General features: G+C 34.6%; 3 protein-coding genes and 1 long non-coding RNA gene across 16 annotated transcripts; 3 read left to right on the top strand and 1 right to left on the bottom strand.

Moving 5' to 3' along the window:
* The first annotated feature begins 11,324 nt into the window (after positions 1-11,324).
* On the top strand, positions 11,325-14,112 carry LOC113732508 (peroxidase 12). Its single transcript, XM_027258328.2, has 3 exons — positions 11,325-11,607; positions 12,035-12,229; positions 13,331-14,112. The coding sequence occupies exons 1-3, from the start codon at positions 11,350-11,352 to the stop codon at positions 13,946-13,948; spliced, it is 1,071 nt and encodes a 356-aa protein (XP_027114129.1). The 5' UTR covers positions 11,325-11,349; the 3' UTR covers positions 13,949-14,112.
* Positions 14,113-26,851: 12,739 nt separating this feature from the next.
* On the top strand, positions 26,852-32,110 carry LOC113732564 (uncharacterized). 3 transcript variants are annotated; one of them, XR_011840791.1, is made up of 7 exons: positions 26,852-27,353; positions 27,481-27,523; positions 27,732-27,784; positions 27,963-28,056; positions 28,668-28,724; positions 29,204-29,417; positions 30,999-32,110. It is a non-coding gene; the product is annotated as an uncharacterized lncRNA (long non-coding RNA). The 3 variants fall into 3 exon arrangements; XR_003458802.2 differs by having other exon boundaries at positions 26,859-27,353; positions 29,204-29,265; XR_011840792.1 differs by lacking the exon at positions 27,732-27,784 and having other exon boundaries at positions 26,859-27,353; positions 29,204-29,265.
* Positions 32,111-36,232: 4,122 nt separating this feature from the next.
* LOC113729355 (F-box/kelch-repeat protein At3g06240) lies at positions 36,233-40,461 on the top strand. The gene is made up of 3 exons (XM_027253660.2): positions 36,233-36,403; positions 36,666-38,002; positions 40,113-40,461. Exons 2-3 carry the CDS (start codon positions 36,675-36,677, stop codon positions 40,246-40,248), a joined length of 1,464 nt encoding a protein of 487 aa, XP_027109461.1. The 5' UTR covers positions 36,233-36,403; positions 36,666-36,674; the 3' UTR covers positions 40,249-40,461.
* Positions 40,462-41,028: 567 nt separating this feature from the next.
* On the bottom strand, positions 41,029-57,991 carry LOC113732506 (CSC1-like protein At3g54510). Of its 11 annotated transcripts, XR_011840788.1 has the most exons (11): positions 57,253-57,990; positions 56,695-56,835; positions 54,631-54,694; positions 52,311-52,523; positions 50,175-50,345; positions 48,958-49,256; positions 47,248-47,527; positions 46,797-47,075; positions 44,675-44,908; positions 44,379-44,535; positions 41,029-41,452 (listed from the first exon to the last, which is right to left on the bottom strand). XR_011840788.1 is itself a non-coding variant. In XM_027258326.2 (10 exons), exons 1-10 carry the CDS (start codon positions 57,534-57,536, stop codon positions 41,297-41,299), a joined length of 2,004 nt encoding a protein of 667 aa, XP_027114127.1. In that variant the 5' UTR covers positions 57,537-57,990; the 3' UTR covers positions 41,029-41,296. The 11 variants fall into 11 exon arrangements, 6 of the variants coding, with proteins under 6 accessions (XP_027114127.1, XP_027114125.1, XP_071936614.1 ...); XM_027258326.2 differs by lacking the exon at positions 44,379-44,535 and having other exon boundaries at positions 47,248-47,410; XM_027258324.2 differs by lacking the exon at positions 44,379-44,535 and having other exon boundaries at positions 57,253-57,988.
* Between the last annotated feature and the right edge of the window lie 14,098 nt (positions 57,992-72,089).

The following is a 72,089-nucleotide window of genomic DNA, read 5'->3' as shown; positions in this document are numbered from 1 at the left end:
AATATTTCAAATAATACACTATCCAAACAAATAATTTACTACATGGTTTTAACAGGGACGTACAAACATGGGCTCCTTTCCTCTAAAATTATGGATGAAGAGTGGTTAATTTATGACTTCAAAGTTCAAACTACGTTCTTTTGAGTTTCATGTCATCATTGTCGATGTTTTCACCTAGATCTAAAAGGAAAAGCTATGATAGCAATTGTATCATAAGTTGAAAAATGAGAACATATGCAATTTTATCATAAAGTTGAAATGAGAACCTAATGTTGAACTACTTTTCTTTTTTTTGACAAAATTGATCTATTCTATTCAATTTTATTCACCTATGAAAAGAAAAGGAATTTAGAATACTGGGTGCAAAAGCACGCGGTTAAATGTACTACATATTCTAAAGCAAAAGGAACATATAAATGCGGACAATCTAGATAAGTTCTTTATTTACTTCTGTTCCGTAGGAAATGAGCTGGTGGAATGTTCTTTTGTCTATCAACTCCCAGAAGGTTTTTTTTTATATATATATATATAAATGATGACCAAATTTTTTCCTTTAGTTTCTTTTGAAAAAATTAGTAGAGTATATTCCACCTGGTTCTTCTTTGGAGTTTTAATTACATTTTTGTGAGTACTGTAACAGAGACAAAATTAACTGTTGTCCGTGTTTTTCTTGAAGTGACTGATAACACAGCTCTTGATGTTTCAACCTGTATAACAAATTTCTATGAAAACAATTTCGTAGAAAGGAGCATGATTTTTTTCCCTGAGGAAAATAAGTAGCAGGTATAGTATAAATAAATTATATGTGCTCAATTAATTAGCTTGATCGGTATCAATGGCTAAACTACCAAACTCATTTCATAAGCTAAACGGCTTAGTAGCCCTTTAAACAAGTAGCTCATCCATTTCTCACTCATCATTATGATTAAACTTATGAAATCTTCTAAAAAGGTGAACTTGAAAAAAATTCGCCTGAAAAGAAGAAGAAAATTAGCATTAAAAATGAAGTAGCTTTATAGAATACAACAAACAGGATAGCAACATCGGACATGTCTATCTTCATTCTACACTTCCAGCATTGATGACATACAGATCAATTTGCAAAAGTTTTGGTATCATCCAGCATCACCCTCAGCTTTTGTGCATTATAGTATATTAACCATAAAATGTCGATCAAGTTGACGCAATGGACGGCATAAATTAACAAACATCTTTTTAATCTTTTAGGTATAACTGCACCACTGGAGCAGAGGTAGGGGAGGTTTTATGTTGTTTTCTCTTTTTTAGTAATAGTGAAATTTAAGAAATAGAGAGAAAAATGAAAATTCAAGACCTCCAATTTTTTGATATCATTTTTAGCCCTAGGACCAATGGCTTCTCGTTCGAAGAAGTTTTATTTAGTTGTTAATTGCATAATTCATCTTATAAAATACTCAACCACCAAAACACCAAAAAAAAAAAAAAAGTACCACAAAAGTTGATGGAATTTTTAGTTAATTAACCTAATTTTTTGGTATGCATAAAGCTATAAATTTTTATCTTCTTTGTTTTTTCTTATTCTTTTTTTTCGACTGAACAGTTTGGGGGAGATGATGGCTGCATCATTTTGCAAAACAAACAAGACATGTTAGAAGTACTTCTTGGATTTAGCCTACTTGATGAAAATTGCGCATCACCACTGAGGAAGGCACTAAAATAGGTAAAGCCTTGGGATTGCTTACTTATATTCGGCATTTTGAGATGAATTTAGCATTCATAAATGCATGAATCTTTACCCAAATATAAAGCTTTGAAATAAAGAATAAGGAGATGGTGAAACCAATAGGTAATTAATGATTGAAACACGAACCATCAATCAATTGGGTATTTGAATCCGGAATTTGGAATCCGGAATTCTGTCAATTTAAGATTCAAGTTGGAGGGTTAGAAGATGAGAAAAAACTTCTTTGGAGGTAAGTTCCTGAATGGCGTTCAAGGTACTTGTTTGTTTGGATTGTAAGTTATTTGGGATTATTTGGGATATTTTTACTGTAGCACTTTTTGTGATGTGATGTATGTGAGATAAAAAGATATTGGAAAGATAAAAAGGTGTATTGGAAATTGTAAATATGATTTAAACAAATAAAATTGGGGAAATATGAAGCAATCCAAACAAACCTGCTAAACTTTTCTCTAGAAAAGGGGCATGTATAGAATTCTTCAATGGAGTACCTCTAACAATTCAAAAGTAAAGGTTAGTGCCTGCATTCGTGGGGCAAGACAACTATTTTCTGTGATACTGTACCAACTATAGTTCTAAGTTCTAACAATCCAAAATAGAGTTCAATCATTTAATTGGAATTCTGCAATTTTTGTTAGATATCTCACAATTAGCAGTCACGCATGCAGGCACGGATTTAAGGGGGGGCTGGTGGGGGCTTAAGCCCCCCCCCCAAGCCGCCGGAAAACCCCCTATATATAGGGGATTCCAAATGCTTGCTTCTAAAATGCAGTAGGTAACTAGGTAGGTAGGTAGGTACTACCTTTCTCTTCCTATGTGTCTCTTAGGATACTGGTATTATTGTCTGAAATTTTCAATAGTTATTTATGTTTTCACCTGCTGGTGATGTAATAACTTGAATTTTCCTAAAATGTTTTGAGCAGGTCTGAACTCTGTAGTTATTCATCATATATTCTGGACTTTGTTAGAGCCTGTGAGACTCGGAAACATAGAGCCTGGGAAACATAGCTTTTTTTTTTTATTTCAGATGTTTGGTTGTTGGCAAAGTATTTTTTGTGCATCGCTGTCATGAACTATATGGTGGAGTGGGCTTTCTTTTGTTGATCAAGAAGCTTGCCAACAATAGTTGTTGGTGCTGTTTTAAATGTATGTTCTGGAACAAAGAATGCTGTAAATGTATTTCCTGGAATTTAGAAAAGTTCTTGATTTAACGCTTATGACATCCCTTGCACTTCAAGAAGAATTAAATTTGCAATTACTATCAAAGTTTTCCTGCTATTTCGCTTTTTGACCGCCTTAGTTTTTTATTTTATTTCGAATTCTGATCATGAAATCAATAAGCAGGGTGAGTGATAGATTATTGATAGTTTAGAGTATTTTTTTGGAGCATTTTGAGATTTCCAAGAACTTATCAAATTCATATGAAAGGGGCAATTTTTAAACTATTTTAGTATGCGATGGGCAATTCTTAAACTATTTTTTTGAGCGGTTTATGCCTCCGAGTACTATACATATCTTGATAGGCCTTCTGTTTTCGTTGTTTCTTTTGTAGATTTGTAGATTTGGGTAAGTTACATACCCAAAAATTCAGAACAAATTTTTGGGTATGTATAATTATATGTTTTTATTATTTTTATAATTATTGATTCTAAATTTTACTTATTAAATATATTTATTTCGTCACAAAAAAAAATTTTAATACACTTCAGCCCCCCAAAAATAAATTTCTGGCTCCGTCCCTGCACGCATGACTGGCAGTCTTATGCAAACTAATCCCACTAACACTTTCTGTAGTAAACCATAACCATATCCATGCTTGACTGTGTAGACACATCGGGAAAGACAAAATAAGATATAACTAAGTAGATATCATAAATCTCTTTAGACTCCCTTCCTTGTAGATTCGGATATATTAAGTTATAAAAATATTATCGTTATCATAAAAAAAGTAAAAATTATAAATAAAATGAGGGAATGTATCATAATTAAATAAAATGAGTTCTTAACTTGTCTAGGAAAATAGGTCAGTTCAAGATCACAAGGGGACTTGAGCTTATTGCTCCATGTTGATTATTAGCAAAAATGAATAACTAAATCAATAAATAAGTAACTAGAAAACTTCAACCTTTTCAGATTTCATCATGCAACGATTACTTTAGCTCAGTGTTGGTATGTACATTAGCTCCTCGTACTTCTTATGAAAAATTGTACCCTTCATCCATTTTTTCTACCGAAGATACATACATGTATATATATTTATATATTTATATTTATTCATCTTTTGTAGAAAACATTAATTCATAAAGTATGGATGGTCTCGAACAACCTCAATTACGTGATGGGTTTAGCAATGAGTTTGCTTTCCTGAACATTTTGGGAGAAAAGATGGCATCTAATTTTTATTCTAACAAACAAGGTACAGTTTGGATTATCTCAGCTAATAATTATTTTTGTCTCTCTAATAATGCTTTGACAATACTTGATGAAACATACCTTTCTCACTAAGAAAGACACAAAAGTAGTCGAAAAAAAACTTAAATTAGCATTAGATAGTAAACTATTTACACGAATTTATCTACTTGTATCATAAATATATTTTTTAATTATTCTTTTATCTTGCATACATTATATCAAAAAAATGTTATAATAATATTTTTTAAAATTATTCAAAATAATCTTCTATCCAAACACATTTGAGATTGAGCTGGTCATTTTCCATGGGTGTCTTACTGTGTTACTGTGTGATGAGCAGGGACATTTTCCATGGTCATTTTTGAAATAGGGAAATCGGGAATTTACAAAATCCACAGTTCAAAAAAACCAAAAAAATCAATGAGGGTGAGAAAATTCAGTCCAAAATACGGATTGATATCTATTTTCCACCGACTCTGTCAGTCTTCGATTCCTTTGACCCGAAGTACCTATTGATGTCTACTTTCACCAACTCTGTCAGTCTATGATACCATCTCGGGCCTAGATGGTGTTCACACTTCATCTACTAGTATTGGTCTAACTTTTCTAGAAAGTGTAGGGGTTGTAAAATTTTCAATTCAGTACAGTAGCTCACTTTTGACAATTCAAAAGCAGAGAACTAGTTTCCAAGTGTCGAAGACCATTGCTAAATATCTACTCAACTGCTCCAATTAATTATTTTATATATGCACATATACATACGTATGCATGCTATATATTTGTGTGTATGTATATATATATATATATATATATATATCACTAGAAAGTGTACGGATTGTAAAATTTTGAATTCTGTACAGTAGCTCACTTTTGACAATTCCAAAGCGGAGAACTAGTTTCCAAGTGTCGAAGACCAATGCTAAATATCTACTCAACTGCTCCAATTAATTATTGGGTTAATTATATTTACCTCCCTTAAGGTTTTGCCAAACTACCAAATGATCCTTGAAGTTTGGTCAAATAACAAATGCCCCCCTATTAGTAACTTCCGTTAAGTATCGTAGATGGAATTGGTGAAAAGACAAGATAACCATAAGCATTATTAGCTGGACTAGTGCCTGTATTGTATTTTACAGTAGGAACGAATTTTCAAACACCTAGGTATAATTTTATACTCTAAGAAAATCATAATTCCTTGCTTTTATTTTAATCTTCTTCATCTTTAACTTCTAAAAGCTTGAATATGGCAGCTACAGTCGAAGGCTGCTAGCTACTAACATTCAATGGTGGATCTTTGTCAAATTTGCAGCTGGGACTTAAAATTTTGTGTAAATTATGATTTGATCATCAATTTTGGCCCAAAGTGACCACAAAATCACCAAACAAGTCTAAATAGCTTTATCTCGTATTCTCATCACTACTCAAATCAAATTAAATAAAATTTTTATGAAAAATTTATTCATGATAAATAGAATAAAAACCAAACAGCTGCATCTCCTATTCTCATCACTACTCAAACCACATTCTACAAATTTTGTATGAAAATAATGTTCATGACAAATAGAACACAAACAGCCAACAAGTCAACAAGAAAACATCAAGATCACTCTATTCAAGAGGTGAAACCCATTTCATTTTAAATTTATAGATCTCTAATAACAAAAATAATCCATTTCACTTTATATTCGCAAATTCCTCATATTTACCATGTAGAAAATTGGCATGGGGCATATAGCAACTATTGATTTGTACCAATAGGGGTAGAAAAGTAACAAATCGTCCATGCAATTATGTGCCTTTTGTGCTTGAAAGCTAACACATGGTATTATCCCAATTATACCCAGTACACACTTATTGGTTTTGAAGAAGTCTTTTGAACGAAGGTTGCTAGCAAATTATATGTTATCCCAATTGACAATCCTAGCTTCAACTCTAGCCATTAAATTAAAAGGCTATTTAAATCTAAACCCACTACAAGGTGAAGCTCTCAACTCAAAAGGACTTTCATTTTTTTCTTGATTTTGGTATAGTCTCTTTTTCTTTTTTTTTCATAATTTTCATTTAATTTCTCCTCTTTTCATTTAATAATATATTTTATTATTGTTATGTTTTTTAATAATTTTCATTTAATTTCTCTTTGTTCTTTTTTTTCCTATGAGTTAACAACTAGTGATATTGACCTTTCATAAAAATTTGCAACTCTTTTCTTTTTCTTTTGTGGTTTTTGGGCTGTCAATTTCTTTTAGTATATTTTAGGAAACAAAGAGAAGAAAAAAAATGTTATTATTACTTCAGGAAAAAGTCAAAGAAATTAGTGATGGCACATGGGTCTATAAGGGCATTTTTGTCCTCTCATAATAGTTTTGTTACTGACATCATACCTTAACTAACGTTTTAGGACAGCAAGGGGGTATTTGATAATCGTTTGCTTAGTCAAGGGATTAGACTATTATTTGATTAAATCTCAAGGTTTGACTAGTAGTTTGGCTAAACCTTAGGGGAGGTAAATGTAATTAACCCTTAATTATTTTATATAGGCACATATACATACATATACATGCTATATATTTGTGTGTATGTATGTGTGTATATATATATATATATATATATATATATATATCACTTCAAATATAATTTCTAAGCATAGTTTAGCCATATAAATGAAGTACCTCCAATTTCTGCTGAAAAAAATCCGCAAGAAACACGCATGACAAGCAGTTTTGTTTGGATTTGAGGTTATTTGAAATATTTATTTAAAATAATTAATGTAACATTTTTTTATGATGTAATGCATGTGAGATAAAAAAGTGATTGAAAATTGTGTGCATGACGTAAGCAAAACAAAATTTAAAATTTTTTAAAAAAAATCTTGTAATCCAAACACACCCACAGTACTAGTATTACTTAGTTACTAAGTCCAGTATTACTTTATTTAGATTAAGAAAATATATGTAAAAGACTGTTTCTATCATTAAATCTATGGACATACTGGGAAAAACAACCGAAAATAACTTTGAGCTTTGTTTGGATTGAGGAATTTGATGAAATATTTGAAATTCATTCAAATTGTTCTAGTAGTTTAAATTGTTTAAGAAATATTTAGATTTTTTTAATTGCTTCTCAAATTATAATTAAATAGAAGGAAAAGGAAAAAAAAAAAGAGTCACAATTATATTAAAGCAGTGCTTCTAAAAATTTGAAAAGAAATGGCAACTTGTCAGAGGAATTGTCCAAGATCACGAGGGGGAGAACTTTTTAACTCACTACAAATATGGGACCAGGGCAAATGTTATGGTCTGAATAAAGGCAAATGCAGCGAAACCGAATGACATAATTTACGAACCACGGTTCCATGTTGAATAGTTTATGTAGAAGAGAATAATATATCGTAATCACGAAAAACGGAAATGATATTAGCACTACTTAAAAAGTTTCAAGCACTCCTTCCCTTCTTTTGCGTTAGATGAAGTTTAAGAAGTGTTTTGAGAATTTTTAAGTGCTAATATCATTTCCCACAAAAAAAAAAAAACTGAACATTTTGAGTTACTATTTAGTAGTTCTTTTGTTATTTTCGGGTTACCGCTGGTGTAACAAATATATAGTATACAAAAAATTTTGGATTGCATCGATGTAATTGATAAATAAGCTGATAAGTAAGTGTGGCAAATCTGAGATAGGACAAAGCAACCTTGCGGAAGACTCACGGGGTTTGTCTTCGTCAATGGCTGAAACCTAAAACACGTGTAAAGTCCAGAAGCTTGCAGCAAAAAAGAAAATATAGTAGGTAACCAAAGTAAACAAAGGTCAACTTTCATGGGTTTAAACCAAGAAAATGTATTAGCAAGTCCATTTTTTGATTTCGTCTGTCATGGACTCATGGCTACTAACCGTTAATATATTGACATCTCGATGATCTATTTAAAATTTCATGAACAAGTGAGAAAATGCCACTCAATAGTCAACACCATCTTCGTATTCTAGAGTAATTCACGTGATCAACTTGGAAATTTATGATAGTAAGTAGTTATAAATCTCTTTACGAGTCATCTTCAGCTGTTCAATACGGTAAAGAGCCAAAACAAATCAAGGGATGTGATGTTGAGGTTTCAACCACCGCTCAGCGAACTCAACATGCTCAGTTTTGAATTCTTAAACTAAAAAGTGAATTCATGAGAAAACTGCAATTTTTTAAATTTGCATGCGAGTATACGTGTGCATACACTTGTATATATAAATATATATATGTATGTGTGTGTGTTTATATATGTATATATTTATATATGTGTATATATACATATATTGGCACATATCTCTCTCTATATATATATATATCTATGTGTGTGTGTATATATATGTATATATATATGCATATATATGTATATGTATACACACACACATACACATATATATGTACATATATGTCTGTGTGTCTATATATATATGTGTGTGTGTATGCATATGTATATATATAGGATAAATCACCTTTTATCCCCTGTGGTTTGGTAATGTTTTTTCGTTAAAACTTATGGTAAATAGTAAAAGTCAAAATAAACAAATAAATTGACAAATTTATCTTTTTATTACTTCCCCTTTTCCCCCCAAACATAAAAAGAAGAAAATGAATTAAAAATAGATAAATTAGAATTAGAAAATACTATTAAATATTTGGTTTAGGAACCCATAATGATATTTGTAGCCAAAAAACATTTGATATTTGTGTTTCTTATTTATTTGTTTTACATATCCCTTCCATCTTTTTTGTTTCTTATTTATTTTTTTTATTTTCCTTCCATCTTTTTCATATTTGGAGAAAATTAAGATTCTGGAGACCAAAGTATAAAGCCTTGCTTGGATTGCTTGTTCCCGTCGGAAAATATTGTCGTTTTTCGTGATCACATTTCCCTATCACATTTTTCCCTCACATATATCAAATCGCTACAGTAATTTTTTCATGAAAAATGACGGAAAATGCAATCCAAACACAACCTAAATTTTCAAAATCATCTCTTCTCTTCCCAAGAGAGAGAGAGAGAGAGAGAGTGTGTGTGTGTGTGTGTGTGTGTGTGTGTGTGTTAAAGAAAAAAAAAGAATAAAATTATGGAAATGTATATTTGTCAATTTATTAATTTGATTTCGACCTTTTACTAAAACCTTTAGTTTTAACAAAAAAACTAACAGTGATCCAAACTATGCGGGTTATAAACAGGTTTTTAAACTATAGGGGGTATATAGTTACATTTTAGCCGCTTGTACTTTTTTAGTAGGCATTTTACCCGTGTAACCTATTTGTATAAAATGTACCCTTTTCATCTTAATGTTTTTATCTTTTCTCTTTTCCTCACTTTTTTCCCATTTTGTTTTCTCTTCCTATACTTAAATACCGGTATATCCTGCTAGGGATTGAATTGCCGATAGCATTAAGCCACACTCTCTAACCTTTTTTCTCTTTCTTTTGGTAGTGAAGGTGAGAATGTGACCAGATGTTAAGAGTAAGATATTTCATAAATATGTTACTTTTCAACAAGTTGCTTATCATCTAAACACAATCCACTATAGCCAGTTGTGCTACTGCATATTCTATGCAATAAGCCAACAAGGTACGACCACATCTCGATTTTGGCAGAATTAGGTATCAACTAAGAGGAAAACGTTGAAGCAACAATTGCCAAGTGCTTAGGACAAATCGATGCATGGATATGTTAATCTATGTCGGAATAACTTTGCAATTATTAATTTGCAAACGTGGCTGGTTGCAGAATAGGAATAATACTCGGAATTTCCGTCTTCTCACAGCCACTTTTAAACATATAGCAAGTTTGAGCTAAAAATGTCCATATTATTGGCGCCAATGGTTTTACGGTGGAAAATGCGAAGTATTCCGTCACCTTCCCCTTTCCAGTGGAAAGAAGCACTTTCAAGATTGTACAGCTGAGTTCATACCGTGCCCTCTACTGTGAACTCCAGCCCATGTCCTGTAATCATGTTACATTTGCACGTGGAATTGCAATTGTTTGAGCTTTTCAAGCTCGAAATGATGAACCCCACTCAAGACTCCAATGCAATGGGTACTACATTTGGTTGATGCAATTGCTGGGAAATTATGGGCTAACCTCTCGTCTTCTGTCTTTCATTGGGACGCAACTAGTCTTACCAGAAGATAATTCAATGGTTTCCATTCCCGTGTCAGATCACACATTAGAGTGAAAAACATTTTCTTTATTAGGTCTTCACATTTTTCTCTCACATCTACTTTTAGTACAAACACTTTTTCTTTTCATTTTTGCGCACTTTTAGTACAAACACATCCGAACTTTCTATCTCTCTCTCACATCTACTTTTAGTACAAACACTTTTTCTTTTCATTTTTGCGCACTTTTAGTACAAACACATCCGAACTTTCTATCTCTAATTGTCAAAAGATTCTTCACGAAACCTGTCGCAATGCATTTTGAGTAAATTTTGTTTTACAATATTCTGGGCAAAAACTGCTTGAATGGATTATCTCTCCGTTTGGATTAGCTATTTTTGGGAGTGTTTTAAAAAATTTTGTTGTAACAAAGTTTTTATATTATATTTTGGGATATTTTTCAGAAAATATTTTAGGATATTTAAGAGTAGAAAACTTTCTAGAATATATTTTGAAATATTTTTTAAAATTTTAAAAAAATTTAAACTAATTTTTAGATTACCTTTTAGAGTACTTTTTAAAAATTTTATTGTATTTAAAAAACAGTCTCATCCAAAATCACAAAAATAATATTTTTACGTCCTTTGCGAACGCATTAGTTAATCATCTTTTTATTTTATATATATCAAATTATTGTAAATTTTTTTTTTAACAAAATCTCTTAAAAATAGCAATTCAAACGAATGAATTAGATACTTGCGAATCTCTTTTTCTTTTTTCAGTTACAAGAAGGAAAAAATTATTCAGAAATAACGACATAAATCAAACAAGCTAAGATGAGGAACACACGATTCAATTACAATAATGGCATCTGAGAGTTTATATCGTTGTACGAGAACACCGAAAGTAGATATGGCCTTCACGTGGTCCCTCGAAATAAGTAGCCTAGCTTGCTCGAGAAATAGTCCATTAATTCGTTTTTTCTTCTTCTTCTTTTTTTTTCTTTTCTTTTTTTAAATTATGCTGTGACTTTATCTACTCTATAAATAGAGTCTCGTTCATCCGTCTGGGAGACAAATCTAACTCGATTATGGCTTTAGTTAGCACCAATTCTTTGACCTCTCTTCTTTTTATCACCTCATCTTTACTTTTGCTTCTTGGCAGTTTTCATGGTACAAAAGCTCAAAGCACCCCACCGATAGTGAATGGACTTTCATGGACTTTCTATGATTCCAGCTGCCCCAAGCTGGAATCTATAGTCAGAAAGCGCCTCCAGAAGGTATTCAAAGACGATGTTGGCCAAGCTGCTGGCTTGCTTCGCCTCCATTTCCATGACTGCTTTGTCCAGGTAATCAAGCAAGAAACAGCGCTTAAGCCAGTTTGGTGTAAGCTTTGGTTGTTAATCTTAGCATGGTTCATGCGCCATGAAATTTCAATCACTATTTGTCAAAAGGTCACTTCCCCCAGCTTTGGTAGATTATATTCTCCGTTCACTAATCTTGGAGAATCCCCTTTAGCAAATGTCAAGCCAAACTTGTCTTTAATGTTATATGTCAAGTTTGTAAACAAGGAAAGAAAGAACTATAACAGTGATCAAATGCACTTTGATTAACAAAAACAGTTTGATGGCAGAATTTCATATACATCCATTGCGGTATAATATTTCTATATTCTCCAAAATTCATGCTGTAACAACACTGAAATTGTTTATATAATTAATTCTCCTTTGGTTCTGATTTACTGAACCTATGATTTTCTTTTGATGAATTTGTAAGGGTTGTGATGGTTCAGTGTTGCTGGATGGATCGGCAGGTAAGCCGAGTGAACAGCAAGCGATTCCAAACTTGACCTTGAGACTTGAGTCATTCAAAATCATCAATGACCTTCGTAGTCGAGTGCAGAAAGAGTGTGGTACGGTGGTATCCTGTTCTGATATAACAGCTCTAGCTGCCCGGGACGCTGTTTACCTGGTAAATAATCCTACTTTCATCCATATGCACTTTTCCCTTTTTTCTTTTCTTTTTTCTTTTTTGGTTGAGGGTGCCAAATTCACCTATATGCACTCTTATACACTCACAGTAACATATATACACTAAGAATTAGTAATCGTAGGCATATGGAATCAATTCAGACCCAGCTGAAATCCTCTGTAGCATTATTCAATGTCAATTTCACTTATCACACGTAAGAGTAGAAAAAAAATAGTATATATGATAAGTTAAATAAATAAAACACTAAGTATAAGTATAAAGGTAGCACTCACTAACGATCCCATGTGATTCAGGTCCGCTAAAGATAATGACCAAAGTTTCAAATTTGACATAAATTCCTGAATGAATGACGACCACCATGAAAAATAAAAATTGACTTCAGTTTTTAGTTCAAACATGAAAGCAGTTGGTCAGGACGGAAAACGATGTACGTCTGCGAGGATATGGCATTAATGATCTCAATTACAGTAATAATTATCATACAAAGAATGGATGGTAAATTAAAAAAATGGATATAAGAAATTAATAGATGACGACCAAGTGGGACTAAAACCTAATCATGACATGCGCTTGCCTTTACTTTGTTATTTTCCTTTTAATTTTACACTCTTTTTAATCATTAGAATGCTATAACCAATGAGCTCATCATGAAAGATCATCTGGTAGCGTGCAGCATGCTATAAATAATGAGCCATCAGAAAATAGTACAGAAAATAAGCATACAAAAATATGGTGATCTGGAAAAGTAGTTGTAGCTGACCGCAAACAACTAAAAAGTCTTCTTTATATTTTAGATTTGTTGATCGATTTACATGAAAAGGAGAGTTGCAAAAACAAATTGATAAAAAAAAAATTTTAAAATTGTTTGTAGATTATGATGAAAAAATTGAGGCATATTCGTTGCTAAAACATATTGGCGAGCTCATATGATATTCTAAAACTGGCACCATTTAGACTACACAACAAAAGAACTAATTTACAAAATCAAAGTAACATACTGTACTATTACCTCCTTAGGAGTGCACTTGAAAATTTGAGCTTTGCATCTAACTATTGTTGTCAATTTTCTTGTTAGTGCAGACTGGTGGCCCTGAGTATGATGTTCCATTAGGAAGAAGGGACGGACTCAACTTTGCTACAGCAAATGCAACCATAGCTAATCTTATTCCACCCTTTGCTAATGCAAGTACCATCCTAACATCTCTTGCAACCAAAAATTTTGATGCAACTGATGCTGTGGCTCTTTCTGGTGCACACACGATCGGAAGGGGCCATTGCACTTCCTTCACTGCTAGGCTATATCCAAATCAAGATACAACAATGGACAAAACCTTTGCTAACAACCTTAAAGGGGTTTGTCCCACCAAAGATTCAAATAACACAACTATTATGGACATTAGAAGTCCAAACAAGTTTGATAATAAGTACTATGTTGATCTTATGAACCGTCAAGGTCTCTTCACATCGGACCAGGACTTGTACACTGATGGTAGGACGAGAGGAATTGTTACGAGTTTTGCAGTTAATCAGTCACTCTTTTTTGAGAAGTTTGTGGATGCAATGATAAAGATGGGGCAGCTGAACGTATTGACTGGGACTCGAGGTGAAATTCGAGCAAATTGCTCTGTTAGGAATTCAGATAACTCATTCCTGTCTACCGGGGTTGAAATGGGACAAATAGGCTTGGCACAATCTTAAATTATGAAGATGTTTGTGAATCTTGTTTGGTTGTCTGTGAGTTTCTGTTGACATGTTTAGGACCTTAGGCACGAAGGTATCTGTAATAACAAAGGTTTTGAGTTTGAAAACCTGCAGTCCGTTGAATAATCACAAAAGTTGACTGTCTAATTTTTCTTAAGAAATTACACTATGGATCTGTAATCTTCTTGAACTTTTAATGCTCTCGATTTTTTGTTAAAGTCACCATCAAACATTATAAACCCGTCACCATCAAACATTATATTTGGTTAATTGTGTTAATTGTAGGGAATTATGTGAGACGTGATTAAATGGAGCAATTTTTCAGCATTCTAAAAATTACTTTGATGGTGATGCGTTAGGGATCGATTTCCAAATCTGAATCGAATTCAAGGCAGTTTTTGGAGGAAGATTTTGAAGACCTTAATTTTCATTATTAGTCTTAGTATTGGATTAAGAAACTTGAAATATTATCTTTAGTAGTTTCCTTTTTCTATTTTGGAGAACATATCTTATTATTAGTAGTTGAGGTTATGTAGGAAACGAGAGGAATTAGGAAAGTCGGATCTCCATTTGATTAGGAGTTGCCCAACAACAATTTTGGGAGGACTCTTTGAAGTATACCGCCACTTTTTTCTTACCTTCTCGTCTTTCGTTAGTTTTAGAGAAAAAAAAAATGATACGCAATTGTTATCAATGGAGTCTTGCGGATTTCCCTCAAGGATGCGTAGCTAAATTCTTTTTCTAGCTTGAGGATAGCTTGAAGACTTTGTTCTACAAACTGTGAGACCGAATCAATTACACTATTTTTTTATTTGTTAGTATCTATTTGTTTTTTGGTATTTATGACTATTATGTTATTCGAATATCAAAGGGCCCGGTATTTGAATTGACTTGATAGTCGATTGTTAATTGAAGCGATTTAATCCGTAATTGTTAGATTGTTTTAATCCTAGAAGCAACTGGCATAACTAGGTTTGTGTTAGGGGAACGAATAATCTAACTTAAAGAGACCCCCGTAGCGTGTTGATTAGTTAGAATTAGACTCTTCTAATTACTCATTCAATTGGGAAATTAAACTTCTATGGTCATATCTAAGGTTGTTTCTTGATTAGAGAAATAATCAACGGTCGTACCTTAACTATTCGACAAAATAAGAAAGAGTTGGCTTTTATGCTAGAACTAATTTATCAATAAATAATTGAATTCATCCTTGCATCTATGATCGGTTTATGAACTTTGTCTGACAGTTATTTCTCTGGCTAGAGTTTTGCTATTATTGATTCAATTTTATTTTATTTGTGTTAATTTGATTTTACTGAATTTAGTTGATTAATTTCAAGTTTCTCCAAAACCCCCCCCTTTTTATCTCAGCTAGAAAAGAAATAAATTATCTCCAATCCCTGTAGATTTGACCTTGCTAATCGCTATATATTAAAGTTATATTTTTTTCTTGAGTAGGTATTTATTATTGTACAGACTCCAACCTGTCAAAATCCAAGTTTCACCCGAGTTCTTGATACGGTGAATAACCGATCTGCTTCGGCGTTCTGCAATAGTTGAGTGGAAAAATTTAGTATTCTTGTCCCCATCATGCAGCCACTTAATTCTAGCCTTTTGCTGCCATAACTTTTCCTCAATGCTCGAAGTATAGCGAAGCTTGGCCCTCACCTCATTAAGCTCAGAAAAAAAACATCTCCTAAATCAAACCTAGCCTCAGCTTGTACAGGAGCTGCCTCCGCGTCTTTAACAGCTTGAAAAATGTCACCATAGGTTGTCTTGGACCACAACTGCAATACGTTCTTCAAACTACGTAGCTTCGCTGCCCAAAGGAAGTACCAAAAAAGAACTACTCCAATGCCCTCGAAATTAGAATTAGATGTCCAGAAATTAAGAAAGCAAAAGGCTTTAGGTTTGTTATCAAGGGGTGTAGTCGCTGAAAGCAATAAAGGAGAGTAATAAGAAGGATCTCTCTCCCAATGCTGCACCTCAAAAGACAAATTCAACAAACACGTAGACTAATTACATAAAAATCTGTCTAATCTCTTCCAAATGCGTGCACGTCCCTAGCGATTATTACACCATGTAAAATGGGAGCCTATGGAACCAATATCAAACAAACCAGCCTCTGACATATATGACAAAAAATCCACTCCCTCCAATGGATGAAAAAGGCAACCCCTTCTTTTTTCCTCCGAATCAACGATAACATTAAAATCTGCTCCCCCTCCCCCCTACAATGCAAGGAACATTAGAGAGATTATCAACTAACAACAAATTCCATAAAATCAGACGATCGTCATCAGAGCAACTAGCATGAACAAAAGACATGATAAACGAGGAAGGAAATAAATAGCACTAAACATACAAAGATACATGTTGCCCAGACTACCCAACAACATTAAATGTCACCAAACTATTGAAAAAAACCCAAACGGACCCATCATTATTAGCAAGAGCTGAATCTATACCTAGACGAATTTGAAAATTATGCAATTCATCCACTGAAACTTTCGACTAACAAATAGCCACCAAGTGAAGCTTATGCAATCGAATCAACTTCTTCAATCTACGGAAGTTAGGGCCTCTAGAGATGCCCCTAATATTCCAAACAAAAAATAATTTATTCATTGGACAAGACTGGGAAAGAGTTCTTGGATGAATTTTGTGAGAACCCGAAAATTTTCACATTTTCTAGGCATTATTTTATTTTTGCCTATATTTTTATAATTGCCTTTAAAATATTAAATTTTCTATGCATTTTTATAAGTAAGTACAGTTTTAAATCATTTTCCTAGTATAAGTTAGTGTACGTTAAATTTGAATCACATTATAGACGTGGGACCCGCTAGTGCGATAAAATTTTGGTGATTAAGTGATTTTGTGATTAAGTGATTTTTGTGCTAAGTGTTATTACTGTACAATGTGCTAGGAGACAATTAGAAGTTAGCTAGATAAATTACCATTGGTAGACAAAAGGATAGGATTGAAACCCTAAAGGACCATTTGTCACAAAACCATTGGACCTTGACTTTTGACCAAGACTTTTCTTGATCTTTATCTTGGAAAAAAATTGGACAAAATTTCTTCATTCCTTTCTTCCTCTTGGCCGAACTCCTTAGCTAGGAAAGAGAGAAAGAAAACCTCAACTTCATCCTCCAATCCATGCTTGGATCTTGAGATTTCACCGATAATATTGCAAAATACTCCATAGAAGTTGGTCTCTAGGGAAGCTTAAGGGTTTTTGTGGAATGATTTGGGAAGAGAAAGGTGTGGATAGCCTCTTTGCCTAAGCTTTAAGGTATTTATGCTAAGAACCTTTCTCCATTTCAAATAATTGCAAATTAGTGCCTTATGGAGGCAACTTTGGTAGTTTTATGCAATATTTCATGGTTGGAAGTGATATTATGGAAATTTTCAATTTTTATCATGAATTTTCTGTCCATATGTGAAGTGTAATGGTTGGTCATGATTTACTAGTTTTGATGTATGCAAAATCTTGTGTTTAGGTGCTAGTTTACTTTGCCTAAAGAAATTTCTAGTTGGTTTGCATAAATTCCAGCTTAGGATTTTCATTTGGTAGTATTATCCTGTTCTGCCCAGTATCATTCGGCCATGATGGAGGCCGAATCAACCTTAGTTTAAAACATGAAAGTTGTAGCAAATGATGTTTTATAGCTGCCTGTAAAATTCAGCTCATTCTGAGCACTATATCATGTGAAATGATAAAAATACCCTTGACTGCCATAGGTGTAGTTTTTACGGACAGTTTTGACATTTCACCAATCTGACCGCGTTTGTTCACCCTGATCCGTACTGAATTAGCATTTGGCCAAACACAAAAGTTGTAGTGCTATGTCTTAGCTTTCCAACAGCCCTAAAAACCCCTCAATCGGACTTCGGTAGCCTGAGTTATGGTCGTTTACGCATAGTGCGGTTAACTAGCCTGATTGTGAGATTCTGGTTCTGTACTTTGAAATTTTGACCTGGATACATTACGAACTGGACTGAGTGGTCTTCATCAAAGTTGTAGCCCTTTATCTTAGTTTCGAAACGGTATAAATTGCACACCAGTCCGATAAGCGTAGCTTCGGTTGTGTCCGATACGCTAAGCGGCGTCAAATCTATCTTTTGTTTTATGACTTAACTTCATTTCCGGACATGTTCCTAGCTTGATTTTGTACTTGTATGACATTGAGCCTATTGAATGGCTATTGAAATGAGATTATTTTGTGTGTGACTTTGGGACTGATTGAGGAAAAGAATGAAGCCATAAATGGCTGGAAAATAGGTAAATACAAAGGGCGTACTGCCCAAATTTACGCTCGAGGGTTAGGTAGATATACTTGCGACTCGAGTAAGGCTTGAGGATGAATACCACTTGAACCATCTAGGATATTTGTGTCTTCTTTTATCGAGGTATATAAGTTAGAATTCGGCCGAAACTTGTACCCTTGAAAAAATGAAATTTATAACTAATAGAAATACGTTTTCTTTGTCATTTCGACTCAAATGGAGATTTTAAAGTTTTACGAGTGACCATAAGTTTTACAAATATTTTACTTATGTCCTTTGGTTTAAATGTACTATTTTCACTACCAAAACCATATTTATACTTTGTACTAGTACGTATTCGAATTTTCTTTGAATCACTTAAATCTTTGATGGTTGAAGCATAATGTGTTCTTTTGATTATATTAGGGTTCCTTGGTGATTGAGGGTATCACCCGAAAGAATACTTTGGACGTTCTTTTGTTTAAATAGGTGAGTGTTCTTTGTATGTTATGTTTTCATTGACTATGTGGCTTGTTGTGGATGTATGATTAAATGTTCAATGTTATCAATGACTGTTAAAATGAAATTTTCTAGGCGAGTGTGTACTTTATCGCACTCGACCTAAACGAATGTGAAATTTTCAATGATTACATGATTAATGCTAGTTGCACATGAATGTAAGCCGTTTAGCTAAACTGGACCATTGCCCTTTGTTACCTGTCGACTCGAGCCAGAAGCGGACTCGGTCAGACGATTTGGTGACCCTGGGTGAAAGTTTGGTATACTCGAGTATTACCACGTTATCGGGTGGAGTCTGGCCAATGTCCAGAATGGGTAAAATGAAATGAATGAAAGAGTGACAATGTCAATGGAGGGGTTTTCACTTACAAAATGCATTTTAAAATGATTGGAGGAATAAGGAAATGAAAGGTGAATGAAAGAACGAAAGGCTCCATGTGAGCATGTATCCTTTTAATGAATGTGTTATCATTGCTTCATATTGTAAATGTTTTCTGGATTACTTGTTATTACATGATAAATGTCCTTGTTTAAGTTGATTATGTGTCTGGGACCTCACTGAGCTTGTAGCTCATTCTATTAGTTTTGTTTTCCTTAACAGGGGATGCGTGCAAGGACGAGAGATCTGTACAGACTAACCCAATCTAGTTCTTCTGAATTTGTGTAATGGTTCTCGCCCTAGCGCTTGGCAAGGGTTGGTTGTATGAAGAATTGAGAACCTTTGTACATTTGGATTTGTACTACTTTTGAGATGGAAATGTATATAAGTATATGTTTTAAGTTTGGAACTATTGTTACACTTGTTCTAGTGGTCTTATTTTCATTCATTTTTACTTGAGATGTAAAGGTGAGTCCCGGCAAGAGTTGGGCAGGCGACCCGCGGAACCCTAGGGTACGCCCTAGGAGAAGGTGGGGCCGTCACAAATTTACCTTTGAACGAAGCTCGCAATCCGATGGAGCTATAACCCGTACCCCCTTCTTCTTCTCTTGCGTGACCGGTTGGAAAGTACCATCCACATCCCCATCCTTTTGCATTGAAAAACCCACTATGGGATCCAAATTATAAGCATCTAGTCCAAAACATTCAGCTTCAGTTGCCGATAAGTTACCCTTCCTCTCTTGAAAATCATTGCATTCTTCGTCAGAATTAGAAACTAACTCCCCATCCACATACTCAACAGACTCAACGTCCTTGTGCAAGGCAAGAGATGTCGAGATCACTGTATCATGATTAACAACCTGACAAATTAGTAATAGCAGCAACAACTTCTCCAGCCAAAATAGAAGCAGTTGGAGATATCAAAGTGGATGCAACAGAAGGAATGGCAGGTGGAAGTACAATCTGCAATTCAGCCTGGCTTTCCAAATTACGCAATCAAGACTGCTCCCCAGCACTCAAAGCAGTCTCAGTGCACAAACTGTGAGGATCTGAAAAATTTTCTTATTTTATTAGATTTTTTCGAAAACATTTTCATTACTTTACCATATTACATTCATTTCCTAGATATTTTTACAAGTGAGTCAAATTTTTAAATCATTTTTCTTGTATAAGTTTGTACATGTTAAGTTCCTAATGCATTATGGAAGTAGGACCCACTAGTGAGGTACGTGCGATAAATTTTTGAAGATTAGAACGAGTATTGTACAAACGGATATTATTTTATAAGGTGTTAAGGGATAATTAGAGGTTGACTAGATATTTTAGTGATTTGAAGACAATAGGATGAGGATTAATCCTTGGATGCCATTTGTCATTAAGGCTTTGGACCTTTATCTTTGACTAAGACTAGTTTTAGTCTTCATCTTGGAAAAAAAATTGACCAAAAATTTCATTCCCTTTCTTTCCTCTTGGCCGACCTCTTGGAGAAGAAAAGGGGAGAAAATAAACTCCATTTCCAACCTAGAAATTCTTGCTTGAATCTTGAGATTCACCATAAGTTTGCAATCCAATCCATAGGAAGTAACTTTAAAGAAGGAGGAAGACCTTGGGTGGAGGAATTTGGGGAAAAAAGAAAGCTTTGGTTGCTCTTCTTCATAGGATTAAAGGTAATCATGGCTTGAAACCATTTCTTCTCTTTTAACTTGCATTTGAGTGGATTCAAGGCTTGATTTTTGGTGGATTCTATGGAAAATTTTATAGTTTGTGTAGTGGTTTGGAGATTTCAGCTTTGATGGTTAAATTTCAGCTTTGGTATGATGGTTTGAGCTTGGCCATGATCTAGTAGTTTTGCTATGTGAATTTGCCAGCTTTTATATGTTATTTTGGCTTGATTATAGAAAATTTCAATTGTAGAGGAAAATTTCAGCCTAGGGTTATAAATTCCAGCTTTGTTGTGGTTGATTCTTGAGCTAGAAATTGGCTATATTGGATGGTTTTGTGGCCTTAAACAAGTGTACTTTAGATCCTATAACTTGTGGTTGTGTTTGAGGTTGGATTGCTATAAATATTGGTGTTGAGTTTGGATGGAAAAGTTAAGAAAATAAGGAGAAGTGTTGCTGAAAATTTTCCTGCAGGAGACTCTGAGCAGTCTTGAAAAATCTATTATATCTTGGTGTAGAAAAATCCAAATTGAGTTCTTCTTATTGCGTTTGAAACTAGATTCGGAGTGCATTCTACCGTGAAAATTTTAGAATTTTATCAATTCCTATGAATATCTATGATTTTCCAAAGTTGACTGAATTTTCACACCTGCTCTGTTTTTCTACTTGATGAAGCAACAATTTGAGACTGGAATTTGACTGATTTATGGATAGAATCTTACAAATATGTATTCTAAAAAATTGTAGTTCTTTGAGTCTATTTTCCAACGGTATAAAATTTATAAATTTTGGACTTAAGAAGCTTGCGATCCGATTTTTCAAATAGTGCCGCGCAAAACTGGAGAAAATTTTGTTTTCTAAACTTGTTCTTGCTTCCATTTCCAACTATAAGTTGGAGTTGTTAAACCATTTTGAGCTTGATTTTATGAGTGGAATTGAGGTTTAAATGAAAGGAAATGAATTTCTTCAAATCATTTTAGGTCAGACAATTTCCAACTTTGTATTTTGAAAGTCTTGTTCTAATTTCTTCATACGTTTGACTATAATCGATGCTCTTGTGCTCCAAATGACTTTTGCAACGTTGATTTAGTAAGCACATGAGGTTTTCTCCTCGATTGCAACAAGAAAATATTATATTTTGATAGGTTATACGGGTATAAAACTTGTAAATTGATGCATTTTCTAAATGAAGTTTTGAAACCCCAATTTCTTCATGTATTTTGACTTTGTATTGCTAGTCTTTTAATATAATATATGACCACAGGACTCAAGAGAGTTCAAGAGGACAAACCAGGGTTAAAGTGAAGGGTTGCAATTGATTGGTGAGTGTTCCAATGCATGTTATTTGATTATGCATGACTTGAGAAAATACTATTATTTGCTTAAGTGCTCTCCTTTGAATGACATGAGAATAAGTGAATGACTTTTGTGATTTTCTTGTCTTGTTAATTTGCTATGAGCGCATGTTCACATTGCATGAATGTGTGATAAATGTGCAAGAATGTAGGCCGATGTGTACTTTATCACATCGGCTGAACTGAGTTTAACCCTATGCTGGCACCCTATCCGAGACTCGCCATTTGCGAGGTCGGATCAGCTGGACAGCTTTGGGTTTATAACTTACCAATGTTAAGTGCAAAGCTCAAAACTCGTTGTCGAAAGGCCTTGAATACAATGTTGAATGTTTAATATTAAATGAGGGGATTGTTGATTTATCAGAGGGCATAAGGTGAATGTTAAATGAGGGGATTGTTGATCTTTCGGAGGATATAAGGTGGGAGTTCGGAGGTTATAAGGTGGTAAAATGTAGGGGATTGTTTATTGGCAGTTATAAGGTGAAAGTTACTCCCTGTGAGCTCCGTATCCTTTTAATATTTAAATTATTGTTCATCCTTGTATTTATTTGAACGAATGATTGAATGCATGCATAAATGTTAATGTTTATCAATTACTTTACATTGAAAGATTCCTATTACAATTAATTGCTGCACTGCCAATTTCTAAAGTTCAGTATCGATTTACCTGAACCTATATTACTTGGGAAAATGTGCTTACATGTTAAATTAATTGTGTTATTCTCTTATTTTGCCTGTTTACCTGGAATGCTCACTAGGCTTAAGCTCATTCCACGTTTTGTTTTCCTTAACAAGATTCGGATCCTAGAGTGTTCAAGAATACTATTGGAATGTTTTGAGAGACTTTAAGTTTTTATTTTAGTAGAAATGATTGTAGTGTATATATTTTTGGGTTGTAATTAAGATAGATGCCGAATGATGAATCTTTTGTACGCAAACCTATGTAATAGCTTTTGGATGTATGTAAATGTTATTTTGGGGTGTAATGAATATTATTTTGGTTAGTTTAGAAATTTCAAGTAATTCTTGCTATGGATTGTAGTGAGTCTTGACAAGAGTTGGGCAGGCGGTCTACTGACCCCCTCTGGTTCACCTTTGGGGAAAGTGGGGCTATCACACAAACCATCCCTGGGCTCTATATCAATGTGAGAACCTCTGAGGAAACCACAACCGAATCTATCACTAGTGGAAGAGATACTCCCTGAATATTTTGTTGATAATCAATATTTGAGACTGAAACAACCCTAGGCCTTGGAAGAGAGCAAAGTAGGTTTTCTTCTATGGCTTTTGAACCAGAAGGGGGGTTTTGAATCTACTGAGCAACTTGATCCTCGGATAGCACTTGTTTCCTTGGTCGTTGACTGAATAAACTTTCTTGCCCCGAACAACGATTTGCCTCACCATGTCCCAACTGCCAACACCTATTACAATATTTTGGGGGATTCTTAGGCTTGATAATCTGCCAAAAACCACTATCTTCAACACCAATCCAAAACTGCGAACAAATGGGTTTTGACACATCCACTTTCACGTAAACCCTAGCAATACTAGGGCACGTGAGTGATGTCGTTGCTGCATCAACGAAAAGAGTAGTTCCTATAGGAAACAATAGAGAACAAGCTCTGTTTAATGAAGAAATGAATAGGGAAATTAGGCAAGAAGACCCAAATCGGGACCAACAAAGATTCCCTTGGAGTCCATCAAAAGACATGCATGGGGTATTTGTCAAGGTGCCAAAAACCCCTAGTCCATATGCGATGGAAATCAACTTCAAAAACAAAGCACAATAGAACATGGTGTGAATCAAGATAACCAACATGTACCACATTCTGGAGATCCACGGAGACGAAAAATTTACAAACTTCATCAATCTTCAAACATCTATGGGAGAATTTACCAATCAAAGCCAACTTGAAAGAAGCGGCCAAATTTGAGACATCCTCGTGGGTGAAGCAAACCGCCAATTTTCCCCTATGTAAAGAAGGAGTTTTCAAAGAGATAGGAGAGGGAGAAGAATCAGAAAATAGCTGAGAAAAGAATTTGGTAGAAAATTTAGGATGCCCTCCAGCGGATTGCTCAACGACAGCCATGAAAGCAAAAACCTAGCAAAAATATTAGTCTATTTTTGTTTTTTTTTCTTAGAACTTAAATCTAATTGAATCTCATCCAAAATTAACCATGACTGATCAAATGCATAAAGCATTGTGTGACTGAGTGTGCATTTGATAAAATTGAAGTCTGGAAACTAAAGTTTGAAATCTGAAATTTGAAGTCTGAGTCCATTAAATTATTGAATTGTTAAGCATTAAATCTAATACATCTGAGTGCATATCACATTTAGTGATAAGTAAATAGCTTATCACTTAATTTTGAGAGCAAGTTTTGCCTAAAAAATTCATTGCCACTTAATTAATTTAGATGTTAAATTTTTGTTTATCAAACAAGGTATAAGTATAATAGAGAGCATCCCACATGCATATGGACATTGACCTTCTTGACTCTAAATCTTTTTGACATTTTCATAATAGAAAAATGATATCAATTACTACTTAATCCAAGATACTAATAGAATTAAATTATACTTACAAATCAAATAGATATGGATTGGTTTCTATATTCTACTATTCAAAACATTGTTTTGCTTTCTTTTTTTTTTTAAATCCTTGTCCACATTTAACTGCAGCTCAATTTGCATTACTTTCCCAACATCATTATATACCAGCAAAAGTGAAAAATAAGGATTTTATATGTAATCTACCTTTTGGTGCAAATCTTTTTATGAGAATTTAGACTAATCATATAGTTTTGTTTTGACGATAATTTGAATAGGAAAGTGATGAATTGATTGAGGTAAAAAATAAGTAAGAAATAATATCATAATTTATTCAAACGTGTGTAAGACAGGTTATTAATAGATTGATAGAAATTTACCATAAATGAGAAAGACCAAAAAGGGTTCTAATTAATTGTTATTAGATAAAAGGAACAATGGTAATAAATGATCAAACCAATTACAGGAGGTCAGAACATGATTGAAATTAATTAAAAAAATGAAAGGGAAGAGTTGATTTTTTTTTAAAAAAAAAAATCAATCACATAAATAATATGAACGTATAAAATGCAAGTTATTCATAGATAGGTTACAATTTACCATAAATAAGAATGTGAAAAAATGATTGTAATCAATTAGTACCACACAAAAAAAAAATAAACTAAAAAACTCATGTGGCATGTAGATAGAATGTCCACTTCGCAGAAAATTAAAATAATGAAGTTAGCAATCTATCATATAAAGAATTGACGTTTTATGATATATATGTATATATACATACATACATACATATATATATATATATATATCATTTATATATGTATGTATGTATGCATGCATGCATGTGGTGGTCGAATGCATTAGACACCAATTCCAATCTTGAAAAAGTGCTTTACCTTTATTTCTTGTCCATCTTCTATAGGAGACACCTATTTTCTCCAATCCACTATGATTTTATCATTTATGTATCCCCAATTCAATATACATGATGTATGTGTGTCTATATAAAACAAACATATATAGATTCATTCATACATATATACATACATAGATATATGTATGCATATATATATATATATATGTATGTATTTGTATATGTATATGTATATGTATATGTATATGTATATGTGTATATATAGCCTATCAACTTATGATACAAATTTGAATAGTTGAACAGTTGATTCTTTTTTTGTCATCTTAATTGACATGTAGAACAGGACTCTATTTATATAAAAAAAAATTTCCTAGTCAAGAAATGGCAAAGACATTAGCTCCTTTTGGATTAGCTGTTTTTTGGGGTGTTATTAAAAAAACTTACTGTAGCAGTGTATATGAAAAATTTTTACATAAAAATTTTTTGAAATTTTTGATATATTGTATGGATGAGATATTTTTTGAATTATTGTGTATTACTGTAACATTGTATTTGAAAAATTTGTTTTTGAAAAAATGACCAATCCAAACAGAGCAAATATTGTTGAGGAAAAGATATCTTTTTTTAGGTATTTTGAAAAGTGAATTCATGTATGGAGAGAAAGGTTTTCCATTTGTTAGCTTGAAGAGATATGTGGCTATGCTATGAGAGAAGAATTAAGTAGAATAGAATTGATAAGATTTGTAGGGTCATGAAAACAATTTTTTCTTCCATATTTTATCTAGTTACTGAATTTCTCTAAAAATCGTAATATTTTTTTTATTCTACAACAAATAAAATTTTTGTTGAAAAATGAATAAATACATGATAAAATATTTACCATTTTTTTCTTGTTTCCAAGATGGGGAGGCTTACTTCACCATCGACCTATTTGTCAAAGTTAAATTAATAAAAACAATGTTATCTTGTTTTAGGAGAGTGAGGATAGGACCATTTAGTTAAAAGTTATTTTAATTAAAGGTTTGGATATTTATGTTTAATCTTAGACGGGAAGAGAAAATACCCCCACCCCAGATATTCGCCCGCCTCTTTTTTCCCCCTATGGGTAGCCACCCCCGCTGCTATCCTTATCGAGTCATTCTATTATGTTGTCGATGACTTAACAGGTAAATACTAAATACTGAACGAGTATTCTCTAAAACTGTAGATTCTTGGTCATTATCTAATGGGACACTTATTAACATATCTAGTCTATGCGCGAATGCCGTTGTTTCCAATTGAGTTCCAATTGCTGACATGGCGCGTTGCCATTGGCCAATTGATGGTCGTCCATCCGTGTGAATTCCCTCGTGTGAATTGGACGTCTGCCGATTGTTTTGTTTCTTTGTTTGCTTGGAGTGGTTGAACCGCTGATGTGGCCAATCGCTATTCGCTGGAGAATAACGATTATTCTCTGGTGGTGATTTAGTTTTTTTTTTATTATTATAACATCAACTAAATAGACAGAGAGGCAAAAGATTTGCCAAGATTCTCTCTTGGTGTGCACGTGACTCATTTATCTTCTACCATTAATTTGTTGCTTTCGGATTTGGTGAGGCGCTGGGCTCGAGAAAGAGAGACATCAGAACTCAGAAGAATACCTTTCCTCCTCTCCTTCTTTCAATGTCCGTCTCTCTCGCCCAGAAAGCCCTCTTCATCTCTTGTTGTTCCTGTTCTCTATCACTAAGGATGCCATTTTCCCTCTCTTATCCTTCATTTTTCCGATCGACAATAGCAAAAACCAAAGATATGGTGGGTATTTTTTACTTCAAAATCTCTTCCTCCCTCTTTCCAGAGCTTCTCTAATCTTTTTCTTTTCCCCTTTTTTGCGGGTTTAGATGTCTAATTTTTTTTCTTTTGTGATATTGCGATGTTGCAGGTATGAAATTTGGAGACTTTCTCCATCGTCGTCATGCTATTTTGTAAGTTTTTTCCTCTCTTATCCTTCGTTTTCTCTTATCGACAACAACAAAACCAAAGATCTGGTTGGGTTTTTTTGCTTCAGTTCAAAATCTCTTTTTCTTTCTTTTTCCAAAGCTTCTCTAGCTTTTTGTGTTTTTTTCCCTTTCATTTTTAATTTCCTTTTTGCCCTTTTTGTGATGTTTTGATGCGTAGTTACGAAATTTGCAGATTACCTCCGCCATTCTCATGCTTTTTTCTAAGTTTTTTCCTCTTTTTTAAAGGTAAGTTCTATAGGGTTATTTTCTAAAAAAAGACTTATTTTTGCTGTATCCTCCCCTTACTTTTGCCTTATTTCCATCTTTTATGCATTTAACAAATTTGAGTAAGTTCTTTCTGGTGGATTTAAAAAGTTTTTTGCCCATGTTTGATTATAGTTTGTATATTTTTGTGATGTTGCAGGTCCAAAATTTGGAATTTTCTTTGCTTCTCTCAAAAAAGTAATAATGTGGTAGTATGGATCAACATTATTCCCAGCCTGTTTTGCATAATATTGGTGAATATTTTGAGCCAGCCTTCTTCTATTCGCTTATATGTGATTACAGTTTATACTCTGCTTTTCTTTATTTTTTTTCTCTACAAAAGAGATTGCTTTGGATTTTTTTTCATTTATTTATTTGTTTTTATGACCTTTTAGATTAAGTTTCAATTTTGGTTATCATGAAGTGTTTATCCTCTTAGTTGTGTCTTGGAAAGTTTAGTTTTCTGACATGTTTTCTTGAGCCTTTTATATTGAAAATTTATAAATCCTCACTAGATGTTGGGACTCATTTGTGTATTTCATGGGTCTGTCCCTTTTGTGTTTTTTCGTACGTAGGGTTGCTTTTTTTTTTCTTCTTATTTTTCCCCCTTTTTGTTCTAAAGTACTGTAATGATACAATCATATTTTATTTATCAAATGTTTGATAGAATGCTAAAACCATTAATTTGTTATATAGTAGCTAAAATTGGGGAAAAAAATTGTCCACTCTAACCCACTTTCTTGACTTTTAACCGAAAGGCTTTGTTCCTCTATCTATGAATTTCCTCTTCCTCTTCTCATGTTCTTCACTTGCTAATAAAAAAGGAGAGCTATATATGCTTATGTTATCTCTTCTTCTATTGTAGTTTTGAAAAAAGAAAAGTGGAGATTGTTATGTGATAAAGCCTCTAAAATTTCTCAAGGTACTTTCCTCTATTTTATAGTATTCTCTGTATCATCATTTGGCCAGTAACGCTTACTAATTCTTCTGCACGGAGGTTATGGTAGGCTTCCTTTTTTCCACCTCCGACATCAGTGCACATGAGGTGATAAAGTGGGTGTATTTCTCTTCTTCTTTTGTTTAGGCCTTTATTTTCCATAGTTTGGTTGCCCGGTCTACGTGATTTTCCTCCAAAGAAATGTTTTTGCAAGAGTTCTCTCCTGAATTTCTCGCTTTTGACCATGGGCTCGAGGAGTCTGGACAACCAAGTTTAATCCTTTTTTTAACTGATCTTTATTTTGTTGAATGTCTCTAACAAATATTTGTGTTATACACTAATATGTATTATTGCCTTTTAAGGTGGCTTTTTATTTCCACCTCATTTATCACATACATTCAATAGATGATTTTACCTTTTTTATCTCTTTTTTCCAATTTACCTAATTCAATATGCATTGTCAGGTTCTCTATACAGAGCTCCGGAACATTATGATTTGTTATCTAACATTCGGCAGTTAGTTAAGGTATTTTCCATCATACTTTTTGTTTAATAGTTATCAAGAAATAGTTTTTGCTCTTTTTTCCAATTTACCTAATTCAATATGCATTGTCATGTTCTCTATACTGAGCTGCAGAACATTATGATTTGTTATCTAACATTCGGCAGTTAGTTAAGGTACTTTTTGTCATACTTTTTGTTCTTTAATAGTTATCAAGAAATTGGGGGCCTTTTACAACATGTATGTGTTTTGTTTGTCCACTGCAACAATGTATTATCAGGAATTTGTATTTAATTATATGCTTTTGGTATTATGTTAAATATGGTCTAAGTGATATGAAATAGGACTCTACTTCTTCTAAATTTTCAAGTCTCAACTTGTGCACGGATTATTAAAACCATTGACATTCATGTATTTGCTAATAATTGGGTGTTCGATTTTAGTTTGCCAAGTTGCATGTCTGTTAATTTCAATGAATTCATTTGAATGAAGACAATAAATAATGCTTTGCATTTGATGCTTGCTAATAGTCAGTGGTTTATTCCACTGGGGCAAATCTTGCTTTATTTTTTTTAATCTTTAACTCCTTTTTAAAAACTAGAAGTGAGATTTTTTGTCCTTGATAGGTTTACCTTTCAATATGTAAGTTGTTAACTGGAATTGTTTACAGCCTAGAGGGGCCTGACTTTGATGATAATTTCATGGGATATGCTTGACTTCAAAAAATTAATGATAAGTCTCATTTTGTGCTTGTGAAATGAATGGTTGAATTTTCCCTTTCTATAAGGCAGAAGTGTTGTTTGGATTTAAGCGTTTTGTCTTCTATTATTTTCTTAAATATGCTTTTAGTACTTCTGGTAATAAAAGAGTTTCACTCATTTGCACTTTAGATGGTTAGGTATTGTTATTTTTCTGGTGGTGACTTTCTTTTAATTGGCAAAAGATTTTTCACAATTCACCTTGAGAATGAAAATTGTGATTCAACTTAAGGTGACATAGCGATAACAAAATAAATGTGCTTAAGAATAAAATGGGCTAAGGCTCGCAAAGAATAAAATGGGCTAAGGCTCGCAAAGAATTAGAGTCTTTAAATTTTTGTCAAATAAAAAAGGTCAAATCATTTCTAATGAAACTACTATTGCATTACTTTGGCATTGATCGTAAACTATGGAAACATTTTGTTTTATTATTGGTTATGCATGCAAGTTCTTTGTGTAATTTTCTAACTAAAGGGGGAGAATTAGCAAAGAATGAAGGGGAAAGCTAAGTGATTTAGTTGTCTTTATCTTCTACTTCTATGCCTGTGATTGTGTTCAAGCATGTTCTAACACTTGATTGAGAAGTTTGGTCAGCTTTTGCTATCACAGTTGTTGAAGAAAAAAAATCAGTAATAAAAAGTTACTTGGGGGTTAGAACAAAAGATAACGAAGTTAAAATAGCAAAACAATGATGTGGAAGGTTAATAATATAGCTATCATGGTAAAGTTTGCTATGCTTTTTTTTATTGTTGGTTTCTTCAAATCTTTCTCCCGATCAAAAGTAGAAGATGAGAAGAAAAATAAGCAGACTAAAAGAAAAACATGGATTTTCAACCTAATCGAGTCATATAAAATGGCTGTGAACGGATGTTGTGTGCGACGCATGATTTTTTGCATTGTAATTTCTTCTTCTTTCTCAGTACTTCTCTAGCCTTTTGGTTTTTTTGTGGGGTTTAGTAGTCTAATTTTTGTGTATTAATTTGTATACATATGTTGCAGGTGCAAAAAATTGGAAATTTCTTCCAGCATCAGGTTCTATAAAATTTTTCCCTTTAATAACGTGCATTCTATTTGGTTATCATTTTATAGAATACAAATTGAGCTTTCTGTTTCCATCTTGGGCCTAATTTTTTTGGGATATTTGCCATATTGGAATCTTAATTTTTTTTCCAAAATGCATTTAATAAATTTGAGAAAGTTCTTTTATGATTTTTTCCTCTCAAAGATATTTTTGGCCTATCTAATCTGTTTATTTTTTGTGATATTGCAAGTCCAAAAATTGGAACTTTGCTTTCATTCTCTTTCGTGGTTTTCCCTCATCTCTTGTAATTCTTGCTTTTGTTTGCTTTGCTTAACTATTTTTTTTCCTTGTATTTTCTTTATTCTGTTTATTTGTTTACTTAATGTTTCTATCTGTTATTTTTCAATCTGCTGTTTTCTCTAAAGCCTTTTTCCTCAAGTGAAAAAAATAGAAAAAAAAATGATTTTGTGTTTGTGGGGTTGCAAAGTAAACATTTGGAGCAAAGCAGAAAAGAAAATGTGAAATTTGTTAGATTGGTTGTTATAGAATCTGGTGAAATGAGGATGGCCTTTGCTATATTTGTCTTAGTTTCAATAGATCCTGAGTCCAAGAAAATGATTCTGGTCCCTAGCATATTTGTCCTACTTGCTATATTTACAGCTTTTTAATTGCTATTGTTTCGTATTAGGTTTATTAATTTATGTTTCTTGTAGAAGAGGAAAATTGTAGTTATAGTACCTTTAGTCGGAGTGGACAGAGGGGATAAATTGTGGTTATATGTTTTTTGTGATTTTTGTAAATTGTGGTTATATTCACATTCGAGAGTTGAAGCAAAGAAGTTGGGACTGCTAGCTGAGCCATATTTGGCAGGAGCGCAATCAATGTGTAGTTTGGTTGGCTAAATGCAGCATATGATCCATCTGGGTTATAAGTTCCCGAGAGATGCGAGATTTGTTAGAAATGGATGTGTTAGGAGTTGTATATCATTATTTTGTTTCTATTTAAGAGGTTATGATCTCTTCCAATGTATCAAAAAAAATAAATAAATAAAAAGGTTCCTTTATGATATATATCTTTGGTGCTTCTTGCAGGATTTTTTTTTTTTCCTTTTGATTGGCCTTATCCCATAATGTTGTAAAATTACTCTGGCCGCAAAAGTGTATAGAAGTTTTGAGGTTGCTTTCCTCAAAACTCAAAAGACAAGAATATCTTAAGAATCAGTTTGGAATTATATCGAGTAATGCAAATATGTTAATATAGTTGCTTTTAAGTATGAGATTTCATTTGTAAATATTGAGGATACCAAAATATAATTTGTATGTTGGGTCAATGGCCAATAGTATATGTCCTTATCATGTCTTTCTCATGCTCTATTGTATCTTTTAAAGGTATTGTATTATAATTTTCATCTTTTGAACTTTATATTTTTAATAATTTTAAACTAATTATATACTTTTTAAGAACACAACTTTGAATATTTTGTCTGTCATTCACATTTATAATAATTTGTAAAATTAGTGAATATAATTGGGCATTTATCCACCGCGCATCGCGCGGTGAATCCCTCCTAGTCAATTAAAAAGAGTGTATACAGAGGTGTAATAGCAAAAATGTAACAGAAGACCTCATGCCAAAGTGGAGAAAAATTTGGCCCGGAGATGAGGAAAGAGATATTTATTACTTTTTGCCTTTAAGCCTCATTTGGTACACAGGGGTTGTCTAAAATAGAAAAACCTTTCTAACTTATCCATTCCAAGTTTGCTACGAGCCTATGAACATTTGAATTGGAAAGCGCTTTTTCTATAGAAAACTCATTCCTACTTTTTCTTAGAAACTCTATCCCTCCCAGAATCGTGAGGACTTTCTAGGTTTATTTTGGAATATTGAAAATTATTTGGGTCAAGTTTATCCTTATTTTTCTCCTTATACGATTGTCAACTATTAGGCATATACCTTTTTGTACTATTATCCAATATTAAGCTATTTGTTCGTTTAGACAATGATTAACCATAATCTTTTAAAAATGATTCTAGTTATTTTTAAATTTTTTTCCTCTATTAATTTTAAGATGTTATTTTTCTAAACTTTTGCACATATGTATTAGTTTTTATTTCATATGATATAGACATTGAAAACGTAATAATGAGAGAAAGTGAATGATTAATTCTATGTAATTTACTTTTCTAATAAGTTAGTAAACAAATAGCTTACCTAAAATGAACATAACAAGAGTGAAAATATGTAATGCCCTATAATATAATTTAGAGAAACTAAGTGAAATTTGTATTTATTTCAATCTAATATCTAGATATTAATTATAACAAACATTAAAATAGAATGGATATTCCATTCTGCCTTGTCTATCCGTCAGTAAAATGATAACTTCTTTTACAAATCATTCTTATTATAAAGGCATTCAGTTGGGCAGAAAAACTTTTCCATTTTGGACATTTTGACGTACCAAGCGCAGGATTAGGGGTTTAATATCCATGATTGGTAAACTAACAGATGAATTACCAACAATAGTTAGCCCAAAACTTGGACATGTTGTCATTATTATATGCGACTATGTGTCAATTCAAGTGAAATAGGAATACAATTCATAAAAATGTAACAAAAAACCTACTGTCAGATAACCCATAGAAAGTCCAAACCGTGCTAACAAATTTTGTTACCTTTGGAAGTGAAGCATGAAAACTTTAATGACACTAGTAATGATCAAGTCCAGGAAATAGCACACCCTATGTATGTATATATGTATATATCTTAGGGAAATCATGGTACCATTTTGTCCTTTATTTGGAGGATAAAATAGGAAATATCAAATGTGACGAATAGTTTACACCAATCGCTCCTCTCTCAGAAACAATTTCACAAATGCGATGTGTGTGCAATTCAGAAATGCTTTTTTATGAATTAATTTTATATAAGATTTTAAGTGCTAAAGTAAATGGTGGTATTTTAACCTTTTTTTCTCATCAAATAATGGTTACTTTAGTAGTTACCATATTTATAGTCATTCATTTTGTCTTTTTTTTTTCCACAAACGTTAACAGATATATATATATATATATATATATATAGTCATTCATTTTGTCAAGAGGTGTTTAGATTAGTTACAATTAAAAATAGTTGTAGGTAGTTATTTTAGCAATTTATATTTAGATAGTAAAGTAATAAGTGAATTTCATGGGGTTAAAGTTGAAAGAACATAAAGTGACACAAAAAAGTTTACACCAACCCCTCTCTCTCCCTTTATTATTAATTTTGAAAAATGAGGATGCATGTATATATTTGTGTGTTTATTTTTGGCAAATTATGGTACCATTTTGTCCTTTACAATAAAACCTCCATGAAATAATAGTCGATAAATTAATAACCTCTATTACATAATAATTTTTTCTAGTTCCCACTTGGGCTAACGAGCTAAATTAATAATTTTGATAAAATAGTAAGATAATAAATTTTTTTGAAAACCTTATATAGTCTTTTGGTTCCATTCATATCTTAAATTAATAATACACTCAAATTATAGATTATACTTTTCTAAAATATGAGTCTATATTTTTCTTAAAATTTAAATCTAATTGAATCTCATCCAAAATCAAACATGACTAACTACAAATGTGCAAGGCATTATGTGAGTGAGTATTCCCACGTGCATATGGATATCTATCTGTTTGGCATCTATCTTTTAGTATTCCTAAATCTTTTTGACATCTTGGTAATAGAAAAATGAAATCAATTACTACGTAATTGAAAATATTAATAGAATTAAATTATACTTACAAATCAAGTGGATATGGGTAGATATGGATTGGTTTATATTCCTTAGATAAAATTGTAAATACACTCAATAAATTAATAAATTATTAATTTATTGGTTATATAATACCTTTTAAATTAATAGAATTTGCATGGTCCCAAGGGTATTAATTTGTAGAGGTTTTAATGTATTTAGAGGATAAAATAGTAAATAGAAAAAGTGACAAATAGCTTATACCAATGCCTTCTCTCTCAGAAACAATTTTACACACGCAAAGTGTCTGCAATTCAGAAATGCTTTTTTACAAATTAATTTTATATAAAATTTTAAGTACTAAAGAAAATGGTGGTATTTTAACCTTTTTTTTTCTTCATCAAATAATGGTTACTTTAGTAGTTACAATGTTTAGAGTCAATCATTTTGTCAAGATGTGTTTAGATGAGTTATGGTTAAAAATATCTATAGGTAGTTATTTTAACAATTTATATTTAGACAGTAAAGTAATAAGTGAAATTCACGAGGATAAACTCGAAAAAACATAAAGTGACACAAAAAGTTTACACCAATCCCTCCCTTTCCCTTTATATATAGTATAAATATCTATATATTAGTATTAAGGGCACACTTAATGTATGTGCAGTTTGGAAATAATTATTAGTTTGAAGAATATATTAATATTGTTTTTACAAAATTTTATATAATTTTTCATGAAAAATTTGTAATTTATTAGTAATTTTTTCTTTAATATAGTTATAGTTAATTCGATAGTTACACTACTTAAGAGAGTTATGATTGGGTGGTTGGGATAAATTTTTTTTTAAAGCCAAAATTGAAAGTTTAAAAAATGACACAAAATGTTTACCTCAAGTGTCAACTCTTTCTGTTTATTGTTGGTCGTACAGATAGATAGCATGAATGACACAAATAATTTACAGCAATCCCTCATCTCTCCTTTTATATGTAACATAGATATATAGTATAGATATTGGAATTTTTTTGCATTTGGATTGATCATTTTTTGAAAAACAAGATTTTCATATATAATGTTACAGCAATACGCAAAAAAAATAATCTCAAAAATATCAAAAATAATTTAAAAAACACCAAAAACAGTCTAAAAACCAACCTCATTTACATTAAAAAATTTTTAATTACATTGTTACAGTAAAATATTTCAAAAACATCTTCAAAAATAACTAATTCAAACGGAGCAATATATTCTCAATATATTTGCCAATTATTAATCAGCAAAACATTTACTACTATAAAAGAAGTGGGCCAGTGGCAAACACCCCATTTCGTGTCGTCATATTTGAGCAAAATTGGTGGTTAATGAATATGAATTTACTCAGAAAAATTATAAAATCGATCCAAAAACCAAAGCAAAATCACTATTACTGCCTCTTTCTGAAATGATTGCCCCGCAGCCGTTTGCAAAGAGTCATGTCAATCTATCAGTCGGTCAGTTACTGGCCATCCAAAATTCCCGCCATTGTTCCATTTCAACCCCCGGAAAACTTCCCGCCAAATTTTACTACCATAAAACTTGGTTCAATTGTGATACATATCAAATCAGTTACTTCTCCATGCAACTCTGATCACAATTCCTCCTTCAAGGTGACTCCTGTCTTCCCCCATCATCCCTTTTGATCTATTAATTTTATATAGTAATCTTGTTCAAGTTCAACAATTATAGATATAGATTTATGGCTATGGTTAAGAGAAATTTGGCTTAAATTGAAGTTCTATTCTCTTTTTTTTATAAATGTGTGAGTTTTAATCTACAGAGAATTTTGCAATTAGTTTTTCATTGAAAAGGGCTGCTGATATTGCATTTTTTTCGTTCGTTTTGCTTTTTACTTGTTGGATTGAATTGCAGATATTAGAGATGGATTTGAAAAGGAGGAGGAACTCAGTGGAAGCAGAGATTGAGAAGGGCATTAAAGGAGCAGATGATCAAAGTCGAACTTTTAGTGCTTCCATAATGGATATTCCTGAGTATATCTTTATTGATATTCTCCTAAGGTTGCCTCTCAAGGGAATTCTTGTTTGCAAGTGCACTTGCAAAGCCTGGCGCCGCCTGATCTTGAGCCCTCACTTTGCTGGGATACACTATGCAAGATCGCAGACTAGCCTTCTAATCAGGAATTTGGACAGTTCATGTGTGCCGAGAACGCTTTATCTGATTGATCCGTCTGAAATGGATCTCAAGTCTTGTCTGGGATGTGATAAAGAACTTCATTTAAGTCTTGATGTCAAACTGAGGATCCCTTTACGCAATCCTCTAATCGCACTTCAAATGGATGCTGTGAAGAAGAAGCGTCGTGTTAGACTGAAACTCACAGATCAAAAGTTCAGGATTGTGAACTCTTACAATGGATTCCTCTGTTTGTCTGAACCCTCAGCTAATGAACCTGTGGCTGTATGCAATCCTGTCACTGGTGAATATGTAGAAATTCCAGAGGGTGATAAGGCTTATGAAAACTTTGTGGATTGTGGATTTGGCTTTTGTCCAAATACCAACCTGTATAAAGTGATCAGAATATTTGATACGGGGGTTAAGAGGGCTATTGATTGCCCTATTGCACAGAGAGAAATGTATTCAAGTAGAATGGCTGAAATACACACACTTGGCACACAATCTTGGGAAAATGTTGGGTATGCACCTTCTTATTATGGTAAATTAACATCACCAACTTACTTGAATGGAAATCTTCACTGGTTGCATGAGGGCTGGGACAGTTCAACCATCATTCTTTCCTTTGACTTTACTCAGGAGTGCTTCAAGAACTTCCCACCACCAATGTTTGAGATATTGAATTTTGAGTTTGCCTTGTGTGATGTACGACATATGAGCATGGGTGTGTTAAGAGGTGATTTATTTTTATGCCATGCTAGTCATAATTCAATTAACTTCTGGGTGATGGAGAAGTATGGTGTTCAAGATTCTTGGACTAAATTGGCTAAGATCCGAAAGTCAGCATGGGAGCATAATTATATGTACCATCCGATTAATTACCTGAGATGTGGATCACTGTTGATTTTTCATTACCCCAAGAATATGTTGATACATTATGATCTGAAGAGCAAAGAACGCAGTTATTTTAAAGTTTGTGGGACTAGATCGAAATGTGAAGCTGTTTCTCTGATTCCAAGCTTTTTCTCATTCAAGGAAGCTGTGCAAGAAAATATAAGGGTGTTCAACATCCGTTCATTGTAAGGGTGCATTAATTTCCTTATATACATGAGATTCATTTGTACATGTCAATTTAAGTACCATTAATTCTCTTTTTTTTTTCCCAAGAGTGTGCCTTCTTTCTGTTTTCCATAAAGAAATCTAGTTGTTTGATTTCCTATTGAAACTACCTGAATTTCATTTTTTGGCAGACAACTATACATTAAAGATGTTGATTCATATATGTTTTTGGTTAATAATTTGTCGTTCCTTTTGATATACTTTTATTATCTCTCAGAACATGAGAATACCTGCTCTTTCACACTTCTGTTTGTTTAGTATCTACATAATTATGTGTATTTGATGATTTTGATATTTCTGACACTCTGTAGAATGGGGAATCCGCTTCAAGTCGAATATCCAGGTGGCTAGTGTTATTCAGTTTGAAGTGTCACAACAGAGTTAGTAAAATAAAAGAGCTGTTTGTTTATGTATGTAATAGCTACTTAGATGTGTCAAGTGAATTTTGACATGGTGTAGTGGCAGAGGCTGTCAGGAGATAGGTAGACGGAACCTTGTGAGTTTCTGAGCACAAGTTGGAAACTATAGTTTCATATAAGTGCATTTGTCCTATTGTTTCACTTTGAAAAAATGAGCATTGTTTTTGATAGAAGCAACTTCAACTTAATTGTAAGTTTATCAGGTGACTGATTAACTTAAAGGATGCCTATATGTGATCTTACATCAGATTTTATATATCATCTGTCTTTGGTTTTTGTGTTTGTAAAGTATATTCTCAGCCTGGCTGTGGTGAAATATATAAATTTTGAAATTTGCCAATAATGATGCCTCTGAAGAGCAGTCATGGTAGCCATCCAAAATGTGCTGCTAATTAGTTCCACCAAATTGAGGGACTTGTAGATGTCAGACTTCTAGCTGAATTGAGAGGTAGCAACTTTCTTTTTATTGTTGTTGAAACTCAAAAATCTAGATGCAATGCCACCCTTCTGATGTTACTTGTGTAACAATAAATTTATTCTTGGCATGTCTATGATTGTTTCTTACTCGTTCTATCTAGTTCCATGCTTTATACTGTTCTACCAATGAAAGGAAGAAGACAGATGAAAATAGAAAATAAAATTAAGAGAAAATAGTCTAGCATCTGTCCGTTAAAATCATGAATATGACAAAGTAATTGGCAACTACTTTATTTTTTTTTTTGTGTGTGTGTGTGCCTGTTGATGACAAATAGGAATGTTCCTATATCATGATTTACCAAATCATGGAACTGATCTTCATATTTGGCAGAAGTATGTCATGGCCACAGTTTGTTCTTAGATTTTGTGATTTAGATTTGGCTTCTGATAAATCAAATTATATAGTCAAAATGACACGTCTCTGGATTCAGAAAGTTGTCCTTTTTGTCATTCTTCTGATCCTGAATGATCATTCAGGGCAATGTACTTTATGCAGATTGATACCTTGAAAACTTTCAACTAGAACTGTTCTATTTGCGTGATTGACGTATTAACTTTCATTACCAGAGCATCTCCTACTGCTTAGTTTGAACTCTTTCTAAACGCTTTTGCATTCTAGCTGATAAGAAACAGAAGAATATGCATGGTTATAGATATCTATCATATTGCGGTCATGTAATAACTCAATCGTTTTCTGTATCTTTTTTTGAATGGTAGTTTTTTTCTTGGATTAATCTTTTTTACATTGACAGGTTTAGACACATGCCACATGATCTAAATTTAAATTTAAACACCAAACTTTACATATGTGGTATGCATCTAGATCTACAAGTGTACACACTGGCAGTGCATAAAAGATTTAATTTTTATTCTTGAAAAGTAATTTCTTCTCAAAAGAATAAAGGACTGTATCACTGATCACAATGTTCGAGTTCTCCTTTAGAAGACTTTCATTAGAAGAGTATTTGCACTCTTTTGCAGGTAGACACCGTGCTGCATAATGCAAAGTGAATATGTATTACCTGCTTAGCAGTTCTGTACTCATGTATTTGACAGAATCTGATAATTTTGTAGGTCAACATTCGTTGATATTTCCGTTTTTTTATCAGCTATTGTCGCCCTTGATTAATATGTTGCATGCTCTCTGATTCTTAAATTTCATTACCTGGGGCAGGGGCGCAAGGATTAAACTTCAAGGTGAGAATAAAGCTCTTTACGTAAGGGAAGAAGATAAAGCAAATATTCCTTCTGATAGCTCAACTTACTGGAGTGGAGATGATTATGATAGTGAAGATTGGCCTTGGTATTAGTTTTTGAAGTGCATCAAGAGGGACGTTTGTGATTGTGGAGACTGGCCTTGGTATTAGTTTTTGAAGTGCTTGAAGAGAAACAATGTTTTGAAACATGAATGGGTGTAGCTATTTGAAGCTTAAGACTTAAAAAGACTACTATTATATTTATTAGGACCTATTTTTATTTGCCCTTAGAACATAGGTTGCCTGAAATTCTTGGAGCTGTCAAAATTACTTCTTTTGTGACTGCAGTTCCCAGTTGCTTTTCCTTGGGGCAAAGTGTTACTATTGGTCATGACTAACAATCCTATTTGTGTTTTGTAAAGTTTGGAGTTTGATAGATCAATGTATGATGAATCAATTTGCTTTCATGTCCCCTCAACAACTACAACTTTGGTTTTGGATTACGGTGAATACCAGTAGGAATTGCATTTTATTTCCGCAGTCCTTTGCAGTGCCTACTGCATATATCAGGCTGAGTATTTTCTGCATGGCTCTGCGGTTGTGTCAATGTCCGGCAACTGCTGCCAGTGGATGCATAAGCTGAAGTTATGTTTGATTCTATTATGCATATTTCTCAACATAAGATAAATTTTTGCTCAATTCTTACAAACTCAAGGGCCCAGATTGTCAACCCCTTGCATGCCAGTTCTAATCTACAAGGAAAGTACGTCCGGAATTTTGATTGACGAAAGTATGTTTATAGTTTAGATTACTGAACTATAGTTAAAACATCAATCAGGTGGCTCAATTCTGTCCCAAATATAAACCTTTACACTACGAGTGAAACTGAAAACATCAGCAAGCAGGGGAAGAATCCACTAAAATGACGCCAGTTCTTCAAAATGAAGTAGACGAGTACAACTGAGAAACGCTTCACACAAGATTGAACTGTAGTTGTGTTTAAAATATCAAACAGATTCTTTGACAACCTCTACTTAAGCTCTTTAACAGCGAGATGTTCTTACACAGAGGAAATCGATGGCAGCTGCATTCTGTATCTTGTGAATTAAGCATCCAAGAGATGGTTATGAATCGAGATAGGAAAATGAGCATACTACGTGAGTCATTTTGGGGATATTAATGGCTGTGTCGAGCAAGATTCAACAACTTCAAAGTCAACAGGTCGCAAACAAGGAGGGCAATAAGCATCAAGTGCATTTTGTAAGTTAGCCTCCATCAAACCATTTTGCTCATCAAGTTCATCATTTTTCTTTGCATCCTGAAACAAGACGATATAGGTGAAAATCACTTCACTATTCGTAATAGCATTTAAATCGGATTTTCAAGGAAGTATAACATAACCTATAATGGACGCAATGCAAAACTTCAAGTGCAGATATAAAACAAGTAGGGCATCTTCTCTTAACAAAGTCGGGAATGGAATGTTAACTAATAGGTCTATTATATATCTAGTTTTAGTAGTAAATGAATGAAACATCTTTCCCGCACCACATTTTTTCAACAAAAAGTTCTGAAAATTTTTATGTACATTTTAGATAACCAAGAAACTAGAAAAGTCCCTGAGTAGACATACCTGCACAAAGGCAGAGCAGGCGCAACAAAATTCATCTTAAGGCTGCTCAGTGATATGTTGACTACAAGATTTGATCATATCTGAGTAGGCAATTGTCTTCATGCTGCTTATCTTGCTAAAAGTACGTTAGATTTTAAGATTCCTATTTTTCTTAAATGTCTTTGCCCAACTCTAGTGGTTGGTGGGGTGTATTTTTTTCATGGCTGCAGGCAGGTAAACCAGAAACAATATCGTTTAAAATTTGCATTTGTTAGGTACACTGCTACACAGAGATGTAATATCCTATCATCTCCCACATATTTATGTTCTCAAACATCTTTAGAGGGATGTAACTATATTATTGAGGCAGAGACAACAGTGTCCAGTAGTACCTTCTTGTCCCTGGTTCATATATTGTGAGGAAAAATGACAATCCTCCTACTACAGAGGCTCATGCCAAGTAGGAGAAGAGGAAACTTGCAGTCTGAAATGAGCTGGCAGTAATTGAGAGAGTGACTAGGATATATTTTAGTAATCTCCTCGTCAAAGGAGGATAGAATAAGTTGTGGAAATTACACCCCAGAACTACTTCTTCATCTAATTCAGCTTTTCTCTTGCTACATGAGCCGATGTTTCTTGACTTGCAGCTGCTTAGCAATACTAGTTGCCTTCCTATCGCATTTAGGGAATGTGGAATGATTACTGATGATGGCTTTTTCTTTTTTTCCCCCACTACATGAGATGATGTTTTCTCCTTACAGATAACAGGTTTTGTGGTACCACATCAGTATCCAATTAAGCTTTCTTTAAGCTTTGTATTCCTGTTGCAGAAACTTGAAAGGATGCAATTAGATACTACGTGGAATATGCTAGAGGTGAGAGGACAGAAAGAAATGGCACTTCGCAGACTTCATTGCGGCAGTCAGTTGCAAATGGATGTTCTACTGAGCTGAATAGACAAATAACAGATTTAATACTAGTTCGGTTGCTACACGTCTTTGATTACTGAGAAGCACCAAGAGCAAAAGGAATTTTATGATGGGGGGCTACCATTTCTTCTTTGCTAACTTGGACTTTAAAATAATTGAAAGTCAACTCACACATCTTCTGGGACGGAAGAAGTTTATAACTCAATACCCCCAACCCCCCCATAAAAAAGAAAAAGAAAAAGGGAAATCAAAGGAAGATGTCACCTGGATTTGCAGCTCAATTCATAAGGACAAATTACACTAGTAAATAAAAGTCTCCATCTATAGGTTTGGGAGATTCCAAAATCCAGTGGTGAGATTTGCTTTAGAAAGAGCCATCCAGAGTGTGTCATGTTCATGCACTTGCCAAAACTACTATGCTTATTGTTTGTTAGATATTTTGTTTCTAATACAGAATGATTCATAAGGGAATACTCAGAAAGTCCCTAGGTGGGGAAATTGAAGTCAGAGATGCTGAAAGACATAAATATCTTAGCATTCAAGTTGCTGCATACAAAGAGGCAAGGAAGTACAGTTGGGCAACTAGCAAGTCGGAGTAACACCTAAAGATCTTGTTATAAAAATAAATGACACTTATAATGGTGATTAGGTGAAAAAAGAGTAGTGAAGATCATTGGAGACTGATTTATCTTTCTCTTACCTGCATTAATAAAGCTTTTGCAACTGCAAGTTATACCATCTGCATATTCTTTGTATGCCTCATATATGAAGATCATTAGATATCAAAGCTGGACTAAGAGAAGGAACATTATCTTCACAACCCTGACTTTAGAGAAGGAATATTATCTCTAATCATGAAGACTGGAAGTAGAAAGCCTTCGTTAAAGCAGATTGCCTACGGTCCTTTGATGATAGACAGAATTTAAAGGTTTAAATATTTGTCTTGCAGGAATATCTTGTCAAATGGAGAAGCAAGAAAAAAGATGTAAGAGTTCAATCTATCAATGATGCAGACAATGGTTATGACTCATGGGCTTCTTGTCCTGCGTTTCCAAATTTGTTAAAAATATGGCCAAGGTTTATCGGACAAGGTCTGAATTGTGACCATAAGCTTTCCAATATAAATGAAAATTGCTCAAAACCCAGTCTTACATGACAGAACGAAGCATAAAACAATAGGTACATAATACATATAGAGGAGCTTGAGTTGGCATAAAATTATTGCAGCTTCTGATAGTAAGTCCATTAATTCCAGGGTATTGAGTTAGGGGTGTTACCATATTTTTTCAGGTACTACAGTGTTATGCTTGATATCTTTTAATAACATTTAAAGTAAGTGACAGCACACTTCTTTATGTTTATTTTACACAAAAATCCTCTCTTCTCTCTGTCTCTGTCTAATTCTATTCTCTTCTTCTCTCATCACATTTCTTCTTTTGTATCAATCTAGCAATCTGTGACAGAAACACTGTTGCTTAAGATGTAAGACAAACTTAATCGATCAAGGATAGTTTTTTCTTACACAAAACTTTAGATGTATAAAATATCGTAACAATTGCAGGAAAGTTATCCATGAAATCTTTTATCAGGCTGATTATCAACCTGGGAAAAATTTATGGTGACATAGAAACATGACCGAAGACAACCTCATGCCTGTTATTGAAAGCAACAACTTCCATTTATATAGTGGTTCTCAAACAAACCTCATTATAATCCTCTGTACTGGATATCCTGTATTAAGGATAGGTAGGTCTTTCTTAAGAGTGTTGCAATAAATTGATGTCCATGACTGAAGTAACAGTCTCACATTCAAGTCCCTCGCAGATGTAAATTTCACATGAGAGGCATTTCTACATTAGCCTAAAAAAAAAAATTAAATTGTGGCAGCAGTATAGTGGTGAAATCTTAAAAGAAATGGGACGTTGCCGTGTCAGTTAAGAATGAAAATTAAGAAAGAAGAGCAAATAGTTTACCACAAGCATTGGAAAAACAAACTTACCTGCATAGAGTATTTGTGAAATGTTGGAACAAACCGCCTCTTGCAGTATTCATTAAAACTGAAAGTGAGAAGAAGTAGAGGAATTGTAGAAATGGATGCGGAGGGCTTTGACTTCAGTCCAAAGACACCAACCATAGTTATTTGCATTAGGATGAGAGCAACAAGAATGTACTGATAAATGCATGGCCAATATTGACCACATGTCTCATAATAAGTTATATAAACATCTTCAATCTGCCATAAAATGCAGGACATCTGTTATGAATATATTTTGACTCCAAGATTATAGTCACTGTGCTAGTTGTATAAAGTGGACGTATCACCATGAGAATGAAAACAAGCAGGAGACATCGGTAAGCAATAGATGAAAGCTACCTCAGGATAAAAAGATTCTCCATTCACCAGCAAACTATTCATATTAGACAAATGTTCCTCACTCGAGGAAAGCTTATAAAGGTAGCAAAACAGGTGCTAAATAGCTTCATTGTGTAGACTAAAGGCAGGAAATTAATGTATGTCTTTGACATGCTATTCTTGGATGTCGAGTAAGTCCAATACAACTAAATTCATGGACGACAATTTGACATAGTACCTAATGTTTACCCCACAACCCATGTTTTAACAAATAATTAATGTTTATTCAATTCAAGGTACATTTTGTAAATACAACCACCATCGATGAATCAAAGTGTATGTCTTTGACATGCTATTCATGGATGTCGAGTAAGTCCAATACAACTAAATTCATGGATGACAATTTGACATAGTACCTAATGTTTACCCCACAACCCATGTTTTAACAAATAATTAATGTTTATTCAATTCAAGGTACATTTTGTAAATACAACCACCATCGATGAATCAAAGCAGTGCCTATGTAGTGTTGTCAACTTGTGAACAATAGTGATTTAAGGTATTTGCATAAAGTTTTGCTTACTTTAGAGGAAGCAGCCCGTTGCACTCTTGCCACAGTTGCCCACATCGTAAAACCAAGAGCAACCTATGCATCTTTTTTGTGCATAGGTGTTTTCAAAGGTGTTTTCTGGGCGAGTCCTTGGGGTGGGGCGACCCTCAAATGCCCCAAGGCGATTGAATGGGGCATAAGTGTTACTGGGCATTTGCCCCATGCTACAGGGCGTACACCCTGGTGTTTAGGGCGTTAGGTGTTTGGGCATTTGGTGCTTTTTCTTTTTCTTTTCTTTTTATTTTAAGTTTGAACTTTGAATTTGTTTTTCTTTCATCCTATCTTAGTTTCCTATCTCATTATTTTTCTTTAGTGATCTTCAAAATGGATTTCATCTGTTTTCTCTTTCAAAATTTTTGGAAAAAATACAATGTAGAAGCATTTATGACTTTGTTTTTTACACTGTTTTTCCTTGTTGTTGATGCCAAGATATTATTATCTTCTACTAATAAGACTAGATGACTAATGTATGGTTTAGACTTTAAATTTTGATACTTAATGATTTTGTTTCTGAAGGAACATAGGTTGTAGGTTCAAGCAATTGAGCATTAGCCTTATAAATTGAACACTTTGCAGTCATGAAATCTCATAATTTCTAACAAAAGTGTATTAAATTTAGGTTTGTGATTTTTCTTATAATGTTTTGTAATTTTCTTTAACTTTATCAATATTTTGTTTCTATTAGTAACTATTATACATATATATATATATATATATATATATATATATTAGTATTCTTATATTTTTAACTTTTTAAATGTATAAAAAAAATCAAAATTTGTGGGGCATGGCTTTCGCCTTGTCTAGCCAGACATTAAATGCCCAGCCCTCCTTACCTTTTAAAACATTGGTGCATAACAGGTTTTTTGAGCATATCTGATTCTAGATTTATTACAGCAAAACAACCTATTGAATTCATGTAATGCATAGACTCATCATAGCATGTCATGGCACAACTTTTAGCATGACTCCATATGCAAGACTCCACAAAAAGATTTTGTTCCAACTTCAAATGCACTGAGAAGCATTATCAGAACTGTTTATAACAGTGGTAACAAATAGACCATCACATGATTTGAAAATTGACAGGAATGCAAATTGTGATAAATTTCAGAAGTATGAGATTCTCAATGATTTCTTGAAGGATATAGAGATAACCTGATTAATGAAAACAACATAGCCTAGCAGGAAGTAGCCAACTAGAAATGGCAGAAGCAAGGGCGAGATAATTGCATATACCATGCCAATCAGTATAGAGAGAGCAACAAAAGGAATAATTCGGTAATAAGGTATTGAGTTGAGATATGCAGTTTTCCTCTTTCCGCGGTGCCATGTGTGGGATTTTATGTAGTTCCACATGAATAATCCTGGTTGGAGAATCTCTAAAGAAAATCCAAACAGCCCATTTGTCAAGATGTATGTCATGAAAAAGTCTGCCTGAAACAAAACACCAAAAGAAGTATAGCAAGGATTAAACAAGACAATTCTTTAAATCAAACAATGTTTACAACCACCAATTCAAGTGTAAGGGTCTTTCTTTGTATTGTCTCATGTTCAATCTATACAAGAGATGGAAATAGAAAGCAAATATCCAGAAAGTTGCTCTTACTTGGGCAGAAACAGCACTGGCTAGATGACCGGGAAAATCTTTAGGATGAGTGAAAGATTCCCCAATTTGGTCTAGTAAGGATCCAGATAATAAGCTTAAGAAGAATGCATTTCCCACAAGAAAATAGAAGACCATATTACAAGCTTTTATATCCTTCTTACTCCTTGAAATATAACCCGCCATTTGTGCCATAGCAATCATGCAAAAGGGAACAATGTAAATAAAAAAATTCAGAATCACACTTGGAAGATAGCCTGTCACAATGGATCTTAGTCCTGGTCTGGAGAAAATAGTACATGTCAGAGAAACAAAAAAAAAAAAAAAAAAAGGAGATCAGTTTTGCTGGTCTTACCAAAAACTCAAATCATGAAATCACATTGGATGGAAATGCCAAAAGTAGAATATGGATATCAACTTTAAACACCCCCCCCCCCCAACAAAAAAAAAAAAGGCTGAGTCCCTGGGAAGATGTCCAGTCACCTCCCCCCTTCCTAACAAAATTTTACGAAGATTAAAAAGAGAAAACAATCATAATTAGAAAGCACAAACTTTTAAATGAGCATATTAAGTCACAAATTATCTCGTGATTCATCATTTGCTGTTCTTTCAATGTATTCACTTATAACAAGGACCAGCTTAGGTTCAGGACCTGCATTTTGGTGTATTCTTTTTTCTTTCCTTGATCTTTCCTTTCATTGAATTCCTGATGCAGTAAATATTTTTTTTCTTGTCAAGTCCTCTTGTGACATGAGTTCTCTTTTAGGCAAGGGACAGAGTATTCTCCGAGGATATCATTACATATAGGAGAGTAGGGCTTATCCAACTGCAACATACAAACTGCTAATGCTTTTCATTGTCATTCCAGATTCTAAATTTTTACAAACTCCTTTCTTATGAGGGTAGAAACCAAAGCCACAATTTCTCGAAAACAAGAGGCTCTAGCGCATAAGACAGTAAAAAAAGGAAAAACACATACAAACAAAAGCCAATAGATTCTTTAGCGATAGGTTCTGAAATTAGAGAATCGCCGAAAGTCCATGTGCCTTAGTATGTTAAACAACATAGGAAAAACATATTTCAGCAGGCTAAGGAAAATACTGCAGGAATAACTATAAAAGAAACACAGGGCATATAGGAACAGGTGAAATTATTTCTTCATTCTTTCAACTTTATTAAACTTAGCATATAGCAGTAATAGCTTCCTTTCAGCTCAGCCCATCAAGGATTATTCTGTAAACAAGTATAGCTTTTGAAACCCCTTTTACTATCTCAATTTTCTCATGCAGACAAATGAAAAGAAATTTATACAGATTTAAAGTTCCAATGATATTCTATTTGCACCCAATTTTGTAAGAGTTGAACCTCTCTGATTGTGATCTAAAAACATTGTTTCCTGCTTCTATCATGCAACAGATCCTGGTAATCATTAAAGAATAAAAGAGCAGAACAATTTTGGTGAGACAGCATTTTGTACATTATCCTGTCCTGCACTTAAAAGAGGAAGAGCAACATGATAGTGCACAGAGAATAAGATACTGGCATAGCAATTAATGAAGCACATAGTTTCTTTTATGGGTAGCGATAGAGAAGTTTTGCTGCAAACTTAAGCTGTCTGCTATGTGCAGTTCTAGGTTAACTGTATCAGCTAATTCTGAAAACCATTTTCAAGCAGGATTCTCAATCACAAATATCAAAGATGAGAAATCTTACATTAATTGCACTGCCATTGCAGGTGGAAACCATTTTCGTAATTTTTCAAATTTTGCAATTCCTTGAATAGCTGTGACAGGGATGGCAAAGAATATTGTGAGAAGTGATGCTAACAAGAAGACAACAATTTCATGCAGCGGCAGATGTCGATAAGGAATCGCCAAATTACTCCAGAGAACATCCCTTGGTTCTGGGGCTATTCCTGTGATCCATACTAGAGGATTTGAGTGCTGTTGAGATTGGGCAGCTAATGCAGCACCCAAGCGAGACCTGAACGTAACAAATGCAACAGGCAACTCCTACACAAATGAAGCATGACAATAGAAATCTGAATATCAAAAATTCTTGACAAACTAATTTATTTCGTCCAACAAACTTTGGGATAAACTGGGAGCATAACTGATATGCTCAGTGATGGATGTTACATGAATGTGGGGCATCAGACGAAGCCTAGAACATGCATGGCACATGGATGCGAAAATCTTGAATTTTAAACTGATTCCTAATTGTCAGTAGAACTTTTGACCAAGAAACAATTCACATCACCCAGCTCTAGCAATCATCGGGGACTGTAAAGCTTTGCTAGCTGCAATGTTCAGTATAGAGTAAGAGCATGCAATGTAGTTTCTAACTTGTAATCTGGGATAGGTCATCTTGATAATTAGAAATTTTTAGGCTTCGATCTGCCTCCTGGCAAGGGAATGTTTTAGCCGAAGGTGTTTGGGAAATTGCACCACCAAATAGTTTTCCCAGACAGTTGAAAAAAATAATAATAATAAGAAAATAAAAAAAGCCGTTGCTGTGTATCATGGAGAACATTTTTTTAGTTTCTCATAATTTCACAATGAGCAATCTTCTCCTCAAGCCACTCATGGAACGTGCAGTATAAAATATAGGAAATAGCAGAAGCAATCACAAAGCTATCCACATTAGCCAGAAAGCAATATCAACAATCAATTTTTGCAGTTCCACAGACGTTAAACACTAAAGCAGAACATGAATCTTGACAAGAATCTTTGGACGTTCTATGATTTGCCAGTAACTGAAGAAAATCCCTTTTTATTCATGAACTTTACTTGCAAAGTTTAAACCAAAAACACCAGAATGGTAAATCATATCTCAATCTGAAAAGAATAAGTTGTCCAGTAATAATAGCCAATACTGATGACAGTACTCAATAAAGAGTATAGTACCATGATTCTGATGATTACTTTTACCTTTTCTGAAAGCATCGCCTCACCCCTTATGTGTCGTATCTTACGACACACATCTTGAAGCATTTCTTTGAGTATTTCTATTTTTGAGCTATCTGATCGTCTTGTATATCTATTAGTCAATGACTGCTGTGTCAATTTCTCAATCGTTTCTCTGATTGATTTGCCATGAATCTACATCCAATATTATCTTGTGATTAGTAGTGGTTCAGGAAATAGGCATTTAGATATTTGATTAAGATGACAGATACAGAACGAAAATTTAAGGATGGTACAATAAATGTTATCATAGTGTTACACTGAATTTCCTCTTCCAGATGGTAAGAAAATCTCTGTGCCCATGCATCAGCGAGAAGTAATGATTGCACTACTAACTTTTTTGGGTTTGTACGTGAAGAAATAAAAGCAGGCATGCTTTCATTTTCAGATCTAACATGCTCTACTCACAATCTAAACTACAATATCCAGTCAAAAACCATGATCTCCAAACCCATACTTAGTAAAGATAAAGCTACTCAGTGGTTTTACAATCAAAGGAATGACGTGAATTTGTATAACAATCTGCTAAAAACATTTCATTTTTATAGTGTGCTAGAAATATGACTACCAATTAAGACTCGTAATGTATGTCAATGAAATTCATTAATTTTAACAAAAATATATATTAGGATGGTGGGCAATTTCTCAACCAATTGCATTTTACAATGTATTAAGCAAATTAGAGCTAGCTTCACTTATGTCATGCATCTGTCTTGCTTTAACTTTAACATGTGACTGATATTAATGCACCTGCAGCATAGCATAAACAGGTTCTTTCTCAAATGTAGTTTTTAAACTTTGTACGGTATGGAGTATATTTAAGTTACTTCATTTCATTAATTGCAAGCCAATCATCCAAGAAAAATGCTTTCTGCAATTCTTAACCCCTGTCAACAAGACATTCACTGTTCTTATCACAGAAAAGCAACATAGCCAAATCATAAATACAGTGTAGAGCAGTGCAAATAGCATTCTATGCCAGTGTAACTTAACTTCACATCCGACTTTCCTGACACAAAAGAATAGCTCATGTAACAGTGGATCCATTAACCCTCACAATCGGACTAATGGAGGCTATTTAGAATGAATGATTGACATTTTACAGAAATGAAAATTTGATACTGGCAAATTCCATAATTACAGAAATGAATGATTGACATTTTACATAATGGAGGCTATTTAGAATGAATGGAGGCCATTTAGAATGAAGTTAAGTGTGGAATTTGATACTGGCAAATTCCATAATGGAGGCTATTTAGAATGATTGACATTTTACATAAAAGTGGAAAATTTGATACTGGCAATTTCCATAATTACAGAAATGAAAATTTAGAAGTGTGGACTCCCAATTAATCTCTACATCCAAAAATTTCGGTTTGTTGCACTGACTACCAAAGAGAAACGAAAAGACACTGTACATAACACTGATGCAACTAATAAGGGAGGGAATACCACCTGAAATACAACCTCTACCTACTGATTATTTGATTCCAATCTTTTCATCCCCCCTCCTTTGGCACTTTTCGGAATAATGTACAAGCACACATTACTAACTTAAGACCAAATAAACTGTCATGTTTTGGGTCAACTATTAACTCAAAAGGAAGTGACCAGTAGACAGGATACACTGTTACTTTGGTTAACTCAGAACATAACAAAGTAACAAACATTAGCCAAGCACCTACATTTATGCAGTACATATTCAATAAGCAAATAAAGTCATAGATTTTTGTATCCCTTAATCAATTGAGCATACTGGTGAAGACAAGTATGAAATATTCTATGATAAACAACATATAGATATTTCATCTGCAGCCACGATAATAGTACCTTGATTTCAAATTTCTTTTGAGATGGATCTCAGATTCTAAGCCTATGCATTTTAACCGTAGAAAAATGTCAGAGGCTGCTAAACTGAGGACATTAATCAACATTGATTTACAGCTAAAGTCTAACAGATTATTACTTTCCTTCATCTCAGGTTGGTGTGTTCCAAAGGGACAAATATACTCCTCAAAATATGTATCAAGATCAGTGTAAGGAGATCTTTCTTTTTTTTTTTTTTTTTTTGGTGAGCAGCACAATGAGAATAATCCTTACTAGCAACTTTTCGAGTTCCTCGCAGTCGTACAGAATCTGATATGATTGATAAGAAGATGGATAGTGTTTAGAAAAAAAGTGATCCACACAGCAACCATAAGCTTTGTGCTCATTGCAAAAAGGGATCTCTCGAACTAGGACAGTGAATTGATCTGGTCGATGCCTTAAGTTATGTAGCTGCTGAATCCTTTTCAACCAGATATCTTTATATTCCTGACCGAAAAATGAAGCAAGGAACCAATTGTTAAAGCCACTTGTCTAAAATTAAAAGAAAAACTTCCAAGAAAAGAAATATGACCTTAGAGTGAACATCAAACTGATCTACCTTTGAATAGAATCGTACCATTCTGAACATATTCAGCAATGGGGATAGATTGAGCTTCTAAAACTGTTGTTTGATTGTATGAATGAAAAGATGAGAATATAGTACCATGCATTTACTTCAGTGTGCTGCTTTTTAATAAATTCACTATTGGACCCCCTAACTAACGCAAGAAACGATGCAGTACTTGTCCTTGATTTTTCTTTTTGTTTAGACAGTCCCTGCTTGTGTTCCATCACTTCTACAAATCATGTTTAAGAATCTTACCTACATGATGCAGGGATTCCGAGAAATAACATTGAAACATCTATGACTACTCTACTCATAAAATTTCTAACTGTTACTGCAAATCTAAGGAAAAAGTCATGCTGTCCCCTAGGTGCTCTGACTGTGCATCATTTGAACGTCTAAATATGTCCCTTTCTCTTTCTTTAATTCTTGAAACAACTATGCCTTTCCAATAAGAGAAGTTTTAAAAGAACAGTGACAATCCATGATACTTCTGGATATAGAAACAGGAAACTAGTTCTTAACATCAAGCTACAAATTATTCAAATTCATGTCAAACAACCAATGTGATGGTTCAAGATGGTTGAAGTAGTTTCTTGATTTTTATTTGAACTTTTTGACTGTTTTGATTGGTTTTGAACAACAATTTCTTCTTTTGTAACCACTTTGAGCTTTTATTTGTCTTTTCTTCAAACTTATTTAAGGACAACAGGCTCTTTGAAGCTCAGTTAAGCTTTGACAATCCTTTTAAGGTTATGTTTTAGAGAAACATCACCATCACATGTCAGACATGATACTTTTGGACCCTATCAGGACCATTGATTTTCTAGAAATGAACGACTTCGTTCAATATTTTAGATGATTTTTCTTGTCCTGCATCTTTTACGCAATCTTTCAAATCCAGACCACGTGAAGACTTCCATGAACAATCTAATACTAAATGTTCAAGTTCCTTGAGATCTACTAATCGTGAAACACTAACAGAAGTATTCTACCTCTTAGTTTGGTGATATAACGATGTAAAGGTTAAGCATTGGACTTGAAGTACAAACTTCTTTACTGAGAAAAAGCATGAAACTGACAGTCAAAGCTCAGAGTTCTTTGCCAAGAACTCACAATCTAAGATGATCAGTCGCTAAATTGAGACCTTAAAAGGAAACCCAGAAGAAAAGAGGGGAAAAACTTTGTGATTCAAGTACCAATAGTAAATTAAAAAACAAATATGACCAAAGGCTAATTTTTTTGGTGGCTTTTAACAGCCCTCTCGAATTGAAGATTACCAGTTAAAGCATGTATAAATAAGGTTTCAGAGATCGGAAAAAGAAAGCACCAAACTTCATACAGAAAATGCTCAAATATATATATGCCCATTGCATAGACTATGGATACTCCTGTGAGTGAAGAAAATGCTCTGTTGTTCTCTTAATAGGACTATATTCTAACCATCTCTCTTCTTCTCTTAATAGGAATATATTCTAACCATTCTTTTATCTTTCTACACAGAATTTCAACTGCCAAGCATAATTTTATCATTTAAACTATCAAACTCCATAAGAAGCCATCCCCAAAACTTGCTTCCGAGGATATGATAGATTAGAGATCAAAGCTACAGAAATCCAGTAGTTGCTGTTTGGATTCAGGAAAACAATGGATCAATGAGTCATGCCAACAAGAAAAGTACATAGTTTCATTGTCAGATGCAGCCCTTCTACTTAAGCTACTTAGCCATTCATTGAGTAAAACAGTTTACAGCATGTGATGACATATATGATGGCAGTATTATTGCATGAATCCTTATAGATTTAGCTTTAGTGTCTCATGGGATAGGTGGAATGTCTATCAATAATTCCTGTTTTTAGTAAAAATGATACCAACTGCGGGGGAAAATTAACCCATCACTATGGGAACTCTAAACATAAGATACTGATTCGCTGGAGCTGCTGAGAACACTTTTCATATTACTGTGTAAAGATCAGAGCATAGTGATACCTTGTACAATAGGTATAATCCATAGCAAGATATAAAATACAAGCAAGAAAGATGCACCCACAGCCTGCAAATAGCAAACAAATTAATGAATAATATACAACATCCAATTAAAGAAGGTTTTACCAACAAAATATTCTGATTGAAGGTTAAAAATCAATCCAAGCAAAAAGAGAATGTTGTGAACATAACAAAAGTGGTCAGAGTGTGCAAACAACACCAATTAATAGACAATAAACAAAGAGGACTGCCATGACTATAAAAAAAACAATGGCATAGCCACAATGATGAATCTAAACAAATACATGCAAAAAGAAAAAAAGAATTGCCTGCTTATCATCAATTTCAAGAATAGTGTCTCAAGATACAATAAAAAGGAAAGTAAGAAAACAATACAAAGGATACCACAGATATACCACTTACAAAAATTAAAATCCAAGAAGAATTAAATAGAGAAGAGAATCCAATGACAAAGTTAAAAAAAAAAGTTATACAAACTCCCTTCAATTAACTGTCACTTGCATTCATGGAAAGCTATACTAATTTGACAAGTTTTTTTTCCCATTTTTTTCCTTAAACCTATTGCCAAGGATAGGAGGAGGGAGAAAAAAGAGCATTTCAGTCAGGATTCTACACCCATGGTACCAGTGTTGCCCACCAAGCACACAACATAAGGCCAAGCTCTATCTTTTACAAGTCTTGTTCTCATTATGCTCCATTGTATCTCATGTCCTCCACATACCTCTTGACAGAAAGCAAAAAGAAAACACCAACAATTTTGTGTGGATCCATAGTCAGTTTTATGAGGACCACCATGCATACAGACTTAAAGAGAGCAGCATAGGATAGCTGCTTGATCAAACTATCATTATTGCCTCAAGTGACATCTCATCACCAGTCACAAAAAAAATTCAGATTAGAAGACTACTACAGTATGGCATTATAACAATTTGTAATTGCCGTTGTCCGGCAAAATTCCAAGTGAAATTTCTTTTCTCTGAGATCATGAGTTTATGCAGAGGAACCAATCAAGTACAATCCACAGATGCAGGACACAGTTATCTTCTTATTGGATACTGAGTTGTGGCAAAATGATCACAAAAGCAGAAGCTTTTGGTTCATATTCAACAATAGTAGTTGTTTTAGTAGTGAGTTTTTATGCTAATTTTTATTCTGGTCATATTTGAATGAAGTTAATTATCATTTCTCTCTCCACAGTTTCTAAAAGAAGTGCATAGAAGAAAATTGCCAAATGATTGCCAAGTCTGAGAACTCTTCCTTGACGAGCAAATATCCAGCTTAAAAAGAGGGTCCTCATTGTTAATTGCAGTAAAAAACCACAACAAACTTTTGGAGTATTGCTAGTAATAACATATGGAGACAATCTAGGATTTTGGATCGTGATGACTTTGACACATGTATGATCCCCTAAAAACATCAAGTAATGAGCATATACCTTGATCAAAGTCCAAACTAGGTGTTAGATGGTTGGCATAGCAAGCTGGCATTGCCAAGCCATATACTTCTGATAGTTGCACAAACTATCAGTAGTTCCTTAAAATGCAATGCATATATCTCTCTGATTCTCTTTCTAATAGATGTCGAAACGTTCTCTCCATTATAACTCTTCCACACTTCTGAATGATTTTCCTTCTAGCCTTTTGTATTTCTCTACGACAACACATCAGAGAAAGAGAGAAAGGAAGATGAGACGACTAAATGCATTTACAATAAAAATTCTTGAATGAGACTGACATTTTAGTTTGAAGTCAAGAAAAAAGCAATCAGTACAATTATGCCACTAATACTTTATACCTAGTATATCTCATCTTTAAACCAAAGAACTCAATAAATAACTAGTATGCAAATTAACTCCAAATCTATTTCACAGAGGTATATTCAAGACACTTAAAAAAAATGCAACGGTGATAAAATGCATCAAGAGTCTGATAAACTAACTCCTAATCTGATTGACATTGAGGTATACATCAGTTACATTCACAAGACATTAAAAAAAAAAAACTGCAATGGTGATTAAAATGCATCCAGAGAGTCCGATTAACTTACCTGTTAGAACCTCCTTTAATATTAGATATTGTGAAAGAATTCACTGAATGAAATTGTGAAGATAGTCTGTCACCGTCAATATAGTTAAGTGGAAGCAAAACCAATACACCAACAACACAGGAAACAGTGAAAAAATTGATCCTGAAAGTTTAAGACTACAGAAGGTCAGCTAAAGTTCATCAATTGACATCAGTTATTGGGAAAACTTTATCTCAAAGTGCACAACATCAAAGTTTCAACTAGTGAAAATAATGGCAAAATCTCATATCTCCATTGTATCGTTGATATATCACAACAAACACTAATTCAGTATTTTGTATAAAACAGGTGCAGCACAAAGACATATTATTGAGCATATTTGATTGTCATATCAATTCGCTCTCACCGAGACCAGTGAGTATGAGGTTCAAATAAATTAAATTGTTTAAGGTTATAATTAAGTTAATAACAAAACACTAGCCATAAAACAGATAAATAAAACAGGTCAAGACAGATTTTCTATAAAACAAACGAATTTAAACAGACAATAATAACCTCAGTACCGGTTTAATGTCTCACCCGAATTTAAACAGTCTAATGAAGACGAGCACGTCAAGACCACACTGCTGAAGAATCTGCCCTTCGGAAACTCGCGATGCGCGACGAACCCATTCCAGTGAGGGAAGAAATCGGGAAAAGGTAAAACGCTCGTCCAAAAAGATATGGTGATTCAGAGAAATGGGACGTGGATAGTATATTGGTGCATTTGAAGGCTGCTTTTTCAGTATGGAAAAAAGTGAAAGGATGAACATGGCTACTCCTATGTTGATGCTGGCTGATGCCAGCAAATTTTCTGCTTTCATCTCTTATCACAGATGCAAGGAATGTGGAGGGGAACTGTATTGATTGCAGTTCGGTTGGAATATTGAATTGTTATAGAATTGTTCAGTTTTGGTTATGGCAGTTAAGTGTGAAGACTGAAGAGTATGGACTGTAGCGTTCGGAGTCGGGAAGGAAAGAGCTTGCTGCCACCTCTGCCTGTACGTGGCGCAAATTGAGTAGAAGGGGTGGCAAGAGTCAGGTTGTTCAAGGATGTAGCGGTTGATCAGAAAATTGGGACACCCCATGATTTCAAGAATTGTGAAAGTTCCTCTTGTGAAAGAAAATGGTTTCATTTAGGTCCTTCAAGAGATCAAGTATGGCCCCCTCAAGAATTTATCAACTCATTCAACGTTTTTCCCCCAACTGATCTCTATGTTTTGCTTCTGTCCTTGAGCATGGGGTGAACATGTTGATGTGGTTTACCTTGAATTTTTGGGATGTAGCATTGGGATTGTAGATGTAACTTTTGAAGGACCTAATTGAGAATAATCTAGATTTTTATAGAGTAAAATGAAATTTGAAAAATTGCTTACGCATGTGTTTCAGTGCTATGTACAAATACCGCCACTCATGTTTCTTGTTCGGTGTCCACCAAAGAATGAGTCCACCCATCCACCATCAATGCTTGACAGACGTATTGCATCGTTCATTGCAAAAACGAGCTTTTATCAAACTCAAATGAGTTTGAATGAGCATGCTTTGCGGACAATTTGATTCATTAGAAGCCCCTATTAAGAGGATTTACGAATATATGTAAATTAACAAAAGTTTTATTTCTCTACATACTAAAAACAAAAAATAAAATAGTTTTGCACAGTGACACTAAGATTATGCATGTACTATATGTGCTTACAAGGACCTATTTGGGAAAAACCTAATTACTAAAGAGTAAAATGCAATTATAAAAACACCCAATATGGATTGAAATGATTCTCAATCCATTTTAAAATTAAGAATTGAAATCCAATTCATGAGTTTTTCAAGTCAAAAAGTTGAAATATAGTTGTGCATTTTTGCTGTCGAAAGTTAAAACAGCGGATTGATTAGTCAAAGATACTTTTGTCATACCTCACTCTATGAACATCCAAACGAGATGATTCTTAATGCATCGGAAATCTAACTCAAACAGCTACAGGAAAGCATAGCGTTTTCAAGAAATACCTTTTGATGATTTCAAAACACAAACTTGCATTAGTTTTAGCAACTCATTTGGAACTTGAATTCATCTATAAATAGATGCCTTGGAGAGCTTATTTGCTTAACTTTGGAATCTAGATAAACTACACAAAATGTAGTCTTTCACTAGAGCTTCCTAGTTCTATAGTGTAATACAACTTGGTGTCCTTAGTTTCATCCAATCCTTGTATGTAATTAGACATAAATGGTTATAATATAAGTTTGGTTCTTGTTTTCTTAATTTTTATGTTTTGCTAGTTTGTAAACCCAGGGAGTGGATGAACTTCCATGATTTTTAAGTGAAGTTTTCATGATTATTTGAGCTTATTTCTTGAGCATATTATTTAGAACTTTTTCTTCTAAAATCATGATTAATTTGGAACCATTGGTTGTGATTATCTAAAGGTGTTGTTTTATCAATAACCATTGTGATTCAATACTAGTTCATGGATGTGTTAAACCTAGGGAGTTAACTCACTATTATAGGGTTATACCTTTATAGTTTTGGTGGCTTGTTTTATATAATTTCGTAGAATGTAATGAATCTATAGCTATTTTCATATCATGTTAGTAGGTGTGGAATAGTTATACATATGATTGGTACATCGGCGAAAGCGTGTATCACGTATATTAAAAAATTATGCCATAACTAACTAAGATAATAAACTCATTTAACTGGCTATTTCATTTGTATGAGTAGATAGGAATTCCATAACCCTAAATACATTTTCTTGTCATTGTATTACTTTTATCACATATTAGTAGTGTAGACTTACTTGCTCATTTGTGGTAGTCTAAATAACAGAGGAGTTCAAAAAACCATCAATAGTTGACAATTTCCCTTTGGAATCGACACTTAATATCCTCAATACTCGATAAACGATATATATACTTGCAGAAAATGAGGTATTTAGGTTATTAAAATTTAGTTCATGATAGAATCTTGTCAAGTTTTTGGCGCCATATCAGGGATCAAACCCGAGTCACTCGCATGACAGGCGGGAATGCTCACCACAATACTACAACGACTACCCTTAAGATCCTGGGTTACTCAACACTTCATATTCTCTTTAATAGTTTACAAATGTCGACTATCCTAAAGGTTTGTTTATAAAGAGCTTTTTAAATTTTTGTTCTTCATTTTCTTTATTCCTCAAGAACCCACACCAACACACACCACACTTCATTAAATCTCCATTTTCAATCATTTTTCTTGCTTTAAATCACCATACAAACACCTCAAGCATCACTTAAAACAATTTTTGCCAATTAAATGATCCAAAAACTCTTCAACTTTTGGATTGAATCTCTTGAGCATAGGACTCTTGAACCATTTTGAAGTCTAAAAACTAAAATTTGGATCGATTAAATTAGTGAATTGTTAAATACTAAATTGGGTTATCAAACACATCTGAACATCTTAAGATTCGAACCCATTAAGTTTAAGTGTTAAATTGGGTTATTAAACAAGACTAAGTCATATTTGACTATTCCATGTGTCCACGTGATATTTTGATCCACGTATAAGTTTCAATTAATCACATTTCTTGCTTGGTATCGGATCGACGAACCCTACAAGTGCATAGAGTCTATCATAGAAATAAAATTTCCTGGAGTATTCCAGGAGTCGAACCCAGAGAGACAAATTAATTTCCTACTTTAATTCTTCCAACAATTTGCAAAAGTTAAATTTCACAGATTTGAATCCAGAGGCAAAATAAATGAATAATCCATTTAGAAGAGTAGTTGAGAAAACAAATAGATGAGGGACTAGGGTTTTAGGTTTTAATCTATAATTAGCATTAATTTTCTTGCTAATTTCTTGACAAGCTATAAATGCATCATACAATGGTATATTAGATTATCTCTCGATAAATCTAATGTATGTCTAATTAAATCTTACGTCTCTCACAAAATTGCAAATATTTAATTAAATCCTTTAAGAACTTAGGTGATATAATTGCATCATACAAATTTTAACCTACTCTCATGATTAGGTTAAGCAAATTTATCTATCTAATGCATAGTTGCATCTCACTTCTCCATCCAATACAAATCCAAAGATCATGTTCATGTTGATCAGGTATAAACAAGTAATTAAAGTCAAGATAGACAAATCATAGTAGAATTTAATTGGAGAAACTAATCAAAATTCATTCATAAAAACCCTAACCCTAGAATAAATTAGTTTAAAATGATTGAAAATTAAAACCTCGAATTCAAAGAGTTGATACAAAGATAAGAATTAGAGTAAGAAAACTTCTCAGTTGCTCACTCTAATCCTCGCCTTGCATGCTCTTTGATTTGTTCAGGTTCAATCTTGATTTCTCAAGAAAGAGTTATGAAGATCTGTTAAACTAAGTTAGACTAATAGTATTTCTAACCCCCTAAAACATCTAAGCATCTCCTATTTATAGCTAGTAAAAATCATAAGTGAATTCCAATTGGAATAGGTTTCTTGTAACTGAACAAAGACGCGTGTGACAGGAATTGGATGAAGTCTGGCAAAAAGTCCAATGCAATATCCAATGTCGGACTTTAGTGAACTGCTGCTTCTTGCATTTGGTGAAATTACATCTGATGAAACATCCGATGCCAAGTCCGGTGCCGAACTTCAGTTTGTTTTCCACATCTTCGCTCACTTGTGCTTCCATTCCTCGACTTCCACAATTTTTCTTGTAAGACCCAAAATATACTCAAATGAGACAATTCTCTAGTCAATTAAAGCAAATCATAAATAATTTGACATTTAACACGTATAAAACACTCTAATTTTTGTCCTATCAGTATCTACTAGAAAATGAGTCAATAATTATCGGTACTTGGTTGATAGATAAGGGGTGAGTCAATAATTGTCACCCTTGTTATTATGCTACCTTGGTTGATAGAAATATAACAACTACATATCAAGTTTATGCTAACACTCTATAGGTTTTGCATGCTACCAATTTGATATAGAGGCACCAAATAGAAGACTCCAAAATGCTTAACTCAATTTCAAGTTTGGAAATGCCATTCAACAATTGCAAATAGCTTCTAGGATGGGTTGTTCCAATGCTTCAAGTCAAGAAGTAGGCTTACAAAAAATTCAGTGAAATGGAAGTTCATCTTGAGTAGAACTACCCAGCAAGTTATTAGAGAAGCATATCGCTTTTTATATTAAATTGGGTATGCAAAGGCATTTTGGAAAAGTCATTTTCGAGGAGACATGGATTGTATCTTTACATGATTCATATCAGGTGCTCCAAAAAAGGTGTAAATTATTTCCATGGCATGGAAGAGACCTCCGCTGTATGAGAGGAGACTAGTTTTCACTTTCTACAAGGAATTTGGCGAGTATGGTGTTACAAGCAAAAGATTTAGCATTATTGACTAAATTTCAAATGTATGCACCACAAAATTTACAAAGTGTTCTGGCAGTAGTGGAATCTATTAGTCTTGTGCATATGGTTCATTCAAGAGTAGTTGAAAAATGGCCACATTCTATAATAAACTCAAGCAAAATAAGGCGTTGATTCAACTTTTTGACACATCACTTTTAATATTTATGGAGAGGCAAATTATGTGGTAGATAAGTTGGAATACTTGCATTTACAATTTGAATTTGTGTTTTATCATATTATTTAGCTTCCGGATTTAGTTCGTGCATATTTGCAATTAGACAGCAGAGGTTTCCTTTTGTTCATTCTTGCATTGTAAAAGAATAGTAAATCTTTTATAATATTTCATTTGTTCTTCGAGTTTAGGTTCCCACCGACTCCTCTTCATCTTCCTCCTCCCCCTACCACCCTAACTTCCAATCTCTCCCAACATTATCAACTGTTCTCAACTCTCTCTTTCTCCACACCCTCCTCACACTTTGTTCCTTTCCTCCCACCCTCTTTCCCAATTCATCCCACACATTTTTTTTCTCCACTCTTCTCTATACGATTCTACACCCATATTATCTCTTCTTCTTTTAGCCTGAGCTCCTTCTCCCACAACCTTCCATCCCATTTCTTCCCTTTCTTTGCCTACTTAACCTATACTATCTTTCACTCCCCAACTTCTCCTTTCTTTCTCCATTTTTTCCCTCATAGACCACCTCTCCATTTTTTTGCCCTTTTCCCCATCCACCACCTCTCTTTCTCCCTTGTATTCCTGACCTCCCAGCCTTCCTCCACTCTCCTTTACTCAATCTTTATTCCTATCCTCCCACTCTCTTTCCACATTAACTCCCACCCCCTCCTTTCTACTTTTTTACCTAACCCTCCCAAGCCATCCACATTCACCGTTGCCCCTGCCAACCTCTTCCCTTCACACCTAAAAAACTCCTAACCTGCTAGCCATCCTCCTTCACTATTAACCCTTTCACTCCCCAACTTCCCATTTTCTTTCTCTATTCCCTCTCAATTATTTTCTACTAAAGCTACACTTTTCCGCCATTTCCACTCTCCAAATTCCCCTTTCTTTTTTTTTTTTTTTATTTTCCCCATCCACTCCCTTTTTCTTCCCCTCCGAACCTTCAGCCTATCTCCACTCTCTCCGTTTCATTGCTCATTCCTGCCATTTTAATCTCTTTCCCGTAGCCACTTTTCACTCCTACCTCTTTGTTGGTACCACTTTACCAACATTTCCAAGTCATCCACCTTTACCATTGTCCCCGTCAACCTCTTTACCCCCTCCACTACAACATGCATCTACCTTCACTACTAACCCCCGTTACCTACCTTTCCTTACTATCATCGCAACCCCCATCTTTCTCCACCTTCATTGCTACCCTCCCAACCCTTTTACCTAGCCCACCCAAACTATTTACCTTTTACCAACATCCCTACCAACCACTTTTTCCCTTCTAACCTCCCAACCTTCCATTCTCCCAGCCCCTAACACCACCCAACCCCTTCTTTTCCCCAACCCGTCCTCCCCACATAACAACCCTACCGCCACTTTTTCTCCCTTTTATTAGGTCTCCTAACCATCCATCTTTAAAACTATTCCCCTTCCTAACCTCCATCACCTTCTTTCTCACCCTTTACACAACCATCAACCATCACCGCCGTCTTTGCCCTCTCATCTCTCTTCCTTTCTAATTCAACCAACTACTCCCATTTTAATAATGCCCCAAGTTTCTTTTCCTTTTTCTTCCTATTACTGTCCAACACCCTTATTCCCTCAACCCATCATTCTTCCCTTTAACTTCCTCTTATCTCACCCCCCACCTCCTAACCATTCCCTCCCTCTAGTACTGTTCAACCCTCTCTTGCCTCCCCAACCCTCATTCCTACAATCCCAACCCCACTCTGCTCCTCCCAACTATATTTTCCCTCAAGGCCTTCCTAGCCTTCTAACCATCCCACTTTTCCCTCCCCTATCACTTTCTCCTTATCGCCTCTTCCCCCCCATTACCGTCCAACACCTACCCCATCACCCTCACTTCTCACTCCTTTCAAGCCCTCTCAACCATCCTCCATTAATGCTCTTGCAACCTCATCTCTCCCTCTTTTAACCTCTGGGCCATCTCTTATTCACTAATGCCCATGTCATTTTCCTTATCCCCTCGTCGTCATCCTCCACCCTTCCTACCATCTCACTCCCTCCTTTACCTTTACCACCACCCTTGCCACCCTCCTCTCCCCCGCTTCTAAAATACCCAATCCTCCTTCCCGTTCATCACTATCCACTCCACTTTCCCTCTGCCCTCTATAATCGTCAGACACCCTCATTACCCCTACTTGTCCTCCTTTTTCACTCTATCCCCATCTCATCCTGTGAGGCCCCAGTCCGTTCTACGTTGATATATTCATTAGCTGGGCGGTAACGTTTGGTTTTAGGAGTATTTCGAAAACCCTATGTAGGGATTAAGATTTAAAGCCCTACTATCCAATTATTCCATAATAAGTGCAAGTGAGTCTAGAAAGTAGGGTTTCACTCTTCGGTTTCAGCATTGGAGCAAAATTAGGGTTTTTGTGATTTTCGCCGGATGAAATTTTGGTACGGAAAAAGGATCAAATTTGGTGATTAAAAGTGACTTTTAAGTGAGAAATAATATGTAATTAGGAGCAATAAGATAAGATTAGTGAATAGGAAGTAAAAACCCTAGTACGTGTGTTTTAAGAAAAAACGGCGCGAACCGGCGGGTCCCGCGCATTACCGATTGAACGCACCAATTGACCACCACTTACTTGCCATGCAAGTTTACCACTAATAGAGCAAAATATCTTTCCCCCCTCTTAGCTTCTTATTGGCCGAAAATTAGTGGTTCAAAATGCAACAAGAGAGAGAAAATTGTGTGGTTGTGATTCAACCAAGTGTTAACCAAACTTGTGGCTAGAATTAATTCTTATTTTTTCCAACCTTCTTATAAGACAAATGAAGCTTAATCTTCCTCATTCTTTTCTCTCTCTTGGCCGAAATTCTCTCCAAAGGAAGAAAGAAAAATCTCTCTCAATTCCTTGTCCTAATCTTGCTCAATCACATAAACTAACCGGTTAATCTTGAATTCCTTCCATAAAACCTCTTCATTTGGTATTAGTAAGTTGATTGGTGAAGTGTTTGTGGAAGCTAAGGTGACAAGCAACTCCCTCTCTCTTGTTTTACTAGGTGAGTAATGAATGAACTCTCTCCTTCACCTAATGAAGCTTAATTCATGCTTAGTGGTGTTAAGAGATGAAAAATTATGGTTTATATCTTGATTTGTGGATGATTTAGTGAAGTTTTATATTTATTGGGATTTTTCCTGTTTTAATATAAGCATGATTGTGTGGCTATATATGATGGTTGGAAATGGTATGTAATGATGCTAGATGGTGGAAAAAGTGGAAGATTGCAAGTGATTTCTGTTTTGAATGAAATCTGGAAAATTGGGGTTTCTTGGTTCTTCATTCTGTCCGAATATTTTGGTCCTAGATAGAGGCCGAATTGGCCTTGGCTTAAAACATGAAAGTTGTAGGAAATGACATTTTATAGGTGCCTGTAAAATTTCAGGTCAATCGGAGTAGCGTAGAGTGAGAAAAGTCGAAAATACCCTTGCTGTTCTGGTTTTGTCCGAATGTAAGAACTGCACTTGTAATTGGTGATTTTGGATAGGATTACTTCAGAATTGGTTGTTCTAGTCTTCTGATGAAATGTAGCCCTGTTTCTAAGCTTTCGTATGCCTTTGAAATTTCTGAATTTGGACTTAAGTAGGCTGAGTTATGCTGTTTGCACCAGGTTGCGGTTTGTTCACCTGTTTTACGATTCTGGTTTAGTATCTTACAGTTTTGACCTAGTTACACTCGAAACTGGGTTAAGTGGCCTTCTTCAACGTTGTAGCCTTTTAAGTGCTGAATCTACCTGTAAAATTGCAGGTCAAACGGATTAATGTATTCCGAGTTATAGACAAAACCCTCAGACCTGTTTTAGACGTCCGTTTGTGTACGTTTTGCATTTCAGTTTCTGCCGTGCATTTTTCCGTTCTGATTCCATACGATCTGGGTGTCGACTCTTTCATAAGAAATTTAGATCTTGGTCTCAGCTTCGAAACGGTATAAAATACGTCGAAAACCGAGTTCCGTAGCTCCTGTTATGATCAAAACAATAACGCTCGTCAGAACTGCCTTGTATTTGGACAGTTCTGACGGGTACGTTGACACTCGATTTTCGTTCTGTTCTGAGTGGATTCAGGTCTTGGCCAAAACATCAAAGTTTTAGCCTTATGTCTCAGCTTTCTAACGCCTTTGGAATTTCTTGATTTCGATTTCTGAGCCGTGAGTTACGGCCTTGCAAACAGGGCATGTTTGGTAACTTGCCATGAAACAGCTGGCACTATTTCGTGCCTTTTTTACCTATACCTATTGAGATCTGGGTTGAGATGTCTTCATGAGAATTGTAGCCCTTCCTCTTAGCTTCGAAACGGTATCTCGCTCACCTTGATCCGACACTCCTAGCCTAACTTTCGACCAAAACGGTTTAAGATGGCCGATCTGGCCGTCCCGTTTGCCGTTCCGCGCGTGCGCGTGTGCCCCTTTTTGCCGTTTTCGCACTTGCGCGTGCCAATTTTGCCGTTTTGCTTGTTTTACGTGTGTGAGTAGCTGTTTGTGATATATTGTGACACAATCTTCGATTTCAGACGGTGGTGAACTAGGCGGAGCCGGTGGGGCCCACTACTAGCCAACCAACGAAGTGATTTCCGCTTTTGTACTACTTTTGTATTTGGAGTAAGTATTCAGGCCGCTTTTGTATGTAAGTTGCTTATGTGTTTCGATATGTATGAAGAGGGTACTTAGACGAGGGTGTACTTTATCGCACTCGCTCTAAACCCTAATTTGCACACATATTTGTACATGGCTTATGTATATAAGCAATTTTGGAACTAAAACCCTTGAGCTGGTGGCTCAGGGTGACTTTTGAATAATTTTGTGAATTTTGTGAGTTTGAGGTTGAACTCAATACCTAGATGGACTATTCGAGCCGGTTAGGGCTTGGTCGAAGTCAGTCCAACTTGGTTTGAGTTCACCAAGTTTGTGAACCCGGTTCGCTGAGTATGTGAACCAATTTTGTGACCCGAGCTTGTGACTCAAGCTCAAGTTTGTGATTTCGTTCGCCTGGGCAAGTTTGTGAGGTGACTGGCCAGTGAGGGTGATAAGGTGTTCGGTGGGTGTACAAGTGGAGTTCTACGGACCTTATGTATGGTCGACGGAGTGTCGACAGGAGGTCACGCATGGCAACGACTTGGCTTTGGAGCCACCTGTATCCTTATTATGTGATGTTACTTTTCTGCTTTTGCTTTACTCTTATTGAGTAACTGTGGTTACGTGACATTTACGCTTTTGCCCCTGTTTACTTACTAAGCATATAGCTCACCCCGTTCCTTTTGTTTTCCTTAGCAGGGGCCGACGCGGGGACTTATGGGCACTTACACTAGTATTGGTTTGTCATAGTTGGACAATTAGGATGTTTGTTTTTATTGTGGTGGTTTGTATAAGGACCCTCCTTAGGGTCTACCTTTTAGTTTTGGTTGTAATTATAAGGGTGTAATAGTTTGAGCAGGTACTTTTGGAGAATGTAATTATAACCTTTTTGGGATTTGTATATAGTATGTAAGGTACTCTTTTGGATTTTCTGGTTTTTATCGCTTTAAGGTTTGAGTCCTGGCGCGAGTTAGGCAGGCGGCCCGCCGATACCCTTGGGTTCGCCCTTGGGAGAAGTGGGGTCGTCACACATCCCCTTCCCTCGCCCCTTCTCCCATTACTTTTCAGCCTTCAAGCCCCTTTTCTCCCAACCTGATGAGATCGATCATCCAACTTTGCAAGTTGAGCAAGTCAAGGTTCCACTAGATTCAATGACAGTGGAATTTAGGCTGAGAACATAGCAACATTGCTTATATATAGTTAACAAAAACAAAGTCAAATATAATACTAAGTCAATGTGCGAGCATAATTTCACTCAATTACAAAGTTAAATATAATGCTTAGTGATAAAATATAACTTTCATCCTTTTCTCAGAAATTTTTTCTATAAATTAAATTAGAAATATATTTTTTGTTACTATTAATTGCTGGGTTGAATATTTTTTGTGTGTGTTGGGGTTATTTAACTAGTTACTTTAAATTGGACTAATAAACTCATGATTAGATTCTTAGATTCTTAGAGACTCTTACGCTAAACCAAAGCTCCTAGATATACGTAGGTTGGGGCCTCACAAATTAGTGGTGTCAAAGTTTAAGGTTAGGCTATGATAAACCAAAGCTGCTATTTAGCACTTGTTTTATTAAGTTTTTGACTTTGAAGTTGTAAATGGTGATTAGATCATGGATCGTGAGGAGCATCCCGCTGCTATTCGCTTTGGTCATCCCTATGTTGGACAGTTGAAGATAACCTATGCCCCACCTGTGTATAGGGGTGGAGCGCATGAAAGTAGATGCATTTGTCAGCCGCTCATACCCTGATCACATTGTGATTGAGGCAATATCTGAAAGGAACCAGCTATATAGAGAGAGAGAGAAATGTTATCTGCCGGCAGATTGAAGCAGCAAATGAGAAAATTGCTACACTCGAGGTTCAAGAGAGGCAGTTGAAGCAAGAGGTTACTTGAGAGTGTAATCTCCATTTTGATGAGTACATGCGTAGGTGTCTTTGGCAGGAGAGGTTTAGGAGACTGAAAGCTGCTCAGAGAACTAGGCTTGTTTCCATTCGCAAGGCTGTGTCAGAGACTTATGGTTGTGCTGCCGTTCTAGATGATATTAGCGAGAGTAAGAATGGACTTAGTGACAGGGAGTCTTAGGCAAATGCAGATATATGAGATGCACCATTCTTGTGCCATATTTGCATGATTTTCTGCTTATGAAATTACAAGCAAAGTAATGTGCAGATATATGTGCTTTAACTAATCCAATAACTCATCACTTAGGAGAAATTCTACTTGACTCCAAGTTTCAAATAGCCTGAAACGAATCAAGGTAAAGTTACTACTGATTTCCAGTTTCCTTTTTTGAAGAGATTATTTCCTCATCTACAATCTAACCACACAATCTCAGTGCATTCTTGCTGTCAATTGTGGCTTGCCTTTGAGATTGCAGCCGAGGAAAGAATCTTATGGTGATTTCTTATAGTCCAAGTACTAAACTTTCTCCCTCCTTGGGAAATGTGTCAATCTCCCTTCTTGGGTGGTTGGTGAAGCGTTTTTGTCTGAAAACAGAGGAACAACCTAAGCACTAAAAACAACCATCTTGAAGACATCAAACCTTCCACTTTAGCATTAAAAGGTTTTCCAACATTCTTAGGTTTAGCATTAATCCATTACCGATAAGATCTCAGTCTTAGTTCTGATTGGTGAAGCCAGAGAAGAAGCAAAGTGAAGGTACTCCACTGCTATCTCTGTCAGAAACATTACTCCAAGCTAAGACAGGTAACTTTAAAGCTTTAAACACAAGGATCCTTTCAGGTTCTGCATGTACTCTTGAGGGGAAGCTGATTGTTCCTTTTTCTTGCCTTTTAGTTTTCAGATTATCTCTTTCATGTGTTTATTAAAAAAAAGAGAGGAATATCTGAAAATAGAAAATGTTTTAAAAAAATATATTTTATAAAAAAAAAAGAAGGACAGTTCCAGTCTTGTTGTTTCTTCACAGCAAAAAGATGGTGCTTGCTCTTTCTCTGGGGGTTTGTACTAATGCAGTAAGGTTGTCTTTTGGCAAGTGTTTGAGGTCTTATATACCTGACTTCTTACCCTTAGTGCAGCACAAAAATTGGTGCGTTTGAATATAGAGGTTTACCTCTGGGGTCAGCCAACAAACACTTCTGTTCTTTGTTATGGACTGGTCTTGATCTGTGATATTCTCTCTTAGAAAACTAGTAGGAGCTCTATGGTGGAGGAAATAACTGAATTACTGCAAAGATTTGTACTTTCCACCAAAGAAATGGGTGAAACAGAGCTTGACTTGGGAGATGTAGGACCAAGCGTGAAGGAGTGCAAAGAAAGTCTGGTTGGGAAGATAATGGATGAGAAAATCATAAACTTTGTGGGTATGAAAAACTTTGTTACACTAGCATGGGGCTTCCCTAACGGTCTAAGGGTGGTGGAGGTAGGAGTCAACACATTCCAGTTCTTAATACCCAGTGAGAAGGATAAAGAAAGAATTTGTAAGGGAGGTCCATGGATTATTGATAGCTAGATATTAGTTGTTAGACCATGGTTTGAAGGATTCGAAGAGGAGGGAGCTAATTTTAACATAGCTCCATTATGGATTCAAGTGTGGAATCTCCCTGTGCACTGGATATCCAAGAAGGTAGGAAAAAAGATAGCATCAGTGTTTCATGAAACGAGGGAAATGATTATACCTCAAAGAGGAGGAAATGAAGAGAGACACATAAAAATGCTAGTGATGGCTGACATTTCACAACCTCTCATGTGAGGTACCACGGTGAAAATGGAAGGAAAGGTGAAATGGTTAAGTTTCAAATATGAGAGGGGACCTGACTTCTGTTATACATGTGGCAAAATAGGATATAATGAAAGGAACTGCTCAGATAGCACATTAAGGGGGAAAGGCCAGCAAGATAATCAATTCGGGCTATGGCTGAGGGCAGGAGGTGGAAAACTGTCGCCTTAGAAGGAAAGAAGGGGGAGGCAGCCTGCTAATATATCCCCAAACAAGTAAAGGTGGGGTTTTAAAGATGGCGAGCTGGTCCCAAAAACAAGTGGAAGGGAGTTGGTGGAGAGGGGTCAATCAAGTGAGTATGAGAATACAAGGAAGGAATGTCGACAAATTATGGGTGACAGACAGAGAGATGCCATAGTGACACCTAAGGAACAAGAAAATATGAAGGAGAGGGAGGAGGCGATGGATAACAGAGATGGGAAAGAGGAACAGGAGCAGGAAAAGCCTGAAAGAAGACTATGTGGAGAACAGTTAAATATAGTGTTGGAAAAGGTTGTGGAGCAATCCTCAAAGGAACTAGAAGCTGCGTGCATGCAAGTGGAAGATCAGCTAGATGTGTTGGAGGAAAGGAGCAACCAGAAAACAAATACAAGAACGAGAAAATAGCTAAAAACTCCAGTGATAAAGAGAAAATCCCTGAGAGATGTTCAGAATAACAGGATGAGCAAAGAGACTATAGGGAAGAGAAAATTCCAACTAACAGATGAAGATATGGTGAACGTTGAAGTGACTAAAACAGTTGGAAAAAAAGGGAGAAAAGGGACGGATCAAGAAAGCTGTGTAAGTCAATCAGAAGGGGAGGTGGCCAGCCTAACCTGGCTACCCATGGATAAATGAAAGCATTGGTGTGGAATTGTCAAGGTGCTTCTAGTTGAGGGAGGCTTGCAACCTCCTCTCCCTACAAATGGTCTTCTTGTGTGAGACCAAAAACAGACAACAGTTCATGGTAAAGGTTAGAAGATAATTGAGGTTTGATGAATGTGTAGTGGTGGAGTCTATGAATAAATCAGGCGGTATGACAGTAATGTGGAACTATGATGTGAAAGTATTGGAGGTCAAAACTACTGCTTTCATTATGGAAATCCACATAATGGATACAGACAAGAATGTGGATTAGTGGTTCATTGGCACATATGCCAGTACTGATGATCAGATTAGGAGGAAGCAGTGGAAAGTTGTAGAACGAAGAAAGGTTCTATGGGGTCCTAGGTGGATGATTACAGGTGATTTCAATGACATTACATCAAATGAGGAGAAATGGGTGGTAGAAAGAGAGAGGAAGGAACCTTTAAAGACTTTAGGAACTTCATTGAACAAAATGGACTCATTGATATTGGATTTGAAGGTAACCCCTAGATATGGAGTAACCATTAGGCTCAAGAAGGTGAAATTAAACAAAGGCTTGATAGAGCTTTGGGAAGTAATGATTGGAGCCAAATTTTTGACAGAACATTAGTTAAA

The sequence above is a fragment of the Coffea arabica genome, chromosome 2e (genome assembly GCF_036785885.1).
Source record: "Coffea arabica cultivar ET-39 chromosome 2e, Coffea Arabica ET-39 HiFi, whole genome shotgun sequence".
Lineage (NCBI taxonomy): Eukaryota > Viridiplantae > Streptophyta > Magnoliopsida > Gentianales > Rubiaceae > Coffea > Coffea arabica.
This window is presented reverse-complemented; position numbering and strand designations above follow the sequence as displayed.

What these genes read in the sequence shown, in the direction of transcription:
- LOC113732506 (XM_027258324.2), bottom strand. Translation starts at nt 57,536, where the DNA reads ATGAAAGCAGAAAATTTGCTGGCATCAGCCAGCATCAACATAGGAGTA. An exon ending in AGGCGATGCTTTCAGAAAAG is followed by an intron (nt 49,257 to 50,174) that starts GTAAAAGTAATC and finishes TCATTTGTGTAG; the next exon opens with GAGTTGCCTGTTGCATTTGT. An exon ending in TTCACAAATACTCTATGCAG is followed by an intron (nt 41,453 to 44,674) that starts GTAAGTTTGTTT and finishes GTCTTGTTTCAG; the next exon opens with GATGCAAAGAAAAATGATGA.
- LOC113732508 (XM_027258328.2), top strand. Translation starts at nt 11,350, where the DNA reads ATGGCTTTAGTTAGCACCAATTCTTTGACCTCTCTTCTTTTTATCACC. An exon ending in TCCATGACTGCTTTGTCCAG is followed by an intron (nt 11,608 to 12,034) that starts GTAATCAAGCAA and finishes TGAATTTGTAAG; the next exon opens with GGTTGTGATGGTTCAGTGTT. An exon ending in CCCGGGACGCTGTTTACCTG is followed by an intron (nt 12,230 to 13,330) that starts GTAAATAATCCT and finishes TTGTTAGTGCAG; the next exon opens with ACTGGTGGCCCTGAGTATGA.
- LOC113729355 (XM_027253660.2), top strand. Translation starts at nt 36,675, where the DNA reads ATGGATTTGAAAAGGAGGAGGAACTCAGTGGAAGCAGAGATTGAGAAG. An exon ending in GTGTTCAACATCCGTTCATT is followed by an intron (nt 38,003 to 40,112) that starts GTAAGGGTGCAT and finishes TACCTGGGGCAG; the next exon opens with GGGCGCAAGGATTAAACTTC.